The 69765-nt window shown below is 33.3% G+C and overlaps 11 protein-coding genes across 13 annotated transcripts in view; 6 read left to right on the forward strand and 5 right to left on the reverse strand.

Annotated features, from left to right (window-relative positions):
* LOC110696132 overlaps positions 1-3557 on the reverse strand; it is a 15500-nt gene extending 11943 nt beyond the window's left edge. The window contains exons 1-9 of the mRNA XM_021873420.1: positions 2662-3557; positions 1959-1991; positions 1775-1861; positions 1614-1669; positions 1029-1112; positions 800-872; positions 429-484; positions 228-333; positions 52-120 (exon numbers count right to left, since the gene is read on the reverse strand). Coding sequence (XP_021729112.1) covers positions 52-120; positions 228-333; positions 429-484; positions 800-872; positions 1029-1112; positions 1614-1669; positions 1775-1861; positions 1959-1991; positions 2662-2988 — 891 coding nt within the window. The 5' untranslated portion in view covers positions 2989-3557. The remainder of the gene's footprint in view (positions 1-51; positions 121-227; positions 334-428; positions 485-799; positions 873-1028; positions 1113-1613; positions 1670-1774; positions 1862-1958; positions 1992-2661) is intronic.
* A 7124-nt stretch (positions 3558-10681) lies between these two features.
* LOC110696133 (protein IQ-DOMAIN 1-like) lies at positions 10682-16924 on the forward strand. Its single transcript, XM_021873421.1, has 6 exons — positions 10682-11602; positions 11706-11795; positions 14610-14903; positions 15359-15784; positions 16007-16287; positions 16372-16924. Exons 2-6 carry the CDS (start codon positions 11721-11723, stop codon positions 16715-16717), a joined length of 1422 nt encoding a protein of 473 aa, XP_021729113.1. The 5' UTR covers positions 10682-11602; positions 11706-11720; the 3' UTR covers positions 16718-16924.
* Positions 16925-18351: 1427 nt separating this feature from the next.
* Positions 18352-25380, forward strand: LOC110696134 (starch synthase 1, chloroplastic/amyloplastic-like). The gene is made up of 15 exons (XM_021873422.1): positions 18352-18987; positions 19847-20367; positions 20571-20648; positions 20793-20917; positions 21628-21709; positions 22167-22340; positions 22488-22569; positions 22687-22778; positions 22887-22949; positions 23029-23118; positions 23695-23819; positions 23909-24017; positions 24096-24157; positions 24283-24322; positions 24741-25380. Exons 1-15 carry the CDS (start codon positions 18657-18659, stop codon positions 24894-24896), a joined length of 2130 nt encoding a protein of 709 aa, XP_021729114.1. The 5' UTR covers positions 18352-18656; the 3' UTR covers positions 24897-25380.
* Positions 25381-27400: 2020 nt separating this feature from the next.
* Positions 27401-29431, forward strand: LOC110696135 (phytolongin Phyl2.2-like). Its single transcript, XM_021873423.1, has one exon. It carries the CDS (start codon positions 28131-28133, stop codon positions 28938-28940), a length of 810 nt encoding a protein of 269 aa, XP_021729115.1. The 5' UTR covers positions 27401-28130; the 3' UTR covers positions 28941-29431.
* A 982-nt stretch (positions 29432-30413) lies between these two features.
* On the reverse strand, positions 30414-35479 carry LOC110696136 (PP2A regulatory subunit TAP46-like). The gene is made up of 9 exons (XM_021873424.1): positions 35222-35479; positions 34990-35112; positions 33410-33496; positions 32850-32954; positions 32537-32698; positions 32231-32266; positions 32058-32126; positions 31678-31958; positions 30414-30890 (listed from the first exon to the last, which is right to left on the reverse strand). The coding sequence occupies exons 1-9, from the start codon at positions 35315-35317 to the stop codon at positions 30644-30646; spliced, it is 1206 nt and encodes a 401-aa protein (XP_021729116.1). The 5' UTR covers positions 35318-35479; the 3' UTR covers positions 30414-30643.
* Positions 35480-38762: 3283 nt separating this feature from the next.
* Positions 38763-43234, forward strand: LOC110696137 (putative aminoacrylate hydrolase RutD). Its single transcript, XM_021873425.1, has 9 exons — positions 38763-39004; positions 39108-39291; positions 40279-40361; positions 40444-40544; positions 41577-41672; positions 41858-41911; positions 42081-42347; positions 42480-42570; positions 42716-43234. The coding sequence occupies exons 1-9, from the start codon at positions 38899-38901 to the stop codon at positions 42907-42909; spliced, it is 1176 nt and encodes a 391-aa protein (XP_021729117.1). The 5' UTR covers positions 38763-38898; the 3' UTR covers positions 42910-43234.
* A 5428-nt stretch (positions 43235-48662) lies between these two features.
* Positions 48663-51321, forward strand: LOC110696139. The gene is made up of 4 exons (XM_021873426.1): positions 48663-48964; positions 50290-50362; positions 50449-50504; positions 50809-51321. Exons 1-4 carry the CDS (start codon positions 48924-48926, stop codon positions 50921-50923), a joined length of 285 nt encoding a protein of 94 aa, XP_021729118.1. The 5' UTR covers positions 48663-48923; the 3' UTR covers positions 50924-51321.
* A 639-nt stretch (positions 51322-51960) lies between these two features.
* On the reverse strand, positions 51961-56462 carry LOC110696140 (protein ABIL2-like). Its single transcript, XM_021873427.1, has 10 exons — positions 55821-56462; positions 54408-54545; positions 54184-54266; positions 53938-54088; positions 53427-53526; positions 53208-53297; positions 52976-53123; positions 52728-52816; positions 52479-52600; positions 51961-52365 (listed from the first exon to the last, which is right to left on the reverse strand). The coding sequence occupies exons 2-10, from the start codon at positions 54510-54512 to the stop codon at positions 52195-52197; spliced, it is 1059 nt and encodes a 352-aa protein (XP_021729119.1). The 5' UTR covers positions 54513-54545; positions 55821-56462; the 3' UTR covers positions 51961-52194.
* A 6613-nt stretch (positions 56463-63075) lies between these two features.
* Positions 63076-64603, forward strand: LOC110696189 (protein RKD4-like). The gene is made up of 2 exons (XM_021873475.1): positions 63076-63630; positions 64442-64603. The coding sequence occupies exons 1-2, from the start codon at positions 63076-63078 to the stop codon at positions 64601-64603; spliced, it is 717 nt and encodes a 238-aa protein (XP_021729167.1).
* A 743-nt stretch (positions 64604-65346) lies between these two features.
* On the reverse strand, positions 65347-66679 carry LOC110696211. The gene is made up of 2 exons (XM_021873496.1): positions 65657-66679; positions 65347-65508 (listed from the first exon to the last, which is right to left on the reverse strand). The coding sequence occupies exons 1-2, from the start codon at positions 66311-66313 to the stop codon at positions 65431-65433; spliced, it is 735 nt and encodes a 244-aa protein (XP_021729188.1). The 5' UTR covers positions 66314-66679; the 3' UTR covers positions 65347-65430.
* Positions 66680-68219: 1540 nt separating this feature from the next.
* LOC110696141 (titin homolog) overlaps positions 68220-69765 on the reverse strand; it is a 5051-nt gene continuing 3505 nt past the window's right edge. For all 3 annotated transcript variants that reach the window (XM_021873431.1, XM_021873430.1, XM_021873428.1), the window contains 2 exons: positions 68848-69638; positions 68220-68752 (listed from right to left, as the gene is read on the reverse strand). In XM_021873431.1, coding sequence (XP_021729123.1) covers positions 68408-68752; positions 68848-69638 — 1136 coding nt within the window. In that variant the 3' untranslated portion in view covers positions 68220-68407. The remainder of the gene's footprint in view (positions 68753-68847; positions 69639-69765) is intronic.

Consider the following 69765-nt stretch of genomic DNA (forward strand, 5'->3'; position numbering starts at 1 on the left):
GATTCCCCACAATAAAAAATTAACTTAGTGAATATGTTTCACAAAGTGTACCTTAGTGAAACTTCCATGAGGTGACATTTCAATCTCTCCATCTGACGGATCTCGCATTCCTCCAGCAGCCTGAAAATTAATCAACAATGAAAGAAACTGAGTTTAACTTCTGGGCCAGCAAAGTATTGTCTAAAGAGAGGAAATCTCAAAAGTTCATTTAAAACAAAAGCTATAACCTTCCAGCTATGACTAGAACCAGATCTCTTTAATAAAGCATCTCTATCAAGACGTAGCCAGTAAACCTTCTTGGACTCTCTGGTCTTTGCAGAAACCTCAGCACGACTAGCAAAGGGCACAGAATTCAGAAATGATGCCAACAAGCATGTTGCAAGATCAAAGCTTCAAATTAACCAATTAGGAGAAGTTCGTTATCATACCTTCCTAAATGCATAGATGCAATGGTTCCACCATATCCAAACATTCCAAAGAAAGGCTACAAAGAAACCATTCTTCAGGAAAACGTAAATTTCCATAGTATAAGCTAAAACTGAATCAAGCAAACTTAAAGTTGAAAGTAGTAAATCCATCTTCCAGGTTAGACTTGACTTAAAGTTCAATTTCAGGCCTTCTTTGATATAACATTTAAGTATCAAACTTCCTCTTGTAAGAAGTGAGTCCATCTACTTTGAACTTCAAATGTCAAGAAAAATACTAATCGACAGATGAAGTATAATAATTTCCATAAACAGGTTCGTTTATTGTCCCTGGATATGTATGCCACTATCTTTGACATAAATTTTGACATTACCATAAGATATGGAGGTTTTCCACCAATTGCAAGTTTTTTAAAGGATCTGTGAGCTGAAGCCCCCATTTTGCCCCTAATAAATGAAGGAAAATGGAATTTTAGTAGAACTATCATAAGAGATTAGAACGAAGCATAAGAGACAGAACCAAGGGGGCAGCAATTTTGGTAATAATAGCCAAGAAATAAAATCATGAAGGCCTAAAATTCTCCGAAGGATAGAGTGATATACCACTTCTCTATTGAATTTTCATCGCTTTCATCCATGCCAGGACCAGTATCAAATACAGAAACTTCATCCTCATTAACTTCAACACTGCAAAACAAATCATTTCTCGGTATCATGGCTGACAAGACACATTAACGATCATAATTCCATCATACAATTACTGATTAAGATATGAAATAAGCAGGTCCAGCACCCCTATATTTCTTCAAAAAAAAAAAAAAAAGAAAAAGAAACAAGCCATAAAACTTACAAGAAAACTCATACTAGCACAACTACATGTCTACAAAAGGATAAACCAAAAAAGCATCCATAATGTAATCAGTACCACACTATCATATATTCATATGAACAAAACAAATACAAAATCTTTAAAAAGTGAAAATAAAACCACAATATAGCATTGGCAGTACCATTAGCCTCGTCCCATGTATAACAACACTAACAACTCATCAGTATCATAATATCCTTTGTTAAGGACAACTTAAGGTTAAGGCAGTAAACAACTCACAATAATATACAAATAAAACATACTACGTATTTCTGATCCAGTAAAAGCAGTTAGAAGCTGAACAACAAAAGCATATTTACCTAATAAGCTTCCTTACATCTTTGCCATTTGACCACACTGCCTGCAGTGAATTATCCTGTGTAAACACAAGCAATGAAGCACAGATGCAGCTTAAACATGAAAACCCAAAGCTGACTCCTTAAATTGAATTGTGTTATCTGATTCAAACCCCAAAACTTACTATCAAGTCTGCTAAGGCAGTCTCAAAGGTATAGTCATCAGGAAGTTCTGTCAACAAATCTGTGTCTGGTGTCAAGTCCCACATATTCTGTCCAACCCAACAAAAAAATAAAATGATAAGTGCAAACAATCAATCAATCATCCAATTAATTCAATGAAAAAGCCCATGTTAAAGTAATACAAACCTCAAAGGTGTCAGCAGTCTGATCAGAACCATCCTATAACAAAGAAACAACTCTAAACAAGTAAAATTCTTGCTTGCTAAACCAACAATATCATTTCAATTAAAACTATAATTTGGCAAATATATCACATCATATAATACATCATAGTTGAAATTAAGCCAACATATAGCATCTAAATTTGACATTTGATTCTTAAAACCAGTTAAGGATGAATCCACAGCCAGTATACTAAGCTACTTAGCAAAACAACATTCATATCATGAACATAACACAAAAGCATTGTAAACCAGTAAAACTTTTCAGATAGTCTATACCATATTTGTAATGATTTGAAATAAAGTATAGAAGAAAAATATCTAATCGTTACAAATAATATGAAACGGAAGTAGTATAAAAGATATGAAGAGAAATCATACAAATATATATTCTGGGATGACACCAAAACCGGCAAAACCCCAACACAAATACGAAGTATAATAAATTACCCATTTAACAAATGACAACAGACAACATACAATTGATCCAACTCACAAAAAATTACCTATTAAACACAAAAAAAAATAGATTAATCCAACTCACAAGAAATTACCCATTATAAAATCATATCAAACAAGAATTACAGTAACACATACTGGGTAATAACATAGATTAAACTCATAATGACATTAAAATAAATTGAGAAAATAAGAGTAAAATGACTTACAAACAACTTCAAAAAATGGGTTTTGTTAGGCGAAAACCCATTAAAAGAAATATGATTTCTGAATTTGTTACCCTTAGTATCTTCCAAATACAATTCTTTACTATCCCACAAAATCTTTCTTCTGGGTTTTAAATCATCTTGCTTCAACATTGCACGGTAAACTTTTTTAACAAAATCATCAACAGAAATTCTCTCATTTTCTGGGTTTCTTTTTGTCCATGTTACATTCGACCCATTAGGTAATAAGACATTAAATTTGTAAACTTTTTCCCCTCCATCATCGTAAATTTTTTGAATGCTTTGAAATTTCCTCTTTTTCCCTTCCATTTTTCTTCAATTCTTGCTCAATTCAACCAAAAAACAAACCCCAGAAAATAATTGTAGATAAAGAAGAAGAATATTCTTTCTTTTTTTTTTTTTTTTTTTTTTTTTGAAAAAAACTCAGAAATTTGGAAGATGTAAAAATGGAAGTGAAAGAGAGTGGCGCAGTATATTAAGGTGTAGCAATGACGATTGTAATACTTAGAAGGCGTAGGTTAGCGTGAGTCGGTTATGTTGGTGCTATAATGCGCGTTGTGTGAATGGCGCTTAGCTGTCCTTTGTGTAACACGTGGAGGTATTTTTGGAATTTGGGGTCCATTTATGATTTTGGATGCTGACGTGGAAGGGTCAAAATTGAGTCAATCGTTCAACTTTTCAGCTGATTGATTGGTGACCAAGAAATGGCGAGTACAATTTTTTTTAATTTTTTTTAATGTAATCTTGTGATTTGTGAAGGTTTTCATTAAAGAGACTATAATTTGTAAGCAAAATGATTTACTGGTAACGTTTAATAACTTTCTCTCCATCCATTCTTTAAACTTAGGGCCTGCCTCATACGTTTATTTTCAGTTCAATTCAGCTCCTAATTTCCTTCTCTTATAAAATATTCAGTTCAGTTATGTTCACTTCAGTTTAGCTCAGTTCAATTCAGCTGAGTTCAATCTATGAGAACGGGCCCTTAGGGCATGTTCTGATTTAGGGTTTGTTCACTGTTACTTCCTCCGTCCCCTTTTGAGAGTCCCTTATGGGCATTTTTCACGGGAATTAATAAACACATAAAAAATAGTTAAAGTATATTGAAAAGGTAAATTGACATTGGGTATGCAAAAAACTAGAGAGATAAAGTAATAAAGTACATGGGAAAACAAATTTACATGGGAAAGTTAAATTTGCACAAATATTATTGCAAATTGAAGGGAATTTTGGTAAAAAATTAATATTAATAGTAGTTGGAAAAGGCAAATGGGATGAACAGTTTGAGACTAAAATTTGTGTATGGTATAAGGGACTATCAAAAGGGAACTATTATCAATTAAATGGGGATAGAGGGAGTACTTAATTTCAATTCAGCTCCTAATTTTCCTCTCTCATAAAATATTCATTTCACCTCAGTTCAGCTCCAATCAGTTCAGTCCAGTAAAAATGAACAGACCCTTACTGAATTGATTGAGTTGTACTGAATTGTTTAATAACATAAAGAAATTTAGAAACTGAACTGAAATTAAGATAAAGAAAATCGGCCGTTAAATGTTGCTTTATTTAGCTTTTCATGATATTTAAACGTTTCTTACACTATAAAATCATCTTAGTCCCTACATTATTATATGTGAAAATTATACGGAGTAAAATATTATACAGAATATTAAAAGATATATATTGAGCCTGGTTATATTAATTTTAATAGATTACTCCATTTTTATAAGTGTTACACTTTATTTTATGGCATAAAGTTACATCATAATATTTTATGGCATAAAGTTACATTATAGTATTACTTCCTTCGTCCCTTATTGATAGTCCCTTATGACTATATTTTTAGTCCCAAATTGAATTGATAGTCTCATTTGCTTTTTTTAGGTACTATTAATATCAATTTTTTTTACCAAATTCACGTTCAATTTGCAACAATATTTGTGCAAATTTAACTTTTCCATGTAAATTTTGTTTTTTCACATACTATCATTACTTTCTCTCTCTACTTTTTTGCATACCCAATGCAAATTTACCTTTTCAATGTATTTTAAAATAAATCTTTTTCTTTCATGGTCCCCCCAAACCCACTACTATTTTTATTATCGGGTATTTTTTTTTTCTTTCACATTCATTACTTTACAATAAATTAATAACCTAATTATCTTTCTTTTACGAAGTACAATTTTTTAATGTTTCAACTATCCCACTTACCTTTTATATTATTTAAGTCAATTAAATTATCTACAACTATGTGTTGGTCAAAGTATAATTATGTGTCGATCAAAATATAACACTTACGAATATTAAAACACCGAGGAAACATTGGGAATCCATGGTTAAGTTTTAATACTTAGCTTTAACCCAAAAATGATTGCAAATAGGGCAACCTTTTAGAAATAAGGGGGAAAATATTATTGGAAAAGCAATTTAACATGTTACTCCATTAATCTAGACAATATTTTTTGTGGCTCTTTCCCATAAATGCCTAAATTTGAATGAAGTATTTGTAAAACTTTGATGAATCTATCCATCTTTTACAATAATAATCTATATTATATATTAAAAGGCGTTTCTAATCAAGAATACACGCCACATGGCACACCTCTCTTATACTACGAACATACCACGTCACCAAGGAGAATTGGAACACATCAACTTAAAAATGCTTATGTCAAGAATTGAACTCGAGTTCATTAAAAATGGATAGGAAGTCATACCATCTTTGCTATCTAATACTTTTGTTTATTTATTCCTTTTGAATATAGTTAATGTATGGCATGAAATTTTTGTTTATACAGATTATTTTATTAATCTAAATCTATAATAAAAGTTAAGATTATTATAATACAAGAAAACTATAATTCGATATAAAAAAATATTTAACGTATAGATTCGGGGCATCGCCCGGGCTAAACACTAGTAATATTATTAAAACACAATGGGACAACATGCTAATGACATGTGTCACAATTCCCTCAATATGATTTGGAGCCACATCATCATTATATGTCACCTTATGTGTATCAGTCTAAAACTCTTTTATCACTCTAAAACTCTTTATATGTGTAATATTCATGCTTAACTTTCCCATACAATAATGTAACCTCTAAGTAATAGCACAATAAATTATACTAATTTTTTTTTTTTTGAAAGAATAAATTATACTAATTTTATTTATAAGAAATTAATCACATAGATTCCTTGAATGCTAATTTTCTAGATTCAATATCAGCTTAACAATTAGACAGCTGGACAATTTGGAACATTTCCTCAGCCAGCGAAGTATTCAACTAGTAAAAAAAAAAAAAAAAAAAGGGCATAGGCTTTGACTGTTGATGTGGGCATTTTGTTTTTCATTACTCTTTAGTCTTTACTCTTTAACATATGGTTGATTTGTTAGGATTAGGAAGTATAGGAACAACATTTCACCTCAAGTTGGTTTGTCATTACTCATTATATGATCTTTCCATTTTGCAAATTGAAGTATTATGTCCATTAGTAGGCAATGAATTAATGGATTATTGCTTAGACATTGGGTAATTGAGATTTGGACATCATATTATCTTGCTCTTCTCGCAAATCTGTGGGTCTCTTGACTCTCTTCTCCTTATAATGCATGTATTGTTTATTCTTGCATCTACTTTCCCGGTTTTGTTTACTTGCAACATTTTGGCTTTTGCACCATTTATAATATATTTCACTTTTAGTAGTTTTGATGATTTATAACTAAAATAAAATATGATCTTATTATATTTACCTTGATTTATATTTTTCATGTAATATCATTTTTAATTTTATTTTTTTTACATATTATTAATTGACACAAATTTTTATATGTGGCTGGCCACACGGTGTGGCCAGCCACAATTTTTATTTTTTATTTGTTTTTTAAAATACTACAACTCTTCTCTCTCCTTTTTTCTTAGCTTCTTCTCCAAGTCAAACCACACATCACCAACAACCATATCTCTACTCCACCCATTTCTCTCTCCTCTTTTCTTAGCTTTTTTCTTCAAGCACTACTAGAAAATAGCTTAATTCCGACGGACCCAATATTCCGTCGGAAAAAGGGATATTTACGACGGATTTTTTTTTTCGTCGTAAATTTCCGACGAATTCATCGATTCCGTCGGAAATTTACGACGAAATAAATATCCGTCAGAATTTTTGTATTTTCCGAAGGAATTTTCCGTCGGAAATTACCTTTTCCGACGGAATTTTCCGTCGGAAATTACCTTTTCCGACGGATTTATAGTCCGTCGTAAGTTTCCGACGGAATATTCCGTCGGAACATATATTTTTTTTAAAAAAAATAAAACACATTTACCTCCTAAAAAAACCCTAAAAGCATCTGCCTCTTTCTATCTTTCCTATTCTCGTTCTCCTATCTCTTCTTCTCCCTCTATGTCCTTCTCTATGTATCTCTTCTTCTTCTCACGATCTCCCCTCCTCTCCTCCTCTCTCGTTCGCTTTTTCTCACGTTCTCCTCTCTTTCTCTTTCCTCTCGTTCTCTTCTCTACTTTCCCCTCTTTTACAACCACCACAGCAACATAAACACCGAACTCAACAAGTAATCACCGACATTAACAACAACAAAGGTTAGGGGTTATCTTATTTCGTCCATTCTCTCTCTTCTCATGCTGAAATCAAAGGTTTTTAGGTCGAATTCGACCATGAAAACTCTAGATCTAGGGTTTTCATGGTCGAATTTGACCTCTTAAACCCATTTTCGAGTGTGCGGTTGAAGGTATGTGTCTATTTTTTTTTCAATTTTGATGTTATTTTGTTGTTTTATCGGATTTTTTTACAATTTATGGTGGCTGTGGGTGGTGGCTGTTGGAGATCATGTTTAGGGGCTTGGGTTGGGATTTTATTTTATTTTATTTTTCTTTATTTTTTTTGTTAATTTCTGGGTTGGGATGATTTTCGGTGGTGGCGGTGGTGACTGAGGTGGGTGGTGGGGTGGTAGATCTGGTTAGGTAGGTGGTTGTGGTGGTGGTGGTTATAGATGGGTAGATCTGGTTAGGTAGGTGGCTGTGGCGATTTAGGTGGGTGGTGGGGTGGTAGATCTAGTTAGGTGGGTGGTGGGGTGGTTAGTGGGTAGGGGTTCTGGTGTGGGCTGGTGATACGGTTGGTGGGGTTGGGTGTGGGTATCGTGAAAGTTTGGCTGGTTGTGTAAGGTGGGGGTAGGTGGTGTTGGGTGTGGGTATGGTGAAAGTTTGGTTGGTTGTGTGAGGTGGGGGTAGGTGGTGTTAGGTGGCGGCTTGCGGTGGTACGTGGTGGCGGTGTGCTTTTTTTTGTTTTTTTAAAGCATTTTCCGACGGAAATTCCGTTGAGAATTTACGACGGAATTAAATTCCGTCGAGAATTTACGACGGAATTCAATTCCGTCGGAATTTTCCGAGGGACTTTGCCGGGCTTGAAAATACTCTCGGCGGACTGAAATCCGTCGGAAAACCCATTTACGACGGAAATTCCGTCGGAAAAGGGTGTTTTTCCGACAACAACTTTTCCGACAACCGGTTACGACGGAATTCCGTCGGAAATGGGTTTTTCGACGGAAAACAAGGTGTTTCCGATGATAAATTTCCGTCGCAATGTACCTGTTTTCTAGTAGTGAAGTCAAACCACACATCACCAACAAGGCAACAACCATATCTCTACTCTACCCATTTTCTCTCTCCTCTTTGCTAAATTGCTGCAATTTAAAGCCCAAAATTGTAGAAATTGGGTGTCAAATTGTTGTGAAAAATTGTGATTAATTATCCTTAAAATCATCAACAACATTTGAACTAGTGAAATCGATGAGAACCAAAGAAATTTGAGCTCGTTTTCTTCGTGGAATCTTAATTAGATTGAACATTCTATGTCAAAAATTATAGGGTGTTACTAGTTTGGTCAGGGGTTTTTTGTAGGGTGTTACTGGTTTGGTTAGGGGTTACTTGTAGGGTGTTACTGGTTTTGACCAGGGGTTACTTGTAGGGTGTTACTGGTTTTGGTCAGGGGTTAGGTTACTTGTAGGGTGTTACTGGTTTTGGTCAGGGGTTAGGTTACTTGTAGGGTGTTACTGTTTGGTCAGGGGTTACTTGTAGAGTGTTACTGGTTTTGGTCAAGGGTTATTTGTAAGGTGTTACTGGTTTGGTCATGGTTCACTTAGCCTGTAGGGTGTTACTAGTTTTGGTTAGGGGTTACTTGTAGTGTGTTACTGGTTTGGTATGGAGCCTACAAGCAACCCTTGAAAAAGTAACAAGTCATCATTGAATAAGTATTTCATACAAGTAACCTTTGAAGTAACTCAAATAAGTAACCCTTGAATAAGTAACTCATACAAGTAATAACCCTTGAATTAACTCATATAAGTAACCCCTGAATTAAAAAAAAAAAAAAAAAAGTAACCCTTGAAAAAAAATACAAGTAACTCCTGAAAAAAAAAATACAAGTAACTTTTGAATAAGTAATCCATACAAGTAACCCCTGAAAAAAAAAAACAAGTAACTACAAAAAAAAAAAAAAAGTAACCCCTGAAAATACAAGTATCCCTTAAATAAGTAATCTATACAAGTAACCCCTTGAAAAAAATACAAGTAACTCCTAAAAAAAAATACAAATAACCCCTGAAAAAAAAGATACAAGTAAATCCTAAAAAAAAAAATTACAAGTAACCCCTGAAAAATACAAGTAACCCTGACAAAACCAGTAACCCCGTTATGCGCGTGAATAGCAATCCCGTTATATGCGCGTCAGACTCCGTTATTTTTACTGACTTGGCAGCAGGCCACACGGTGTGGCCTGCTGCACCAAAAAAGCTGGCATTAGTTGAATATGTTAGTGATATAAATAATGCATTGACAAACTTGAAATGAAAAGGTCTCACAAGTTAAAACAAATAAATAAAAAGGTTTTAAGTAAAATAAAAAGTTACACTTTTTAAATTTAATTTGATTAAAGGTGTTTTTTATTTTCATTTGATTACTATTTTTTTATTCTAAAAAAATCCTTTATTAACCCTTTTCAGAACTTATATGAACTTAATTTGCCGAAATTTATTTTTTCTGAAATAATGAAAATTAGATGAACAAAACAAGACCTAAGAGGCAAAGATAAGAATGAGAGGGAAGAGAAAAAGTAATTTGGAGGGAAAATGGATCCGATCCCTTTCCCTTCGCCTTTCCTCCTTTTTTCTCCTCTTTCGTCTTGGTTAACAAAGTGTTAGTCTCTTGTAGTAGACATTTTGAGTATAAATTTAAGATCAATTATTGTATATATTCTACCATTATTTGATTTGTTTCTCGATGGACAAATTAAATAGGACAAACCCAAAATGGATGTGTACTTGTATATTTTTTTGGCGAAAGAGTAGCGCAATTAAATTTCAAAGTTCATCAGAAATATACTTCTTATCAAGTATCAACGGATCTGATATTTTTAACAAGGATGTTTTAGGTCAAAAGAGTATTTATTATTGTAATCAATTTATCAATTAATTTAAACGTAGTAAAGTCCACTGGAAATTGTATCTGTTGCTTTGACTTTAACACCAATTAACAAAAAAACAAAACAAAATGATCATTGTCCTTTACAAGCTAAATACTCAATTCCACCCCCAGTCCCCCACCCCAACCCCAACCCCTTTTTCTTCTTATTAATTGTAACAATAGAAATCATGAAATAATTAGAGGAAAATAAATTATTTTAAAATTTTTTGGATATAAAAGTGAAAGTAATAGAGATATGTCTATACGAGTAAATATATGAACTACAGACTACAGAGTATGTATAGTTTACTCCGAATCCTTTATTTTCTCAGTTAATAACTTATCGTTAGCTACAAGTTACTCCTACTCCGTATGCCTAACAACTATTACTACAATTTGTCTACAATTAACGACCATACCTCCTGTCCAACAAAAAGTAAAATTAAAAAAAAAACCCTATAAATATATTTTGCCAAAAATCTCCTACATCTAGTTTTGAAGTATGTTTAAATCATTTTTATTACTTTGTATTTTGTTATGATCATTATAGCCAAAATAAATATTTTAACCGTTTTTTTAGCTACATCATTTTGCAAATTGTACATAGACTCCTAAACATTTTTTTTAAAAGATGAGAGAGATAGAAAAAAAAAGGACTCATATGATAGGAAAGAGATTATCATCTAAAAAAAGCGATTCAACTAATGTAAAACTTTCATTTAGGTACCAACCAAAAAAAAAAATACTTTCGTTTAGATCATTTTAGAATAGCAATGCAAGTACTCCCTCCATCTCCGAAAGGAGAACTCTTATGGCCTAAATCTAGTCCCAAAATAATCATCACATTTGCATTAAAATACTCTCCTATTTGCAATAATATTTGTTCTTCCCCGTGTTAATTTTGCTTTTGCATGTACTTTTATTATTTTTTCTTTTTTTCTTTTTTGCAAACTCTATGTGAAATTCAATTTCTAATATACTTTTGTCATTATCCTTTTCACTTTCTTAATATCCGCAAAATCAACCTAGAAGTGTTGCTCTTTCGGTAACGGAGGGAGTATAAAGAAAGGAAGAAATATTTGAAAGTCAACGAAATAATTTTGACAAATAAAAAAAAAAGATAATATTATTAAAAAATGACGTGGCAAAAGCCGATTAGTTGTAGGCAGTAGAATATAGCAGAAGCAGCGGGTAAGGAAAATCCGTGAGAGAGATAAATGCCTAACGGCAATCCCGCGGTACGTCAGTTACTCCTCCTCCTCTTTACACTCTCTCTCTCTTTACTCTCCTTCCTTATTTTCTCTCTCCTCCCCTGTTTCCACACCTTCCCAATTTCTCATTTTTTTTTCTTATTCAAAATTTATCATATGATAAAATTTCATGACATAAAATGAAATGGAATATGCATTAAACCTATTATGTGATCATATCCTTTACAATATTATCATAAGGTATGATCTTTGTAATATAATCATACTCCTTTGATTACTTACTTTTCGTTTTCATTCGTTTTACATTTGAATGTGTTGATCTTAAGGTTGATATGTTATTAAGGTTTGTCCTGCAAAAATGGGGAAAAAAGGAGGATGGTTCTCTTCTGTGAAGAAGGTCTTCAAGTCTAAAGACTCCTCGGAAAAAAATAAGGTATGTAAAATGAGAAATTTTTTGAATCTATTATTAATCTTGATATAGTATTTCTTTAATTTAAATTGTATGTATGAGACTAATTTTTTATTTTATTTTTGAATCATGTAAAATGAGATATTAAAAGTAGGTTTGTTATAATTATGTACCATGAAGTCATGAACTATTATCGGCTCTTGTACTTGTTTGTAATAAATTTTATCTTGACGTTTCAAAATAATATACTCGTAATTTTTTTTGTACAATTTTAAATACGTAAATGGCATTTCAAAAATAATGTTGTACACATTTGAGTTCAGTGTTTATATGCTAATGTCCAATTTTTACCTATCTTGATTGAAAGCATTTTTATGATATTTTGTTTAACAAAATTCTAAACACTTTAGATTTTCCTAATTTAATAGAGACGTATTTGACATGATAAAAATCGAAAATGTAAAGTTTGTCCAACCTATCAAATTTAAACAAAAATTACCTATCTATTATATAATTTCTACATCAATTTAATTAATTTAAGTTAATTTAGAAATAGCTAAATTTTTACTCCTTAAACTTGACAAAAATACCTCAAGTGGAAAAAGAAATGAAAAGAAAGCATAAATTTATTTTAACCGTACCATCTTTGCTTTACATTTTACACAATTACACATTAAGATTTGACACGAAAATCATCTCAATTGGATTAATTTACTTTATTTTCAAGGGAAATTTACTATTATTGAATTTATAATTTCTAAAAAAAATCTTGTCTTGACTTAAATGGCAAGTTGCTCTTATGCATCATATAGCTTTTGAGGTAACTTTATGCTTTATTCATGTAACTAATGTCGTTAGGTAGCTATTGATGAAACCTTTTTAAGGGGGAACCTAATTTATTAGGACCATGAATCAATCCTCATTGATCTGAAAATCTAAAATGCATATGATACTTGTACATATGGTCCCAATAGGTCACAAGTTGTAATCCACAATAGAATCATGGAAATTAGGCTATCAACATCAACCTTTGTGATTATCATGTGTTTTTATTAATGTTAGATCTCCATCATCCAACTACGATAAAGATTTATTATATATTTTTTCGTTAACTTGATTTTTATACTGCCTATACTCGATATAATCATGTGTGATTTTATCAGATTTGTTTTAAATTTACTTTTATAATACACATAAATCTTTGTTGATGGTTATAGAAATAGAGTAGGGTAGAAGTGGTAAGGTATACTAGTAAGATTTTGATAAAAAAGAATAGAGTAGAAGTGAGTCAAACTTGTTGAAACAATTTAGAATAAAAGGCAAGTTAATTGAAGAACTATCCAAACTATAGGAAGTATATAATTATGAGGTAAAGTTTGTACAATTAAAATGATATAGCTAATTTTCTCTCCTTTATTCTATCTTTGAGTATACAAAGGAAAAGAATACTTGTACAAGAAAAGCTATTCTTACTAAAACTTGTAACACAAGCTTGGAACCAATGAAAGGGAGGAAAGCACTAGGAAAGCCACAAAAATGACTTATTGTAAGGTGAATCGTGAATGAGATAAAAAAAATTATCATAGCAATTGGTCCAACCCAATATCATGCAAAGTAGTCCACGCACACATTGATGCCTTCATGGCTTCATGCCTTAATATAAGCTGTTAAAACTTCTGCCGTTTTTTAATGGTCGTAATAATTAATTTTATACTATTAATATTCTAACATTAACTACTTCGTATATCATACAAATATTATGTATATACTTTACTACTCCGTAATATATACTTACTCTGTTTTTATTTACTTGCAACACTTCTCTTTTCACGCTTGCCGATGCATTATTTCAATCGTTTATATCTTTAATTATCAATATGTAAAAATTATAAATGTTAGATATTAAAATAGTATAAATCGAGACGAATCTAACAAGATTCCACATGACTATATTTTTTCTTAGCTATAAATCATCAAATCTAGTCAAAGTGGAGTACATGAATAGTGTAAAAGTCAAACTGTTGCAAGTATAAGAAAACGGAGGAAGTATAAATTAGTATTATTATATTATGAACGGTAGTTAAAATTTGGAATAATGTTTATTTTCATATACGAAGTAGTGAAGTACTAGTCAAACTTGTGCATTATCGGCTACTCTAATTTAAAAGTTTGGGAAATTCTACATAATACCCCTGAGGTATTGACTATTCCACGTTGTGCCCCTCCCTTTGAAAAGTTCCACGTTATAACCTTAAGCTTCCAAAAGTGATTAAACTGTACCCCTGCCGTTATCCCTCCGTTACATGTTGCCGTTAGTGGGGCCCACTTTACACCTATTTATTTTTTTTCTCGATTTTCGTGCTAAAAAAGTCCCATTTAAGGTTTTAGAGGTCATTATAGTCATAAAGGGTCCAAATTGAGCTCAGATTTTGCAAAAAAGTAACGTAAAAGTCCCGTTTTGTGAATTTGAATTCTCATAGTTAAATTTAAAATTCATAAAACGGGGCTTTTACGTTACTTTTTTGCAAAATTCGAGCTCAATTTGGACCCATTATGCCTAAAGTGACCCCTAAAACCTTTAATGGGAAATTTGTTAGCACAAAAATCGAGAAAAAAAATAGGTGTAAAGTGGGCCCCACTAACGGCAACATGCAACGGAGGGATAACAGTAGGGGTACAACTTAATCACTTTTGGGACTTTGAGGTTACAACGTGGAACTTTTCAAAGGGAGGGGTACAACGTGGAATAGTCAATACCTCATGGGTATAATGTAGAATTTCCATAAAAGTTTATATGAAGTACTCAACAGTAATTTTGTTATCCTATATTCACTTTAGGAAAAAGGTGCCCAAAAGTGGACCAATAATGATGCACTAGAAGTTGTGTCCGTGGAGCATTTCCCAACTGAAAGTTCCCCTGATTACACCAATGATGAAAGTGGTGGAACATCTCCAACAAGGGATGATCGCACCCATGCTATAGCTGTTGCAGCAGCCACAGCAGCAGCAGCCGAGGCAGCCGTCGCAGCAGCTCAAGCAGCTGCTAAGGTTGTCCGGTTAGCAGGCTATGGCCGTCAATCTAAAGAAGAAACGGCTGCCACTTTAATTCAATCACATTATCGAGGATACTTGGTAAATAACACTTCTCATTGCAAAATTTCATTATTTTATATGATTCATATTGTTTTTATTATGGAGTTAATTACTACTTCCGTTAACTATTATTTGCAACAAAGGAATATTTTATATCTCATAAATAATATTTCGTACCTCTTTATTGTAAATTATAATTAACTGAGGTAGTATTATGTTATGAACACAAATTCTTTTCCCTTCTTATGATAACTCCGTATTTAATTTATAAATGACTATATAGTTTTTTTTTTTTTTTTTTTTAAAGAGACTATATAATTAATTTTAATGTGTACCTACTTAAGATTTCACGTGACATATATATGAACAATACATTAAATATATAATGCATCACATTATCTTATTGGTATGACATTATTTTATAGATTAGATGTTTGATTTGATTGTGTTAAAGATATTAAAGTAATAATTTGGTCGTTAATTTGTTTTTGAAGGCTCGAAGGGCTTTGCGTGCATTAAAAGGGTTGGTGAGATTACAAGCATTAGTGAGGGGACATAATGTACGAAAACAGGCTCAAATGACAATGAGGTGCATGCAAGCTCTAGTACGAGTCCAGGCTCGGGTTCGAGCCCGGAGGCTTCACTTCACCCAAAACCATCATCGCGCTAATCATGGTGCTAATTATGCCCCTAATGATAATTATGGTAAAAGAGACAATTATAACAGGACGAACACGTTGCAAGATCAATTAATCACGTCAATTAAGAGTCCAACTAAGATTAATTATGGTAGTAATAGTAATGCTGATGAGTGGGATGGAAGGCAACATAGTTTTGAGCGTATCAAGGAGAGTTCTCTGAGGAAACAAGATGCTGCTTTAAGGAGAGAGCGCGCTCTTGCTTATGCTTATGATTATCAGGTTGGTTGATTCAATCCCCACTTTATTTTTTGAAAAACATTTGTGTAAGGTCGTTTTATCATCATAAGACCACTTTTGTGAGTCACTTATAAATTTTTTATTAAAACATTGTGTGAGTCATAAAGAACATTGTGGTAGATATGTTTATATTCTTAGTCTTGGATAACGTACGAGTAACATTTACAAAGATTGTGGATTTTAAATTCATGATTTAAATGGCAGCAACAACACCATCCAAGTTATCTAAGGCAATCAGATAATCCTCCAATGAATGAAACAATGTTCTCAACTTATGCCAATTCTATGGACAAACCGCCGTGGGGATGGAATTGGCTAGAGCGATGGATGGCCACCCAACAACAACAACAACAACCAATTCAAGTCTCAAATAAAATGAAATCGGCACCAAATGAGAGTACCTACGTAACAGCGGTCACCACTAGCACCGATGATGTCTCCGAGAGAACAGTAGAGATGGACATGGTTGATCCACCTTATCAAAGGTACGTAACTCTTTTTATCACCTTTTAATATAAACATAAAACTTTCAAACTCAACTCAGTCAAAACTCAACTCGAACCTTACAGGTCAGGTAGGGAGTCTAGGCAGTCCAGTTTTGATGGAGTTCCAAGTTACATGGCCCCAACCCAATCAGCCAAAGCCAAGGTTCGAGGCCTAGGCCCATCTAAACAACGGGCCCAATCTCCTTCACCTTGGAACCATCCTTCTCCATCAGCCAAAAGGTCACCACTTGGGCCCAATTGTGCGGACTCCTCTAGTTCTGGTGGTGGGTCGGTCCACTATCAATATGCTCACACTCCAAGCCCAAGCCCAAATAGTATTGGGGCTCGAGCCCAAGTTCGAAAGATTGCAGGGTACAGCCCAGATTCTACTGGTAGTAGTGATCGAATGTTTAGTAATGGTTGGAGATGAAGATTTTATCTTATGTGATGTGACCTATGATGGACTTTTCTTGAACTTGATTGCTATTGTTGTTACATAATAATGTGAACATTAATTTTGTACTTATTTATCATAATTATAACACAAATATCTATCTATTGTTTTGGGATATTGTGATTATCAGCTTGTGATGTAGATTTGTAAATTTTTAAAAGTGAGTATATGTTTTATACTGCATAATGGTAATTATATACAAGTATACAACTAGACAAATGTGTTTTTCTTTAATGGTAGTATAAATTTGGTAGTTATGACAAATTCATGTGTCTATGTTATTGATGGCTAACAATATTTAATCTTTTTCATAATTATTTTTCCTAATTATTCCTTTTAAGTCTTTTATTTTTGTAACTCTAGTCACATTAGGGCGTGTATAGTTTATAGAGGTGAACATGGTCTGGTTTGGTGCGGTTTGAGTATAAACCAAACCAAACCGCAAAATATGGTTTGGTCAATTTTCCAAACCAAACCATAATAACGCGGTTTGGTGCGGTTTGGTTTGCGGTTTATAATGAGACGACATTTTTTCCGAAAAAATTGTCAAATATTAATAAATTTATAATAAAGTTTAAATAATTAGCCCAAAGGGATTAAATTTTACTACAAAGTTTTAATAAAAATAACAACCAACTAATCAAGTGCTAAGTGCTAACACAATAAGAGCAATATGAGTTATATGACCTATTGAATTTTAAGTATTGATATTTGAGAATGAGTATAGTGTATAGTAGTATACTGACCGTATAGTCTTCTAATGATTTTTCATGTTTTTTTTTGTTTTTTTTTTTTATAATATATAATAACTATTTTAATTTAATTAAAAATTATATAAATATTAAAATGCGGTTTACTGGTTTACAGTTTGGTTTGGTTTATAATTTTCGAAAAACCAAACCAAACCGCAAACCATATTTCCCCAAAAAATGAAACCAAACCATATTTTTCCAAACCGTAAACCAAACTAAACTGCTAAAATGCGATTTGGTCTGGTTTGGTTACGGTCCAGACCAAATTGTGTACAGCCCTAATAGTTTATACCATACCAGGTGATTTCGATGTAATGGTATTATTATTATTATTATTATTATTATTATTATTATTTATTTATTTATTTATTTATTTTATATACAAATCCTAGTCCCATGAATTATGATGGCTTACAACTTATTATATAATTTTGGAGATTTGTTTCAATATTAGTGTTACAAATAATCTACTGTACATAATAAAATATTGCTGATTTGAATACAGTCTATCTTAAAGCAAACCATATAAGATGTAAGTATAGTTGATCAATTCAATAAGGGCATGTTCACTTGAGCTTAATTTCAGTTCAGTTCAGCTCTTATCAGTTTAGTTCAATTCAGTAAATGCGAATAAATCCTTAGTTTAATGTAAATAAGTTCAGACGAAGAGAACAAACCATATAAGATGAAAGGATAGCTGATCAATCCAATGATGTGAGTATAAGTAATTAAGAGACGGAAGAAGTATGAGATTATAAGTAATTAAGAGACGGAAGGAGTACCAGAGTACATGAGAAATGACGAAAATGATGTGATAAATTTAGAAAGCAGTGCCATTCACCATCCCAAGTCGGCAAGTGTACTGTACCAGTGGGCAGTGACACATACGGTCATAGTTTATTGTCAATTTTTAATTTTTACTCAATTTTTAATTTTTTGGTTCACATTAATTTATACCTCACATACGGTCATTATGCTTTCACAAGATCCGTCCTTGAATATCTGACCTTTTTTCACAAAACCAACAAAAAATACTCTAGAAATAGAATCAAATATTCATCATCAACACATAATTTTATTCTTTTTCTCTTTTTTCTTTTCATCATTTGATATTTTCATGCCATTTTCCATTTTTACAAATTACCCATCTTTCTCTTCTTATAATGGAGTCTCTTTCACTCCAATCTTTTCACATAAATGGCTTAAATTATCGCTCTAAATTGAATTTTCCAAGCAACCCATCAGAATTTAGAGCAATTAATCAACTGGGTTTTGATTATTTTTGGAGACAAAGGTGTAAAAGATTGTCTTTTTCAGTTAAATGTCAATCATATTCTGGGAAAAATGAAGGTGGGGTTTCAAGTTCTAAAGATGGTTCTTATTCTGCAATTGAAGACCAACAAGAAGGAGATGAAGGGCATTTAGGTCATTTGATTGGTCCTGTGAAAGATGCTTCTGGTGCCATTGTTAGTTTTAACTTGTATTCTCAATCTGGTTTGTACACTCCTCTTCTTGTTTCTATAATTTATATTGCATGTTGATTTTTAGTAATTGAAAATATTGATTGAATTTTACAAAATTATATGAATGGATATTGTGAAAATGTCTGTTTTTTTAGATCTTAATGAATTGTTGGGAATGCTATATGATTTGTGTGGTATAATGTCATTGCAAATGAAAATATTTGAAAATTGCTATAATTGGCAATTTTGTGTTCCTTTGTCATAAGTGACAGGGAAATGATGTAACTTGAAATCAGTAGGTTTGGTAAACTATTTTAGTTGATTAGTTATGTTAACTAGCTGTTTGTTGATAATATGTAGTGGACTAGTGGTTGGAGTGTTGACTGTGGAGAAGGAATGTTGCCAACTTGATGGCTGACTGGCTGAGTAATAATTGAAATTGAAATGGTATATATTTCAAGAATAAGAAATTTGACATTTACTTAGAGGGTAGGATCAATATGAGGCTATCATGATGTGATAGGATCATGTGTCGCGGCCACAATAATCTGCATTGAATTTTTGTTTTGTTTTCGAGTTATTAGTAAACGCTCAAGTGATCGCGAGTGATAATGTTTTTCATGTGCAATTGCTTTATAAATGATGGTTGTGGGCTAATGCAGGTCTTGTTATCTTGATTGATAATTTATTTTGGGGGTAATGCCATAATGTAAAGTCAGTTGACTATGTAGTTGCTCAATTTAACTTAGATAGCAATTTCCAACTACGATGAGGGTTTAGTACTTAAGTGTATAGTTCATTTTAAAGTCTTGTTTCTTCACGGTGTTGTTGATAAATTGTATTAATGACCACATTATAAAATTTAAAGTTTGCTTTTCATAATTGAACAGCGAACACGGACACTAGTAAGTCAAACGTTAATGCAGTTCTGGACCTGGATAAACAGGATGAAGAGCAGGGAGATTACGGCATTAAAGAAGATTTGTGGAAAGTTAGGGAAGCAACTGACAGTGAAGGAGAGGAGAAAATTTCTTCTGGATTACCGTCTAGCTTTGTTTTTGAACAAGGAGTAAGAAAGGAAATTTTGGCTGAAGACTTACTGGAAGAAACTGTTGTTGAGGGAGAGGAGAAAACTTCAGTCAAAGTAAAGTTAAGTATTGTCTTTGTTACTGCAGAAGCCGCACCATATTCCAAGACTGGGGGTTTAGGTGATGTTTGTGGTTCTTTGCCTATAGCTCTAGCTGAGCGTGGGCATCGTGTAATGGTAATTGCTCCCCGTTACATACATGGTACTGCTGCAGATAAGGTTTATGCTGGCGCATTTGATGCTGACTGCCGCATCAAGGTCAATTGTTTTGGAGGGGAACAAGAAGTCGCCTTTTTCCACCAATATAGGGATGGTGTTGATTGGGTAAGAAAAAATGAATACTGCTATTAGCCTATTACTAAAGTAAAGTTCTGGTGGCTTGCCTTTTTTCTTTTCTTTTTTTTTTTTTTCCCTCCAGTTTTTACATTCTATTGATATAGTGCCTTGTGTGGATCTTGTATGAGATTTTAGAATATATAATATATTTATGTCTCAATATATAGTGACCTTTTCATTCCATGTTATAGGTCTTTGTCGATCATCCTTCATATCATCGACCTGGAAACCCATACGGTGACAGCTTTGGTGCCTTTGGTGATAATCAGGTATGTGCCATTTCATGGATATAGAATCTCTTTCTCCTCCCATGTGAGTAGGACCAATTGTGGAAGTATGTTACAATTGAGTCAGTTTGACTTGTTTTAGTTGACAAGATACAAGAGTAACAATTTTCATCTTTGGTTGGACAGTTTCGGTTCACCTTACTTTGTCATGCAGCATGTGAAGCTCCTCTTGTCCTTCCACTAGGAGGGTACACCTATGGGGAAAAATGCTTGTTCCTTGTTAATGATTGGCATGCAGGTCTTGTACCAGTGTACGTGCTCTCTTATTTTTGACTCTAATGATTTTGTATTTTTTTTAAGTTGTTGAGTGATGAGTGCCAAGTTATATTGTCAGTAGCAATGGGGATCATATTTTAGACTCTTTGATTTGCTTTGATTTACTTTTCTCAATATCATTGCTGGAGGAGGTTGAACCATTAAGGAACACTCAGAATTAAAGTTGTAAGCAGCAATGGATGAGTAGACTAGTATATTTCAAAAATGGACCTGTACAAGCCATGTAATTATTATAATGTGGAGCTCATCAAATAGACTAGTGACAGTTCCATGCCTGACCACTTTAAGCTAACTTCTAGAAAATATCTTTGAAGTACTGCAATTGATTGTAATAATGTCATTTGCTACTATGCTTGTGCAGTAGTACTATTTGTTAACTAATGAGGTAAGGGTGCTCTTTCTTGTGATGAAAAGAATAATTTTTGTTAATATCTGAAGTTGTTTATCCCTTATAATTTTATTGTTGTCCAGTAGTTGTTTGATGAAGTACTCCATCGTTTACAACAGACCTTATTCTTGATAGAATGTTAATAAATCTTAATGCTATGACACAATGGTGTTTATTGAATGAATAGTGTTAATTTATCATCTATCATGGGCATTTCATATTTTATTGCTTGTGAATTTCTGATAACTTATCTATGATGAACAGCAAACAGATGTATAATGTCGGTTGTTTTTGTAGACTTCTTGCAGCTAAATACCGTCCTTATGGAGTTTACAAGGATGCACGGAGCATACTTGTTATACACAACCTTTCTCATCAAGTACGTGTCTCTTGTATGGTTGATATTGGTCATGTTCTTTGAGTGTATGTGATTATGTGAGTGACCACTTAATATTATAAGGTAGCCACTTGGCAAATATGATACCTTGGAAGATAATAAAGTAATTCAAAATCTCAACTTCATGCAATGCCCACATGTAATGAAGATGCAAAAGTACATTTCTAACAAACGGCTAATTATACTCATTTTGGAAATCTGTCCATCTCCTGAGCTCCCTCTTTTTTCTATCCTACGTTTAGAACTTTAAATTTAGGACGTTACATACCCTTCATGCAACACAGTCTGTATCCTGACTGCAGATTTTTTTTTCTTTTTAAATATTTTCTATAACTACATATTGGCAGCTTTTTATTGATTGAACACTTGTCAAACTAGAAGAAAAGCTATCCTATTGGAGAAACACTGATAATCTATATTTATATCCTGCTTTTGCTAGGGTGTGGAGCCTGCAGTAACATACGATAATTTAGGAATTCCTCCACAGTGGTATGGAGCACTAGAATGGGTGTTCCCCGAGTGGGCAAGAGCACATGAACTTGACAAAGGTGAAGCAGTCAATATTTTAAAGGGAGCCATTGTGACAGCTGATAGAATACTTACTGTTAGCCAGGTAATATTCCCTCAATTATGTATCTAGAATGTTATTTTGTTTCGTTCAGTATGCAGTATTTATTTTGGCATGCAAGTAGAATGTGGGAATAGTTTAGATACTAAATTATAATTTTATCAATTTGTCATGCTCTATGAATGGTTTCAGGGATATTCGTGGGAAATAACAACTGTGGAGGGTGGCTATGGTTTGCATGAATTACTTACCAGCAGGAAATTCGTGTTAAATGGTACTTGTATATCTTTAATTTCTTATTCAATGCTCAACTTTTCTGTTCATTGACGCATTAGGTATTTCGTGCTCTATACTCTTGTGTTGATTTTTATTTTTATTTTATTTTATATAGGGATTATAAATGGGATCAATACTTCTGAGTGGGACCCATCTAATGATGCACATATTGCAGCACCCTACTCAATTGATGATCTCTCTGGAAAGGTATTAGGATATTCATTTATTTGAAAAAACAAACCTTGAAGCAAAGATTCTAAATATATTACAGTGTATATTTCATCATCATTATCGTTTACTTGGTGTGAATTTCAGGCTCAATGCAAGGCTGCCTTACAGAAGGAGCTTGGTCTTCCTCTCAAACCTGATTGCCCATTGGTGCGATGAAGAATCAACTTCTACATCAGACTATTTAATTTACTCCTTTCTTAACTAAAACTAACTTTGGTTTTTATAGATTGGTTTTATCGGAAGGCTAGACTACCAGAAAGGTATCGATATAATTCAGGCAGCAATTCCAGAGCTGATGGGAGATGACGTGCAATTTGTAAGTAGAGTTATATGACTATATCCTTAATTTCAAAATGTGGAAAAGGGAGGTTCCTGCCCAAATTGAATCTGAAGAGGGGGTAAATGCGAACAAAATTTTCTCGGCAGAAGCCCAGAGCCTGTTTTGTTGGTCTTAATTAGTCATGTACTCCCTCTGCCTGTGATTAGCTGCCACAGTATTACAACCCCTCACAACATGACTACGCCAAATTACCCTTTAAATAGCTGTCTCCTTTCCATTCTTGCTCCGTCACTCTTCTTAAAAATTAAGCTTGGAGAGTTAATCATATAATCAATTCCAATTTTAGGATAGATCACAACCTTTTCCAGACATTCCAAAATAGTATGCGCGAATGAAATTGTTATTTCGTGATGGAGGGACTAAATAAATTTGATTTACTTAAATTAGCTGCTGTAACTGAAGTTCTTAAAGAGGAATTTAGAAGCAACTCTCCACCCTACATGCAGGGTTCTTTGTCTTCTTAGGCTTTTGATCTGTATAAAATTTTAGTGATGTGCTGGTTACGCTACTGTGAATCTGTGATGGATGCTATAACTATGCTATCTGCACCAGGTTATGTTAGGGACAGGTAATTCCAAGTACGAAACATGGATGAGAGCAACAGAGGTGACATACAAAGATAAGTTTCGTGGCTGGGTTGGATTCAGTGTCCCAATTTCTCATCGAATAACTGCAGGGTAAAGTAAATAAATTCTCAGACTTATGAGACCTGGTAAAAAAAAATATACTATGTATTACTTTCGCTAACAAGAGTTCTGTGAAACAGTTGTGACATCCTTTTGATGCCATCAAGATTTGAACCATGTGGACTAAATCAGCTTTATGCAATGAGATATGGAACTATACCAGTAGTTCACTCCACGGGAGGGCTTCGAGTGAGTTTTTCTCTAGCTTTTTAAGGTTTTTGCTCTTTAGAATGGGATTACTTATAATGTATTTTGCATGTAATGCAGGATACTGTTGAAACTTACAATCCTTTTGCTGTTGGGACCGATGATAGTGGTACTGGTACCGGGTATGTTTTTCTCGAGAAACGTCTTTTGTATAGTTTGCCTTTTGATTTTCTCTTATTTGTGCTTTTTTTGTTTGTTATAAAATTAACCTTTCTTTGCATTCTTTTTTGCTACATGTAATTGACAGGTGGGGATTTGCTCCATTGGAAAAGGATAGTATGTTGTTGGTGAGTTCTATTATTTTGATCTCGATCTTTTTTTCTTTTGAGATTGAATTCTGACCATTCTTTTGATGTATAGATCTCTGTATTTCCTAGGATCTAGTTCATGTTCCTGTATCAGTCAGAATATGAAGAATGGAAAATAAAATTTGCTCTTTGACTAATACAGGTCTTTTAAATTGATAATGATATTATTCTTATCGCTAATTTTCTTGTCCCACTTAAAGTATGCACCTGGCTTTGTGAAGTATAAGCCTTAAAATTTGATCTTGGGGATCAATTAAGTAGTTCAATTCTATTTTTGTTGTGGCACGTTGATGCATGTTGTACAATTTTGAGACGGAATACTAAATTTTATTCCTTCCTCGCCTTTCCTCCCCCCAATTTAACTCGAACTTTATTTTTGGGGTTTGTGTACTGGCAGGCCCTGAGGAACGCTCTGAAAACGTACAGGGAATACAAGGGTTCATGGTTGGGGTTGATGAAGAGAGGCATGCAACAGGACTTCACATGGGACAGTGCTGCTGCCCATTACGAGCAGGTGTTTGAATGGGCACTCACTGATCCTCCATACTGTTGAGATAAGAGAGAAAGCCGAGCATATAAAATTGTTTAAGCAAGAGCGGAGCATGGAAGCTTGCTGCCAATGGTACCAATAAGTATAAACAAACTTCAGAATCTCTCTAGTTGGTTTGCTGATGAATTGAAGCAATCCCATCTACTACCAATCGAGTCAGCAGCACAGAATCGGCTTTCTTTCTTCTTTTCAACTCCGTATCATTTTTGTAGGTTGGTTATTAGCAAGTCCCCTCATCTCCCGATCTTGTAATTAGTAAGCAGCCACACTCTATGCTCTTTGTACGTAGCGAGAATTTCTCTTGTAAAGTAGTACTAATAGATAAATTAATTTTCCAAGATAAAGAGAATAATAATGATGTGGAGAAAATCTATAATTAAATTAAACAGAACATATACAGCTCCATTAATTGGTCCCAAATTAAAAAGAAATGAAAGTGATGTTCAGTTCTTTAATAGAGAAGTATAAAGTTTTCGTGTTTTGAATATACTCTATTCCATTTATTCTTTTATATTGATGCATAATATAACTTTCTTTAGCTTACTTTTATGTCACATAATGACTAACATATTCTATAACTGTCATTTGTATATGAATTACTTTCATATAATGTTACTTCTTTTATCTTATTAGGACGTAGCAATCTTTGTTAAGTAGAGTTTATAGCTAGAAACCTTAGAGCTCAACCTGAAAAGAGAAAACGACTATTATTTAGAAACCGAGGGAGTATAAACCATCAGAAGTCAAAATTCCGAGTACTTTATAGCGTACGGACTACGAGTATTATATTAACCTTGATTCCTCATGGCTCACGAGTGATGAGTCATGAACCTCAAGTACAGCTAGCCTAATGTTTAATGTTTAATGTTTATGTTTTATGTTAACCTATGTTTTAGATGAATAATATTGTATAGAAATGGTGACAAGCTGGTAACACCTAAAATGGTGACAACCTAGTTATACCTTTGCTGACATGTGTCAGATCTTAACTAGATTTATCATTTTTTATTTTTTAAGCTTATTAATTTAGTTTTTTAATGTTCGGTTGATTGTATACATAAATTTCTCTTTCCAAAGTGATTAGGCATACTACTTGTTTAAGTACATCGACATAAACGAATCCTTGATATAAAAATTTTCTTGTTGTAGCTGGATTAAGGATTTCTTTTTCTTAAACAACAAATTTAAAAGATTCAAGAAACTTGTTTTGTGATTTGGTGTAAACTTCTTCAATTCTCTTTTAATCTTAATATACTTTAGTATTTTTATGACGTATCTTTAGAAACTATAAATAATTCATGTTGCAATTAAGAGGACACAATAAAATTTTATATTGATCAGCGCAAGAACTTAATTCTAACTTTTACTTGACATTAATCACTTAATTGTTCAACAATAAACTTAAACCATTTTTTATTCTTACTGTCTTACTATTCCCATCATTCTTTTTAATTTATACCATTAGTAAAGATGCGAAGCTTTAATCATAATATTCATGAATACATATAACTAAAGAAAAACGGGTCAAATCTTAAGTTACGAAAGGAGTAAAATATCATTATTACTTTCAAGAAATACTTTGAAGAAAACAAACTTTGACCGAACAAACACTTTAACATGTTATTACGAAGTACATTCAGTCATTCAACGTTATCTTAGGGATAATATCGTTCATCAAAAGACATGATTTAACATGTAGATGTAGAAGCAAACTGATAGTGAAAGGCTTTGAAAGGAAAAGGCCAACCAACTCTAAAGAATTCTGACCAACCAAGTTACCTTTGCTTGATTCATGGCTCTAACTCAATCTAAGTATATGATTTGGCACTATAGAGTGATACTAGAGAACAAATTAGGAGTCCATATGATTGACCTTCCAAAATAGAACATGAAACTCAATCAAAATCGAAGAAACACACGGATGAGGGCAACTAACATGCTAGTGCATCTAAAGCTAAGGTGCTATATACACTGGCTCAAAGTTTACACCTTAAATTTAAGTTAGTACAACTTGATTTTTGCGAGTTATTGCTTCTGTTCGGATTAGCTATCGCCTAATTGGATTAAACTTTGTGTACATTATAACATGATTATTATTTTTGGTAAAGGGAGCATTGATTAAGGTCATCATTTATTTCATAAAGCTGTAAGACCAAAATATTATTATTGTTCAAATGAGGAAAAATATTCTAATTTGTAATAAGGTATAGATAGACGAATCTCTCTTAAGTAAAAACTAGATTACTAGCATTTAGACTGAAAAAAACATATATCGAATTATTAACCTTAGATATCACTATGTGACGCTATGTGTAATAATATAAGGTACTACGACATGACAACATCATCATAATCATCTAAAATCAGATTATATCATACTATTGAACGATAGACATAATATTAACGAAAAATACGTACAATCAAATCAAAATTGAACTCCTCTTTCCAATCAGAAATCAATAATCACGTTGATGATGTACTCAAAATTCAAATCGGTAACATGATAGCTAAATCGGAACTAGAGCAATAACTCACAAGATTCAAACCAAGAGTAAATTTGGAATCTTCCAAGATGAATAGGGAAGCTTTTAAGACCCCAATATGACATGTCCCATGTTTCATAAATGATTTTTTTTTTTTTTTTTTTTTTTTTTTTTTTTTGATAATATGTTTCATAAATGATTTATGAATGTATTTGTAATCTCCCGCTATTAAGGCCAAAATTGTCAAAATAACAAAATTATCCATCCCACTTCTACCTCCACCTTTGATGGATCCTCCTCTGCTTTCGCTGTAAAAATTAATAATTCAATTTCTTTTCTTTGATTCCAAACCCTAGATTTCTGTCTCCTTCCTAACACCCCCTTTGTCTTAACTTTCTCTCTCCTCTCTTCTTCATTTCCAATCTCAAATTCATCACTCTCAAAAACAAGAAAAAAAAGGAGGTAATTACAGCAAAACTTAATTCAAATCAATCCCAAATGTTACCTAATATTCATCAATTTATCACCTTGATTGATTTCCCACCCAATTTTTTGATATAATTTTGTGGGTTTTTTATAATTTCATTGATTTCCCACGTAAATTAAGCTAATTTTTTTTGTTGGGTTCTGATTTGATTTGATTAATTGATTGATTACCCACTAAAATTCCCCTGATTTTCTTGGTGGGTTTTCAATTTTTTGTTCAATTAATCACAAATTTGATCTGGGGTTTTGATTTTTGAGGAAAATTCCAATGATTTCAGACCCAGATCTCGTACGCTACGCTTGCGTAGCTCATCATCGTTCTTTAGATTCATCAACGATTTTGGGCGAATTTAACTCAGCTGACTCGGCGCTTCAACAACTCGCTCATCAATGTCTTCACTCTGTTCCACCACATCACAGCATTTTTTCTCACTCATATCGAAATCAAGCTTACACCTTTTTGCTAAATGATGGGTTTGTTTATTTTGGGATATTTGATTCAAAATTGAGAAAATCTGATCAAATTCAATTCTTGGGTTGTTTGAAGGAAACTTTTCATCATATAATCAATGGAAAATCAGATATCAAGTTTTCAAATTTTTGCCTTCAAGGTGAGCTTCACCCAATTTTTCATAAATTGTTGTCAAAAAGTTGTGATTTTGATGCATTGCAATTAATCCCTAATGGTGTTCATAATAACAATAACTCGAAACCGGTTTCGAGTAAGAACAAGAAGATTTTGAATGTGTCATTGTTGTCTGCCTCCAAAATATGTAAAGGAGTGAAGAAAAATAAGTTGTTTGATGAGAGAACAAATAGTGGTGAGCCTTTGGTTGATGATAAAGTTGATTTGTTAAATGAGGGTAATTTTGATGTTGGTGATGTTAAAAATAGGGAAATTAATACCCCAAATGGTAATTTTTTAATGGGTGGTGGTGTTGGTGTTGGAAGGAATAAAGCTAAGAAAATATGGAGAAGACATGTTTGGATTGTGTTAGTGTTGGATTTGGCTGTTTGTTTGATTTTGTTTGGGATTTGGTTGTTTGTTTGCCGAGGGTTTCAATGCATTGAAGGGTAGTAAAATCTATCAGAATTTTCGGTATATGATTTCGACAAGCTTGTTCATCATCTTGGATGTGTTCTTTTTTTGAAATTCAAGGTCATTTGGTTGATCTTGGATTTTGTGGATTTGATGTTGAAGACTATCATCATGAAGTGTTTTACATTTGATCTTGTTGTACCATCAAGTTCATTCAGTTTTATGTCCAAAGAGTAGGAATTACTTTTGAGTGTAATTCAAAAAATGGGGATAACTTCATGTTTTTGAGCTTATTTGGTCTAGCTAATATGATAATTTGGGGTTAATATTTAGTAACCCTTTAATTTGTATTAGTTGAGGATCAATTAGCTTTTGTTATACATCCCCTTGTTAAATCTGTTTTTATGTAATTCTTTGATACTGTGTATAGGAGGAAAGTCAGGAAACCATCAATATGTTACAGTGTTACTTGTGCAGGCTGTTTCAAATTTTAATGGATATGATTATAACTTTTCATCTTGTTTCAACTATGTTCTTTTACTTCTGATTCATTGAATCATGGCTAATTTTATGGTTTGTGTTTGATGCATGATGTATTCTTTGGTTGAGCAATCATTTTCTTTCCATGGTCCCTAGTCTTTCACCAACTTGTTTTTAAACATTTGTATGCCCTTTCTCTAATCGTAATCTATAAAAGTATATCGTTTGAGATTTTCATTGTTGCTATGTTAGGTAGCACGAACATTTCTAAAAGATGATGATAGATCTTGATATTTGATACAGAGTACTTGTTAACTTGTACCAAAAGTTGCATTTCATGCTGATTCAGATCCATTTATGCAATTTTGCAATATTTTGGCTTTTTGCTATACTCCGTAGTACATTTTTGCCACTCATGCTGTATATTAAGCTGTTGCAATACATTGAAGCTCAAAGCACCAATATTACTCAAAAACATGGTGGGGGGAATTCATATTCACATTACCTTTTGTTTTCCACTAAACAAAACAACATTATCATTAGGATACCAATGAACAATGATTCATCGTTGCTTACTTTAAAAATTCTAATACTAAAGCAAGAAGCAACAGCTACCAATTTCTTAACATGTGTTTTTTCTATGCAAAATGCTTTTTGGAAAGATGACAAAGCTAAAGAAATTCAACCTTAATCATGATTAAGAACATGTTAAATTAATCATTTAACTTGCTAATCTAGGTAATTAGTTACAGATTAATCCTGCTGGAAACCTCATAATTGTAGCTCATTATAGTAATAAATAAAGAAAACAAACATTATCTTGTGTCTTCATATAATGCCCATAACATTGATCAACCACCAGAATGAGAGGGTTATACTTAATCAAATCTACATAGCATGTTCTCTACAGATCCAATCTGAATTTTTAAAGGCGCGATTTTCAAGAAAAAATCAAAGTACAGCTATCAAAGATAGCCTCCCCATCTACAAATCCTTGCAAGTTTTACACAATTCGTATTAAACATTTGTATATTTATGGGACAAAATTCGGAAAATCAGATTAGTAACTCAAATGCTCGGGTATGTAACACATACAAACGTGTACAAGAGTATAATATTGTGATCTACAAATACAGCCACACAGTTATACTACATCAAGCAACCTCATTTTGTTTGAAAAAAAAAAAAAAGAAAATTGACCTGTGAGCTGTGACATCCTAACATTGTGTATTTGGGTTCTCAATAAACAGTAAGTGATATGTTTAACCACAGGGAGTGAGCTTGCTGTTTCCTGCACCGCGAGGATTATCATCTTTCCAGTCGTCAAATGCTCTGGCTCTCTCCACTGCGGCATCATCATCTTCATCCTCCTCGGGTGGACCTGGTTTAATAGGATCATTGTACCATGAGGAATTCGCTTCCTCTATGTACTTCTTGGTTCTCTCCTGCCATTTATTCATGATGTCCATTTCCGTCTCACCAGCTTCTTCTATACTCATGGTTGGTAACCTAAGAAGCAAAAAATTAATGCAGGTAAATTCTTCATTGCAACAAGTTATGGTGTAATGAGCTGAGCTAACATGATAAACAGAGGAGCTTGTTTCCTTTTTAAATTGTCAAAAATTTATTCTAGATTCTATGCGCAGTGATGTGACTACTGATTTCAATGACTGTGCATCCAAGTTTTATGTTCAAATCAGATAAAGCAGTAAAGATTAATCCCTAAAAATGAATTGATCAACCATCCCCCCACCAACAAAAGCCCCTCAATCCAGAAGACAAAGCCGAGCTAAACACCAAGCCAGGGTTTAAAACTTTAAATAGCAGCCTGAGGTCAGACTCTTGAGGACTGGTGAATCTTAAAGCTCAATAGAAGACTGAAATCAAGCTCAGCAGCCTAACCCTGGCGAGTCCAGGCTCAGCTTTTGAACATCCCTCACCAAATAGACAGTATCTCAATACTCGCTGAGACACTGACTACTCACCCTTCCAATATGCAGTGAGTGACGAGTAAATTTGAATGAATTAATTGCTTCTCTATAGTGCCTATCCAGCTATACTTCTAGACTTTTGACACTACTATTTTAGATTATATCTTTAGGCATTACATGACATTCATTACTGAACAGGAGCCTGCCTCTCCTCTCATGATGATACACATTACACAGTGCCCACACCAAGCCCAATTAGAAAAGAAAATAATACCCAGAAAAAGCAACAGACCCAACAGTATCAGAACAACCAAAAAATTTCTGCAAATTGAAATGCTTTTCATATTCAAGGAGTCTTGATGTACCTGTGGCCAGGTTGGAAAACCTGTGCTGCCATTCTTTCTCTCTCGGTTGTAAGATTTCTGCCGGTGAGACTAGCTGGTCCAAATATGAGGGGTTGATGTTTGTGTTCATGTGTCTGTGAAACACTTGCTCTCCCTTCAAGAACATCTTGTGCAAAGGTAGCACATGTTATCGGTGGTGCTGGTTTTGCGTACTGAGCTCGGGTGGCAGAATCACGATGCCACCCCTCTACCTTACTTTTCCGTTCATCTAATAGAGACTCAGTGAATTCCTTACCCAAGTCCTGCAAAGATAAGCAGGAGCTCAACAATAGATGTATAAATATCCTTACAACTACAGAGGCTGGTGTCACAGCAAAGGTATCAAAATATCAAATAAAAACCTGCATCTGTCTCTCCACAGCAGAAAGCATCTCTTCCTCTTTCTTCAGCATTTCTAGCAAATCCAAAGCCTACATAGAAGTAAAGCAACAAGTGAACAAGCCTACTTATAAAAAAAAGAGAAAACAATAAAGGTGATTTTGCATATATGATATGTCAATTTTTGCTAAGATACCTTGCAAATTGCCAAAGAGATAGTGGTAAGCCAAGCCTGCAATGACACACACATACATTAAAAAAGGATACCATAGATAAAGGATCTTTTGGGATGTGAAACTTGCAATACTCTATATTTTGCTTAAACATTAACCTCAATTTGCAAATAAAAAATCCAGATTAAATTATGATAGATCTACATTGTAACAAATACGGAGTACAAATGGGTCTGCTGGTGATCATGGTGGTGATGGGTCTGCTGGTGTTGCGGAGAACAAAATAAAGAAGTAAATTGTGTATAAGAAGTTTAAAAAGAAAAACTAACCTCCCTCTCTTCCTCCCCATCATCATCCAACACATCTTCCTCTCCTGCTTCAACAGGTGTAGATAAAGCTGAAGCTCTTGTTGAACGTCCACGTCGTTCCCTATGCTCTTTAATCTCTAGTAGCTTAGACTCAGCAGCCTTTTTTCGTTTAAAACGAGCAATCTAGATTGATTCCATACAGGAAAACATCAATGGTAAAATTTAAAAGAAATCTATATTGATATTGTTCAGCATAAATCAACGTGTCAAGGTAAACTAAAAATAATGATCAAAGCAAATGTTCTACGTAGTATATGGTACCACTTAGACCAACCTTTTTGGCCCTTTTATCAGCAAAAGTATTAGAACTGCCTTGCTTGGAAGATTCCGACTCTTCTTCAGGTAAGAGCTCCATGGCTTCACAAAATGTAACAAATTCCTAAAAAGAGAACAATCATATTAAGACACTCCAAACTATAAGATTATGGTGAATGAACCATAACTTTGAATAGATGAACTATAATAAAATGAACCAACTCTATTCATGTACTAGTTACGACAGCAAAAACATTTTCTAGAGTATTAAAATTAACAATTTTCTAGAGTATAAAATTAATCAATTGTGTTAAATTGTGACTTGATACCTTTTTGGTTAGTCATAAACTTAAAGTATTTACAAGAAACATAAAAACAAAATATAGGCACATTTTGATAGACAACCTTATTCAAAAGGAATCCAATTTGAATATAGTATCTAATTCAATTTAAAGAATGTAATTTTCTTTTGTACCATTGCTAATTTGCTAGTACAATTACTAAACAGTTGTCTTCTTAGTATTATACGTAGTATAATAATAATTAAGCTCACTACTTATAAGAATTAGATAAATGTACCTTCAGCTTTGTTTGTGAAGCCTTAAGAATTTGTACCCTATCTTCCTGTGAAACTTTTTCTGTCAGCTCACCTAAGTAGTATGGAACCTGTAAAGTCAAATGAATAAGAAATGTCAATCACTCTGGTGTCAACTGATCAACACTGCAGGAGCAAGCATTAACTAAGTAACTTATCCAGCCGAAAACAAATGCCTCCAAGCAATTCAGTGGGCCAGTAGCAACATCATCTAATGAAAATGGAACAAGAAAAACAACCAGTAAAGCTGAACACAAATTTCAATTGTTTAAGAAAATACATCCAGATCTGCTGTCATTCATCTATTTAATTAATATTGATAATTTGTTATCTTCTACTGTCTGCTCATTGTTGCACAAAGTTCATACTTAAACGGAGTAACATATTAGAGCCAAATGAACTTACAAGGCCCAAAACTAGACAGTACCCAAACATACCGGACCTAATTTGATATTGATTGACACATCATAATAAGCTAGTTGGAGATAGACCCGAAGATAACTCAGGCCAACCTTATCATCACCTAAATCGATCCCAGTCCAATGAATAGAATGTACTTCTAAGGCTCTAGCTAAAAGATCTTTCTTTCTATCAGATACAGGTGACACATATACATAAATCATACTTGAAACATGCGACAGAGAAATATGTAGACAGACTAGATCCAATGGAAAGAACACATGGGAATTGACTAGAGGACCTTTAGAGTAGCAATTTACCCCCTCTACCTTCTGATGACCACTTTAATAAAAAATTCTACCAACAAACAGATACACACATAGTAGCCTCTCTCCATATTGTATGCCACCAACTCAAAATGACATCAACTCAATGAACACACCTTGACAAAAGAATAGCAAGACTTACTATACTAAAACATGGCAAAAAATGTAGATTGGCTTAAACAAAACTGGTGAAATCTACATGGAGCCAAAGATGGAGTATGACCAATTAAAATTTTTCTTCCAAAAATCCAAGTCAATAGGAGTGTGTCACTGCTACTACATAAAGATTTAGGGAAAAAAATTGTCACTTTAACTAACTAGCATCGACAAGCTTTTAAACTCCTACATTTAAAAGATAACCGACCAATACCCCATAATTCTATAAAATCTTGTAGTGATGCAATTTGATACTACTTGATTAACTTACCTAGGGACTATGGATAATTGACTAGTAAGCCACATCTTACCAGGATCATAGGCCAGATGCACAAATTGCCACGTTTTCGGTTTACTCATTTGACGTTCGTTACTCGATTTTTCTACCACCACAATTTCCTTGTGATTTCATTTCATGCCATTTTGTTTTTTTATTTTACATCACATAAATCTCTTCTTTTATTTATTTTTTCCAAAATTTGCTATTTGGGCCAATCCCCATTTTAAGTGTGAGGATTCACTCTATACTTTTTTGTAACACTGTTATTAAAATATACTGATTATGATAATAAAAACGAGTATAAACAAAATTCGTTGGTTACTTCACAAATGAGCTAGCTAAATCTCCAAAATCAAACAATCAGATGAACACCAAGCTAATTAATTAAATAAACAAGAATTACCAGAATATACTTGAGATTAGCAGTGCTAATATCCTCTTTAGTTTCATTAGTCGAAAACAATCCCAATCTACTAATCATATCCTCGCATTTCTCCAACATTTCACATCCCTTTCGTATACTCTCCTGAAAATCAACCCTAACATCAATTAAATTCCACATTAAAAATAAACAAATTAGGGTTAATCAAAAACAAAATAGCAGAAATTTTCAAATCAAAAAAAAAAAAAAAAACCTGATCAACGGTTGAATCAGAAGCCAACTGATGAATCTTACGAGCTTGATCGAATAGAGAAGGTAAACTCATCTCAGAAATATTCAATTCCCCCATTTCTGAATTGAGGAGATAGAAAGCGCGCGAAAATCAGGTCGAGATTTAAGAAATTAGGGTTTTTTCTAGGTGAATTAGGGAGGTAATTGGGGAAGAAGTTCTGGAGAGTAAAAGAGCTGGAATTATTTTGGAGGAGAGAGAAAATTAGTGGGAAGGGCTAGAATCCTGTACATCACGTCGTATGATAGAGGTAACTATTCTCTGATTATGGGCCTTACGATCGTGTTTTGCTTAATGGGCTAGAATCCATAATGTTAAAGAAAATAGACAGGCATATACTGAGGTGCACACTTTACTATAATTCCGAGTCACTTACTTAGGCCTAAGAAAATAGGCGTTAGTATAGATTGAATACTAGTGTAATATATTAAAGGCGTTTATAAAAAATGTACGGTATATGTGTTACGCAAATCCTTTGAAAGTATGCCACGTCATTACTTAATTAACCTTAATTGTTGTGCCACGTCGCCCAAGAAACCCACATTATTTCATATAAAAACTAGTTTTTGGGTCCGGGCGATGCCCCGCGTTATTACTTAGGGTTGATCATTAATATACATAGTAATTTATAACTCAATTAAATTTGTTATTCATATTGAATTGTCATTTGTTGCATAAAAATATTTTGTATTCAAAAGAATACATAAAAAATAACTTAGATTGGTGGTAAAACACTTAGTTTTAGATTTAGAGGTTGCGTGTTCAAATCTTGGCGTAATGATTAGTTGAGTTGGTGACGTGGTGTAGTGATGGTAGTTTACGTGACACGTAGACGTTTTTATAAACGCCTTTTAATATATTAGTATAGAAATAAGATTAAGGGGATTCAAACACCCAACCATTTATAATGAAGTTGGCTATTTAACCATCTTACCTCGTTATCATGCATATAATAAATGTGAAAAAAAAATATAAATAAGTGTTAACTACATGATTTAATTATTATTTTTTTAATGTTGATTTCAGATTTCAAAATTCTTTTAATTTAAAAAAAAATAAAACCCCAAGTACACGATTACAAAAGTAGTAACTACCCGAGGCAACACCTAAAGAGGCTAAACCATCAACTTCATCCCTTAATACAAAGCCTCTTTCTCTTTTTTGGGATATAATTTACAACAAACGGTCTAACAAACCTTATCGAGAGCAAATCCAAGTTGATCCCTCTGATTATCTTGATTAATATACCTGAAAGACCACAATTTATACTTTTGACCAACCTTAATTTCATTCCTCTCCACCACTTGCATCCAATCCTTAACGAGAACATAAAACACTTCCCAATATTTGAATTTTAAATTGCTAATAATGTGTTTATCCTTTCCCGTGTTGGCGCATTTCACTAGTGTAGGTTCAATCAACACCACATCCATAGTCCGTCTTATAGCCCGATCCGATTTATCATAGCCTATAATTTTCTTCAAGTAATCCTCTTCATGTTTGTGTAGAAAATCCTTGGATTCAATTGAATTGAATGGAATACTTAACCTTGCTTGATTTTGTCGTGTATCACTCTTATATATATATTTTTCTTTTAACACTATCTTCAACTCTGATCCTCTCAGTTTACTTATTTCTCTCATCAACGACAACGGGGGTAACTCATTGTCACGTTGCGAAATTGACAAAGACGATGAAGATGGTGATCCAATATCATCACTAACCTTTGTTTTGTCATCATTATTATGGTGCAACTTTCCCTCGAAAGAAAGCTTTGCCAATTCATGGAATATGATGTCTTGCAACATTGAGTGTTTTTTTGTACCAAATGAATTATTGTTGGTATGATTAGATCCCAATAATAACTTGTTTTCAGAACTTTGCTTTATTTTCTTCTTCTTGAAGATGTCTTCTTTCATGATAGCTAAGAGCTCAGCTCGTGATTTCGTTTTCGAGAGCTTTTTTAATTTATCGGCGTATAAATCCCATTCATGCATTACATTTTGGGCCGAATTTCTTGTTGCAGGTGTTAGATAATCTGTTTTATGATCTATAAAAAGAAATTAAAAAAATATATAAATAAATTATAATTATGACTTAGGTTAAACAAATTTTATGATTAAAAAAAAATAATAATAAGCATTGCATCAAATCAAAGTTGACAACTAGTAACACTCAAAAGTCTCATACCCTTGCCAAAAACTGAAAAATCGGGCGATATCTATTCATATGTTATTTTTTCAGATTTTATTTTTACACTTTACTCCACAATATTGAATTTCAGAAAAAAAAAAAAAAAAAATCAGCAAATCAGTTTTCTAATGTCGAGAAGATTAAAAATCATAAAATTACCAATAAATTTCATTTTATTTTTTATTTATTTAAATTTAAAATCAGATACTTTTTTTTTTTAATAGCAAAAATATTTCATTAATTAAAAGTCATACGACATGTACAACAGAGATTAGACGTTAACAATTACATAAGATACTTTGGAAACCTAAATAAACGTTAAATTATTCTACTATTCAAATGAAAAAAAAAAACCTTTAAATTTTGGAATTAAAATCTTCAAAAACTCAGTTGGTCTTATAAATTGTAAATGACTACAAATTATAAATCTTTTAACAAATTCTTGATTAAGGCAAGACTAACATTAATGTATTGTAAAACAAATTAAAGTTACTCTAAAAGTATTTTAAGTTGTTTCGAAAAAATAAATAAATTGTATTTTAGGTTACTACTACTATGTTATATATTCTATGATAAAGAAAGTTGAAGTAAGTTTACCTTCATCCATTGTAGAATCCTCCATAGTATTAGTACTCGGAATCCTTTTGGTTTCGGCAATCATACTTGTATTGATTGCCATGTCTATTTTCCTCTCTTTTCGTTTAATTGTTAAAACAACCACTGTTTCTTCAATTGTGTATATTGAATGATTGAGCAAATATTTATAAGCGAGATGAGTGAAGTCGATAAAGAAATTCCCCAAAATATGATAATTGTTTTCCTAAAATATGATTAGATATCAGGAATATTATCTAAGCTAAGAGTTCTTCTTAGACTCAAACTATGTTTCCTTATACGTAGTATTGATCTTTGTTGCAAAAATAAGATGATATCTTTTGGACACTTTTTTGTTAAATACAGTTGTTTACTTGGAGACTTGACTTTCCTTGTAAAGTACAAACTACAAAGTACTAATCTGAATATTAGTAGAATTTTATCATACGTATTTTTGCAAGACATAAATAGAGAAAAATAAAAAAATAAAAAAAATTGAGAATTTAAATTTTATTCTGGTGTACATAAAACATAGTCTTTTCAAAAAATCAGAGGATAGCAAATCAAATTTGACTAAACATACACGTGGCACTTATCCATTAAAAGAACACGTGGATTTTCATCAGAAAGTGGTACACCGTCCCACACCTAATAAAAACCCTTTCCTTTTCCTACGTGGAGTAGTGTTTATAAATATATCATCTATTTCCAGCTTTTTCTTCACCAATTTATTTCTGGAAAACAAAATTTCATCTTTATTTTTTTTTTGAAAGAAATTTCATCTTTATTTAATCCACAAAAAATAAAAATAAAATCCTCACACAAAAAAGAATTTTATTAACAACACCAAAACGATGCCGTATTGCAATGTTTCTGGTGAACAACCCGCCGGTAAAAATGGGGCCCGAATATTTTATCGAACTTACGGGAGTGGACCTGTAAAAGTTCTTCTTATAATTGGTAATTTAATTTGATAATAACAATTTTTTTGATGAATTTGAGATGGGTAATTTGTTTAATTTTTCTGGGTATTTGTTGAATTTTGATGATTTTGGATGATCAGGTTTAGCTGGGACACATGATTCATGGGGTCCTCAAATCAAAGCGTTGGCAGGGACTGATGTACCCAATGATGAGAAATCAACGGTGGATGATGAGGGTGTAGGAAATGGGAGTATGGAGGTTTGTGCATTTGATAATCGGGGAATGGGTCGGAGCTTTGCTCCAATCAAAAGATCCGAGTATACGTAAGTTTTATACTACGAGTAGTATTCATTTTCATAATTTATTCATATGCATTGTTTTAATTTTCGTGAAATTTGTGTAATTTGAATAATGTTTCTATTTTTAGTTGAATTGTGTTGATTTATGAGATGATCACAAATTGTGAAATTGTGCTTATTTTGACTTTTCTTTGTCGGATTCTCTTAATTAAAAGAGCATGAATCATGTGAACTTTTATTCTTTACTTGTTTGTACATTTTTTCTTTTGGAGGGGTTACTTGTTTGGACTTAATGGATGTTAATGAATTGTTTGTTATTATTGGTGATTTGCTTATTTAATTTAACTAAACTAGGAGGCGCAAAGTGTGATTAATGTAGACGGGATTCAATCTTACACTTCACTCAGCTCTCAAGATAGTCAAGAAGTAAGTTGTGTAAAACTTGTTTGAACAATTGAACTATTGATAGCACTCCAGCGTTAATGGTTGGTTGGTATGCATCAATTAGGCAAATTTGCTTGTGATTACAAATGTGTGGCATTGAAAAATTCAAATAAAAAAATTATTTTTTTTGTCTATCTTACTAATTCTTCTTGGATGTTTTGGTATGTTTGAAATTATGAAAATATCTACCCGATTCCCACTTTCCTTTTTGGTATGGAGTATATATATAGCATGTGATTTTTGAATTGGTAAATTTTGTGTTGACCTTTACTTGCAACATGGGAGTTGAAACTCATACTTTTGACATCGGTGTGTGTTGAACTAGTCAGGAAGGAATGCTATGTTGATGAATTAAGCTTATGCAAGTTGTCAAAACTTGAATGAGTTTGTTGATTGTATCTACCCTGATAAGTTGATTGTTGGGGTTTTGAAGTTTTTTTATATCTTTTCATGAACTTTTCTGTGTTGTTGATGTTTGACATGATTTATTCTTTGACTAAATATTGTTTTTTATGAACTTTTTGGTCTTATTGATGTTGGACATTGTATTATTTTTATTTGGAACAGAACAACGATTATGGCAAAGGATGCGATAGCTGTAATGGATCATTTGGGTTGGAAGAAAGCACATGTTTTTGGGCATTCAATGGGTGAGTTCATGACTTCCCGAGGAATGTTTGTTGCCATTGAATCATAATTTTGCGCCGCTTTGACACCTTTGTTTTGCTACAGGTGGTATGATAGCTTGCAAGTTTTCAGCTTTAGTACCCGATAGAGTTTCATCCTTGGCTTTACTTAATGTTACTGGAGGAGGATTTCAATGTTTGCCAAAGGTATGGACTGGCGCAGTTTTCACCTTGCAAGTATTTGGTTGTCTTTATCCTCGTGATATGCAATGCTTATTTAATTGTTATTCTGAACATAGTTATCTCTAACAGATCATTATTCTGTAGTATGATTTGTGTTTATAGCTTTCAGTCCTGCACAATTTTTGAATGATTTCCTTCAAATTGTTTGGTACATTTAATCAGTGTGATGTAAACTGGTGTCAATTAGTTGAGTATTATGGTCAACTTTATACGATTTCTTCTTTGTAAAAGTGAAAAATGATACGGAGTAGCATCTAGGAAGTAATGAAGTATGGCTCTCCTAGTCGGCTAGTCCATGATTTCACATTGATAGCTACCTTTTGAAAGGATGAGTCTGAATATATAAAGGCCAGTGGGCCTCCTGTTTATTACGATTCTTCCAAGAAACCATTGTTTGTTTGCTTTATTCAAGGTTAGCATCGCAACATTTGTTCCCTAATTTGCTTGGCCCTGAACTATGAACAGGCTTTTCTAAGGATGGACGATACTTCTTGGAAGGTTTATCAGCTGTGTTTAATGCGTAAATTGTGTACTTTTGTTTAACTTTTATGTGTGGAAAGGCTTGAAGTTGTCTAAATTAACTATTGTAGAAAACACGTGTCTGATGTATGGTGCTTGATGATGGAGCCAGTGTATCTGAGCTTTATTCTAGAACATCTTTTCTGAAATATATTTATTCTCTGGAATGTGGCTAGAACCAGAGACGACTGAATATAATAGACCTCCTTGTTAACCTCTGAACTGAGTGGACTCTGATACTGGGGGTAATGTGCGGAAGATTCTATAATTCTGCAAGACAACCTTGTTTCTCATCTTGTACTGTGAACAGACAACAACAATAACAATAAGATGTTTTACAATTTTTGTAATTCTTAAAAGTGATACATAGGGACTAGATGGACTGGTACAAGAAGTCATTAATGTTTCTATAGAAATCTAAACAATACATGAAGTTTGAATACGTATTCTAATGACCCTGTTGCTTCTCAATTTCAGCTTGACCGGTTAACTGTATCAGTTGCAGTGCGGTTCTTGATGGCCAAGACACCAGAAGAAAGGGCTGCTGTGGACTTGGACACACATTACAGCCAGGTAAAAATATACTCCGTATCTCTTGTTTTATTATGCTGCAAATTTAGATCAATGTTGTCAGCAAGACACCAAGTAAATGCTTCAGCTTCCTACTCCTGTTGCATACCTGCCAATCCACCAATTGTCCATAATTATGTGTAAAAGTGATGACAAATTCTCATTAGCTAATGTATTATGGATTACAGGACTATCTCAAAGAGTGTGTTGGAGAGAGTACAAGACGAGCAATTTTATACAAGGTTAGCATTTCATAAACTATTACATCTTACTGTATGTATTGGTGGACTTGTTTGAATGTAATGTTGTGGAAGTGCTTCAGAGATTATTCACTAAAGTTTCTGTTATCATGCTTTTATGTTTAGAATCGGATGTTTACGATATAAGTTGTTTGCTTTTCACTGAATGCAGGAATATGTCAAAGGTATATCAAAAACTGGAATGCAGGCCAATCATGGTTTTGAAGGTCAGATCAATGCTTGTTGGACACATAAGTTGACCAGAGCAGAAATTGAACAAATTCGTTCTGCTGGTTTCCTCATCTCTGTCATTCACGGAAGACATGACATCATAGCTCAAATTAGTCACGCTAAACGACTTGCGGAGAAGTTTCATCCTTTTGCCAGAATGGTGGATCTACACGGAGGGCATCTAGTGAGCCATGAGAAAACAAACGAGGTAGGGATGTTTTTACGACATTTTAAAGCGTGGGTTTTGTTTATGTCGACAACTTATAACATATGGATATGGATGCCAAATGCACATCCAATTTGTTTTGCAAGTTTTCTGACATACGTATTTCTGTCTTAGGTTAACGAAGCACTTCTTGATTTAATTAGAGCATCAGAATGCAAGACAAGCCCATATGATTGGACAAATTTGCCTGATAAGACAAGCTCAGGTATGCTCTCACCAACACTTCAAGCTCCCGATATCGGTTTTGCTCCCTTCTCTTGTATCTTGAGGTGCTACAAACTTTAACATTATACTTTGTGCCCCTCTATAGGGAAGGAGCTGCTATATTCATGTTTTTCCTTCCTTTTCAGATTGGATACCATTGATGATGCTGAGCACTACAAAATCAGCCACAAGAAGCAGCCTATCATCCATGTATAGAGTATTGGAAAGATTGAACGGCTACTTGATATATCTCTTCGGTGTCTTTGTGCTTTTGTACGAGTATGTACGAAGAGCAGTGGGAAGATTCAAGCCTGTAAGGATCGGGGCTACTCTCACATGACCCAATTCATAAGATCGTTGCTCGTCTCTATAGTCATCGGGATTGAGCCTTTAAGAATACCAACAAATGGGTGCACGATTTTGATTCTGTGCAACGAAATTTTACTAGCAACGATTGCAAATGTATAGTATATTAAAAAAAAAAAAAAAAGACGGATGAGAGGAAGTGTTTTTGTCCCCTTTCCTTGCTATTGTGAGGCCTTGTATTACCAGCAGCCCTAGCATAAAATGAGGGGAGATCCCAGTTGATAATTGTAACATGTATAATTTGATCATAATTGTGAATTGAATAATTATATTGAAATATACTTTTATTCTTCTATTTATCTAGATGGCTATGGTATTAATCAAAAACTCGAATTTAGTAACGAGTGATTGCTACTAAACCTAACGAGACCAAAGAACAGAGGAGGGGCTAGTTATGCTTGCGAAAGAGCCGAAAGGCTCATCATCCCACATTTGTGATACGGGGATTCCTTACTTTCACTCTTTCCTCTTCCTTTTCTATTATGAATGCCTTTCCTCATATTCCTACAAAGTAAGGATTTAATACGGGGGACTCTTCATAACTGCAATTTATGTCTTACACAACTGCAGTTTATGTCTTACACTCAGGTGTACGGTGTATCTACAAATAGCTCGTGTACATGCCATATTACCATGCTCTACCTATATGGCTATGTGCCTATGTGTACGGTTACTTGAGATTTTAATGGACTCATTGTCAGCTATTACATACTACAGTACATATTTTGGGAACTGCCAAGCTTGTCTTGGTAATTCAAATTGTACCTGGATTTGTACCAGACTAGGAAATCCATATTAGTTATAAGTAAATTAAATTACTAGCTAATTCTACAATCGACATCTTTTAGGAAAATGAATCAAATACGTGCAACATACTCTTATCATCTTTTACTAGTGTGAAGTACTTGAATTAAATTAATTTAAAAATGACTGATTTGAGGTTAATTTTGTAGATCAACAATTAGCAATACTTGTATAATACTTGGCATTATCCAAGTCAGTAAGTTATCTCTACATTTCATCAATATAATAAATTAATAATCCTTCCATTATCTAATTTTCTACCCTTCATGACTGTAAAAAAATTTATTCAAAAATAGTAAGCTAAGACATTAGACTGTCATCAAACAAAAATTTATTGTTATAAAAATATAAACCATAATCAATACTTGTATAAGCCTTTATAAATAAAAAAAAGATATGAATGAAGTACACTCAGGGGCGGACCCACCTTTAGTCATAGTGGGTCCGGTGACACAGTATTTTTTTTTAAAATAAAATATCAAAGAGACCCCTTATTATAGATAGGCGGTCTCTTTGATGATGCTAACATCAAAGAGACCTCTTACTAAGGTAGGCGATCTCTTTAATGCTGCTATTGCTACTTAAATATTAAAGAGACCTGTTATTTATATAAGAGGTCTCTTTGATGCTACTATTGCATTTTGCAATTTTTTTGCGCTACTTTCTGTTTTCATTAAAGAGACCAGTTATATTTAATAACTGGTCTCTTAAGTTATCTCACTTTTTTTTGTATAATTTTTTAATAATTTTTTTTTCCCTTTTTATATCTTATATTTGTACAACCGATTTTAATATTTCCCCATAAAGCTTATCAATTAACTAAAAAATCATAAAGTTAATTCAATATAATAATTTTATTGTACCATTTGTTTATAACATGTTATTTGTAGTATTTTCGACTTGTAAAATTGAATTCTTAAGTACTGTATTTGGTTGTGGTATGTATTTTTGTGTCCTATTTTTGGATTGAAATCAATTTGGTGAAATATGGAAAAAAAAAAATTGTACTTTCACAAATGATCAATAATTGATGGTGACACACTATCTCGGAAATCTTGGATCCGCCACTGAGTACACTATACGTCGATACTAACAATTTCAGGTTAAATAGTTATATAATTTCGTCGCAAAAGCCAAAAAAATCAACTCAAGCAAGATGTACGAGTATCGGAGTATATGCATATTCATAAAAATGAATCAAAATATGCAGAGGATTATATAATAAGCAACATGAAACATAATAAATCATGCATGCCAAAAAAAAAAAAAAAAAAAAAAAAAAAAAAAAAAAAAAAAAAAAAAAAGGTTACCTCAAATTTGTTTATACGTTGATTCTGAGGAAGAACTAAGTACAACCTACAAATAGAGTTATTATTATGAAAGTTATTGAAGATGAGAAATAGAGAAAAATTTCATGCAGAAGTGATTAGAATGAAGGGGAGATAGAAAGAGAGAAAACAAAACAGGGGATTTGAAGGTGTCAAGTCTGTTAACATAATTTTAGGCCAAGGTATCATGGTTATTATTTTAGATGCTATGAGAATATACGGATATGCTATTTTATATGCCTTTTTTTATCCTCAAGAAATTTAAAGTATTTTTATGGTGCTACGTTTGTGTCGCTCTTATATATGAGGGGACCTTAAGTTTATCTTCTTGTTAAAAAAAAAAAGTTTATCTTGTATGTGAACGATTCTTATATATAATTAATTAATTATACTACTAGGTCATAAGAATTTAGAACATATGCTAATCTTTAAAAAATGAAAATTAAACTTTTGAACCCTTTTTCTTGGAATTATATTAGATTTACGATGATTTTTTAGTGTTAGTGAGATAGGTGATATTCCGGACTTATTATTAATTTTATTAAGAGGAAACACACAAATACACAATAGATGCTTAGTGTGAATTGGTCATGATGATGAAAAGATGACTTATGTATTCTAAGTTTCTAACACAACTCTCTAACACCATCATACCAACTTCTAAATAAGTGAAGACAAAAATGCACTGAAATTGAGAGAAAACAGAGAAAATAATGATGTTTAGGTTTGCTCATTCTGCCGTTTTTTCATTCATTCATTCTGAGCCAAAAAAACAGCCCACCAACTTACATAAATATGTGAGGCTCACCCACTTACAGAATGACACCACACTACAAGGAACTTTCCTAGAAATATTCAAAATAACAGCTGTAAATACAGGCAAAAAAGACAAGAAAAGGACAACAGTAAAATATTCTTATATCAGCAGAATTGAGCATCCTCCTTTAACACTCCCCTTCAAGCTGAGAGGAAGATGTCTGAACTCCAAGCTTGCTTAGTAACTGAGAGTATTGATCTGTAGATACCACCTTAGTGAAAATATCTGCTATCTAATTTGCAGATTTGATGTACTTGGGAATAACAGTACCATCAACCACCTTTTCTCTGATGAAATGACAGTCCACCTCCACATGCTTTGTTCTTTCATGCTGAACAGGATTAGCTGCTATAGCCAGGGCAGCTTGGTTGTCACAAAAAAGTGGAGTGCTTCCAAGAGACTTTAGTCCAAGATCCTTCAATAGCTGTTTAATCCACATAACTTCACAGATTGTCAAAGCCATTGACCTATATTCAGCTTCTGCAATAGATTTAGCAACCACCTGCTGTTTCTTTGCTTTCCAAGAGATAGGAGAGGCTCCAAGTAAGATACAGAAACCAGAAGTAGACCTCCTTGTAATAGGGCATCCAGCCCAGTCACTGTCACAATAAGCTTCCGGTCTTACACTTGAGTCAGCTGCCAGAAGAATACCTTGGTTTTTTGTGCCAGACAGATACCTTAGCACCCTAAGAGCAGCCTGATAATGAGCAGAAGAAGGAGCATGCATAAATTGACTCAAGGTATGAATAGTGAAAGCAATATCTGGCCTGGTGATGGTAAGATAGATAAGTTTCCCTATCAATCTTTGATACTTCTCAGGGTGTGAAAGAGGAGTGCCAGAGCTATGAGTGAGCTTGACATGAGTATCCATAGGAAGTCTCAGAGGCTTGCATCCTGTTAGATTATATTCATGGAGAATGTCCATGATGTATTTCCTTTGTGATAGAAATATTCCTGCTTCTGTTCTATCAGCTTCAATTCCAAGGAAATACCTAAGATCACCCATGTCTTTCATCTTGAACTGACTTTTCAAGTATTCCTTGGCTTCTGAGATCAATTCCACATTGCTTCCAGTGATGATGAGATCATCCACATAGACAAGTATTGCAGTAAATCCCTTCTCACTTTTCTGTGTAAATAAGGAATAATCAGCTTTGGATTGATTATATCCCTTCCCTGTAAGAGCAGAGCTTAGCTTAGCATACCACTGTCTTGGTGCTTGCTTTAGCCCATATAGAGATTTATTCAGTTTGCACACTTTTCCAGATTGACTAGCAGCATTCTCTCCAAGAAATTCCTTTCCAAATCTGAACCCCTTTCCAAGATAACCTTGTGGTAGCTTCATGTAGATTGTCTCTTTCAAGTCTCCATGAAGGAAGACATTTTTTACATCCATTTGTTGTACATCCCATCCTTTCATAGCTGCAACAGCCAATAGAGATCTTACAGTAGACATTTTTGCCACAGGTGCAAAATCTCTGTATAGTCTACACCTTCTTTCTGCCTATTTCCAAGCACAACCAGCCTTGATTTGTGTCTCTCAACCATTCCTGTCTTGGGGTTGTATATTGTGATGTAGAGCCATTTGCATCCAATTGCATGTTTTCCAAGTGGCAACTCTGTGATTTCCCAAGTATTATTTCCTTCAAGAGCCTCCAATTCATACTGCAGTACACATCACCAACTTACATAAATATGTGAGGCTCACCCACTTACAGAATGACACCACACTACAAGGAACTTTCCTAGAAACATTCAAAATAACAGCTGTAAATACAGGCAAAAAAGACAAGAAAAGGACAACAGTAAAATATTCTTATATCAGCAGAATTGAGCATCCTCCTTTAACAATAAGACATTTGTTCTTTTTTTTTTCTTTTAATTTTTTTTGTTTTTAACATAATCTTTCTAATGAAGTCAGACTAGACTCATTAGTCAACACTACTCCTAACAATCACTCTTATAAAAAACATTACCACCAACTCACCAAGCATTAAATTCAAGTATACCTCTAACACCTTTGCCTGTTTACCACCATGCCATCACCACAGACCCTTATAAACGAACCCACCCATCATTCTACTCGCTATGAGATACATAAGTGATTGATTGTAAGCACACCAAAACTAACTGGTCACGAAAACCTAGCTTATACACACATACAGTTCTAGAACCATATAGTCCTATTCCTAGTGCTTTGGTCATGGTCCCTGGAATAGTCAGGGAGCATGGACTGTAAGGTCCATTATGTTAGTCCGATCAGCAGTCATGAAACCTTAACAAAGAGAATGATATTCAAGTTGGGTTGAAAGTGTGCATGCTTTAAAAAGGTAATATACTAGTGCGTGTCATTAACTAATCTTGCATTTCGGTAATTTTGTTATTGCATTTGAAACTCGTGTACTTGTAAAACATTTGTGCCGAAATGAAACTTAATTTATCAAAGTAGACTCTGGTAATGGGGTTAGGTTATTCAATTCCAAGTACAAACTACAAAGTATGTTTTTAGCTCAAAATCACTACTTAAACATTTACTTTGTCGCATCTCAGTTAATTTTCCTCTTATTTCACATTTATCACCCAAGTACGTGAGTAATCTACTACCCCCGTTTCTTATTATTTGCAACGACTTGATACAAAATAGAGAGAAAAGATGTCTAATCGTTATAATTAATATGAAATGGAGGTAGCATATACATATTCCGTATTCATTTCATACCCGCTCTTGTGCAACATACTCCGTATCTTTTACCTGTAATCGACTAAAATAAATTAGCAGTGTAATTTTCATTCTTTAATCTGAGCCCTTCATTGACCAGCCTCCACACTTCCAATTTCACACTGCTTTTCTCCCTTCAAAATCTCCCACCCATCTTTACATCTTCTTTCTTCAATCTTTAATTTCAATTTAATTGATTTCTTCCTTTCATACTCAATTAGCTGCTTCAATTAATTCTCAAACGACCCTTCACTCAACTTTTAATTTACAGTTTGATCTTGGGTTTTGCGTGCTCGTCTTCAACCCCAACAAATTTATCAATGGAAGCACAAACCCTCTCTTCTCCATGGCAGTTCACCTGGTCAGTCTTCCTTCCTTTCTTTCTTTATTAAATTGATTTTTTTTTTCTTGCTATCATGAGTAAAATCGTAATATTCAATTTATTTAACTATTATATCTTGTAATTTTTGATAGTGTGTGTATGTAACAATTTATTGTGTTTTTTTTTAATTTGTGGAAGTTGTGGGAAGAATTTGAGCTATTATGAAAGGTGCGCCCCAAATTACATGAATTGAAATGGGGTTTTGTAATTACGTTTCTAGATTGCATAAAGATTGAAGCTTTGAATAATTAAAAGGGGGAAAATAGAATAAGGAAATTCTGTCGTTTTTAAAAGGGGGTTAATTGTGCTTCTTGTATGAAATGGGTTTGAGAAACACCGATTTTGAAAGTGTTCAATAGAAACTGGAACTAGGTTTAGGTTATTGGAGCAGGATGCTTCCTAAACTGCTTTGTAGCTAAGGTGTTGAGTGATTGTAGCCCAGAAAGATCGAAATTAAGGAGCGACATTTGTAGATTGAACTTCAAAGATGTAACAATTATGTTTCAATTCGGGTTATTGGACGACTATAGCATGTTTTGAGCTGGGGCTCGTACGAGTACGAATTCTCCATCCCCTGACCATGCCTGCTATAAGTATATGTTTATGCATTGTATACTAGTAAAGGAATTTGACTCTTTGTAAGAGTAGGAGTCATTGTATATAATTGCACCAATTTAGTAGTTTTTGAAAGATTTGTTCAGTAAAGTCCATGATTTTGGCTTGATTTTCCTCTAAAGTGCATTTTGGATGTAAGTTGTTTTTGAAATAAGAATGAACCTGGTCTAGCCATCTTTGGCCACTAAATGATCTTAGTGGGCATGTGGAAGTATGCGTAATTGAATCCTAGAATCAAATTGTTAATAGCATTAATTTGATGAATGTATGCGCTGGTGTATCAAGGCTGTTAAACCATGAAGCATTTGTGGTGTAGTCTACAAAATCAGTGCAGGAAAGCCTTTATGGCATTGTTTAGGAAAATGGTCTAGGCATCATTAAAAAGATTCTTATGAAAAGTATTGAAAATTTTGTGATAGCTTGACAAAATCTTGCTATTAGTTGCTGTTGAAATACTTGTGCAACAAGGTCTGTGCTTTGGGCAATGGCTTGAGTAATCAGTTCAATCTGAACTTTGAAGGGGCTTTAATGAGGCTTATATAGCTTCTGTGTTTTCAAATGTTACTTAAGTTGTTTTGTGGTGTTTAAGTCATTGCTTCAGGTTTCCACTTCGGTATGATGAAATTCATGAAATGTCATCTTCCTCTTAGTTTTATAACAAGACATCAATTTGTCGACCTTTTGTGCAGTGACTTAGAAGTAAATTTTGAATCAGATGAGAAGGCGTACATTGTGTATGCAGCTCTAAATGTTGATAAAGAGGTGAGTCTTTTTGGTGCTTAAACCATCATAAAAATAATTCTCAAATGTTTCCTTAAATTTTATGTTAATTCAGGCATATCTTTCAGTTGCAACCAGATAAAGTAAAGAGGGTGCTGTCAGTTTCCAATGGAAAGCTTGTAGCGTGAGTTTCTTTCCGAGTAAAAAATGAGTTTTCCCTTCATCTTTTGTGTTTGCTTTGAGAAACCTAAAAAAGGGATAATTTCTTCTGGTTTCGGTTAGTGTTTCAAACATATTTTACCCTATGTTGCTTGTTTAATTGTGAATCTCAGTCTTTCATCACTCTTACCAGCATAACATTTTCAATCATTGACTGAAGTCACTGAAGAGCATGTGCTACTTAATATTTAATTCGTTTTTCTTTTCGTCTTTGTTCTAATGACTTGTCTGCACTTTCTCATCATTTCTTTATCCTATCATTTTTACAGGCATTTCGAAGCAGTAGAAGCTAGATTTCTTCGTGCATCGTTCAGTGCTTTTGTGGATGTTCTGACTCTTGCAACGAGAACTATCGAGGAATTCAGTCCAGAAAAGGGAATTTGAGACCTGGACTTTAGGTTAGAAACTATGATCTTATTTATCCAGACTCATGTTGCTCGAAATCATTTTCAATCATTGATGGCCCTTATACAACCAGTTGCTTTACCAGAAGTGGGCTGTCTTGAGAAGATGCTGTACTCAGCTACTTAGTATAATTGATTGTGTATACAAGCATGCTCTCATGATATAGCTTGTAGTTCATTCTATTTTTTAAAAAAATAAAAAGTTTGTAATTCTTCAGAGCCACTTAGCTAGTACTAAATCTAATTTGAAGAAAAAAAAACAGGGTGTTAACTTGAAGGTTATTTTATCTCCTGTATGCATGTACTCGATTTTTTCTTCATCAACCTCGCTGTTGCTGTGTTAATTATTGTTTTATTGAAAATGAGATTCATTTTGTTCATGGTTGTGAAAATTCAGCAGATGATCTTGCAGATAAGATATGATATGATCCTTTTGATTAGTCTTGAATATTCTCCGTAATATATTTCAGCAGTTAGGAGTACTACTCAAGACATATGTAAAATGTAATCAGTGATTGAATAACCTTGAAAACAAACTTCTTGGAAGTCTACGTTGACTTGGAATGTTGAACAACAAGAATCGTATTACTGCTTGGATTTCATCATAGTTATCTACACTTTGTGTCTTTTTGCTAGCTACTGACTCCTTTTTAGTAAGCATTTTTCTGATATACTGTCTAACGTCTGGCAACTTAGTAGTCGAGAACTCATGAATAATTAGCTCGTGGTTCGGGGCAAATGAATATCACCATGGCAGTTTCATCATATGTTCATCGAAAACTGGTGGATTAGCTTAAATGAATGAACAAAAATATACTTCATATAAGCCAAGAAAGAATATACAGTATCCTGTAGAAAGATGTCTTTATTGTAGATATGAATGTACATGACTACATAGTTTTGCCTGTTAGGGAATCCTTAACTCCAAAGAATTTAATTTGACAAGTGGTAATTATCGCTTTTTCTTGATTTGATTATATCGTAAATTACAGTAGTTATTGAATTGAGACTTTAACAAGGGGTGAAGGACCTTGTATTAGTACCGATAAAATTAATTAATACGAAGTACTGTAAGTCTGTAATACATATGATACATAGCAGCTGAATGATGGCTTTAGCACATCTCACATCTTATGTGGAACAAATTACAATTACTTTCCGGTGTAAATATTAGAATAAATAATAACTGCAAAATACTGCCCATGAACCATATTATGGAGCTTCTTTTCTGGGCAAATTCTCATAGTTTTATCAGTATTCATCCAAATAAGTAAATAATGTTTCATCTTTCTTTGACTTCCGTCTGCTGAGCAATGCCTTGAGCAGACGCTTACTTTTGCTGGGGTGTCGCTCAATTTCCTTTGGCTTCTCCTTCTCATCATGAACTCGCATAGAGACTGATTTCCATGACTCTGAAAGATACTGTTCATACCATACAAAGTTCCACAGATTCAGATAACAAGCACGATTGAAGTTAAAATGGATTTTAAGATGCTGGAAATTTCCACAATACCATACACATTTTGAATGCTTACCCGATGTCTTTCAACAGCAGAATTTGGAGTTGTTGGCCTACTGGATTTTGGTGTTGTTGGTCTTGAAGCAAGAGACCCAGAACGCAAAAGAGGAAACCGATGTGGTGAAACTGATCTTTTGTCTGATTATTGACAAAATTATCGTAATGAGAAGAAAACAATATGAAAAACTGAAAACCCATGTTACGAGTATAAAAAAATAAAAAAATAAAAAGGACGAAAAAGTTACAAAATATCTAAAGTAAAGACCTTGTTCTTTTTTGGGTGTGGAGCTGGTAAAAGAGAATGATCCAGGTAACCGGGATGGTCTAGGAGCAGGCGAAGTAGAGCGCCCTCTTCTGCTTAACATAGTACTCAAATTTAGTCAAATGATTAAAAAAAAAAAAATTAAATATATATATATATATATATATTTTAAAAAGGAAGAAGAAGAAGAAGAAAAAGCAGTACTAAGACAAGTCCAATGAACAAAAAAAAATCTTGGAAGAAAGATTTACCTGATAAAGGAGGATGGTGTCTCTCTAATAGAGGATGGTGTCTCTCTAATAGAGGATGGTGTCTCTCTTAATGAGGATGGCGTCTCTCTTAATGAGGATGGAGTCTCTCTAATTGTGGATGGTGACTCTTTTATTGTGGCTCTAATAGCTGAAATGAACAATTAAAGAGCAATAGGATGATTAACATTAGTAATAAAAAGGCAGCAACAGTTTGAACAAGAGTGAAACCTACCACTCCGGAATTGAAACCAGTCATCTTCATCTATGCCGCAACTTCTGTATTTCAAATTTGCAAGATTGCTGCTGTTCATGGTCTGACCAGCTGTTATAAATATAGCAAAGCAATATAAACATTAGAAAAACTATGTCATTGTAAGTATTGCATGAGGCAAATGTAAGGGAAAGTTATTCTGAAGTTCACAATCACAGACAAAGAGGATCGTGTTCTTGCCTGGTAAGACATATCTTTTATGGTATTTTGGCGTATCTGTAGTTGATGATTGCTGGGCCATGCCCTCCCTATCAATATACTCTTGGCATGTGCGTAATCTCTAAGACAAAGGACCATAAAAATGGAAGGGTTAGAGGCATGTTAAACTACCCCAACTACAGCAGAGAGGTTGTTCTGGTGAAAAACAGAAAAGACATTCAAATTGCAAGAGTTTTTATTGCCTTCACCAAATCCGAAGCCACAAAGACAAGTATTATTACTTTTGGGCCTTCTGCAAGTGTTCATTGACACAAAACAGGCGAACTGCTCCAAGTTTTAGATGGTCACTTATCTCTTTTAATCATCAATTAATTCAACATGTTTCAGGAAGTAAACAAATACAATACTATGCAAACATTAGGGTTATATAATTTTATACAAGTATATGATTTCCTGCTCATCACAAGCTTTACAGTGATAAAATTAAGGAGCCAGCAACATACATGTGTATGATGGGAAAACAAAAATTTACCTGTTCAATGCATGACACATGAAATTCTGTCTCGGAGGCTTCTTCAACTTTTTCTTCCAAAAGATCATTTACCTTATAAGTTACTGAACCTAAATGGTCTACCGTGTTCACCAAAGCTTTAATGGCATAATCCTTTAATGTATCAATAACTCTGCATGATAGGGCATAAAATAGCAAAAATTAGTGAAAAACTGTCAAAATTTAGACAAAGGTTTCCTCCAAATAATCAAACTGCTAGCGCCTTACAATTGCTTTTGATCGTCATTTGTGTAAGATAGTTCAAAGTACTCAGCCGCTGAATACAACTGAGTTCGCAAATTCTTCAAATCCTAATTACCAATAAAAAGAAAACACTAAAATGATTACAGTTATCCTACTGAACCTGGCAACATATCTTTGAAGTGTCTGGTAGCACACAAAGCAAGTTCCATTGCACAAAAGTAAGCAAGTACGAGGATTGAGGATAATACCTTAAGACTGTCAGCAAAGAGAAGACTTTGATGCATAGACGTCTCATCGTAGTTGGAAGTCCGATGATGTATAGGCCGAGTAGCGGCAGAACTTAGAGTCTCCATGGAGGAGAGCAATGAACTTCAGAATTCTTAATCCTGCAACAACCACCACCAATTGTTCAATCAATTGCCCAAACTAGATTACTAGTGAAGTTGAAGAATGAGAAGGAAATTCCAAATATATAGCTCCCTTAACTCCTGTGGTCCTCCCTCCACCCCCACGATATAGGAAAAAGAAAAAGAGAACATAAAATCGCTCTTGAAAACACCTTTCGCATTTTATCCTATAATTTATGTTCATTCAACTTCTGCAAAAGGAAAAAAAGCTACGAGTAGAGAAAAGTCGAAAACCCATTTGTGACCTAAAATTGACAGTTGTGCAAAACATTCTCGTTTGAATATCCAGTAGATGCAACAGCAAGAAGCCAAGAACAAAATAAAGAATTAAAGGAATAAGGAGATGGACATTAGGAAATGACTTTTTTATTACACCCACCCGGTAATCTACAATCTACTAAACTCCGACTAATCCGAATTCCATCCTGAGCATTCCCAAATGAGGGAATCATTTTTGTTTACAGAATAACTACAGAGTATCATAACAGGAGTGTTTAGAGTAAAATGATATCTAATCACTGATTTTCAGCAGGACATGTTGAAAAAGTAGTATTATACTAATAATTATCCATATTTCTGTACTACCCACAAAACAAAATCATAACTAAACTGTCATTTTACAGATTAAAAATAAATTAAACAGCACAATTTGTCTCTTCACTTTGTCTAAATCTTCAGCAATACTCACTTGTTAAAAGAGAAACAAAATGCCAAAAGTGTTTCCCTAAATCCTTAAAAACACCAAAAATTAAGATTTTCAGACATTAAAGAAGAAGAGGAGGAAAGAATATCCAACCTTCACCCAAAAAACATTAGAGGTACAAAATAATAATAAGCATTAAAATCAGAAAGACCCCACCTTTAAAAACTTTGCAATTAGCAATAACATTTCATAAAATCAATTTGTCACAGTCCATTTATGCAGTTCTCAGACTTCAACTATCATCTTCTTGATCTTATTACACAATAAAAACAATTTATTACCTTTATTTAATAATAAAGTTTTCAACAACAAAAACCATCAAATTAAATCATAATCCAGCCTACCCAACTCAATAAATTCAAATTCTAAACACTAATTCATCAAATTAAACCACAACTCAGCACACCCAACTCAATCAAACCACATTCCACCATACCCAGCTCAAGAAATTTCATACAATTAATTCCACAATTTAAACAATCACAGTAAATAAATTAAAAACTTCAAAATTTTAACAGTAAGAACAAGTCATTATAGAGAGGAGATCAAACCTTGATTATAGGATCCTGTGACCAAAATTACACCCAAAGTTTCAACCTTTTTTGCACCAAAATTTGGCAGCTGACTTGAAAATAGAAGCAAAGAAAACTCCCAAAAATCTAGGAAAAACCCAAGTGAAAAATCAAATAAAGGGTATATAATCAACAGAAAAAGACAGGTGAAATTAAAAGCAAGGTCTTTGTTTGGGTTTGGTATGGAAAAAATTAGGAAAACCCACTAAAGAAAATGACAAATTGAGAATGAAAAAATTGAAGAAGTGGAGTTGGAGTTGGAGGGTATTAGAGGGGAGCACGTCGGAAGCAGAAGAGCAGGAATTGGGTTGCTTTCTAGCATGGAATGCGGAGTGACTGGGGTTTTGAAATTGTACTAATTCTTTAATTTTGATTTTAATTTTATGAAATTATAAAATTATAAAATAAAGATTTGGGGGAGTTTAAGTGAGTATGAAAGTATCAATCATGATTATGGTTAAGGTGGGTCACTTTATTGTTTTCTTATTATTTTGATTGTTGTTCAACGATTCTTTTTCTTGTAAGTAGGTCAGCTCTAATTCTGTTCATGGGTTGGTGTGGAAATTAGAATAATGGGGTTGTTTCTTGTTTGGCTATGTGAGAATGTTGCAATTATCCCATCAAACAAATAAAATACTTCATCTTGTTTACATAACCGGTTTCTAGAGAGTAGATCGGATAAAACTGACTGGAATAATTATTCAAATTAAATTTAGATTGTACCTATAAAAAGTTTTTATTTACGTTGTATTGCAATATGACCCCAACCAAAACCGATTTGAATCAGCTTGAGATAAAGTGAAATACACATTATCTTAATATGATATCATGAATTTGAGTAATATAGTCCACAATAAATCAGGTCACTCAATTTACGTTAGGTATTTGTCGGGTTGAAATCATGTTGGTCTGGTAATAGGCCGGCTCTAGACAAATTAGATTAAATTGTCAACGTCGGGTCAAATTGGTGTTAGGTTGCGATTAGGTCACAAATTCATATTTGGGTTAGTTTCTTGTTTAGTTGTTTCTAGTTGGTTATGTGTTAGATTTGGGTCTTGGAATTTGCGAGTCAAATCAGGCATTATAATGATATAATCTAATATGATCGGAATAAGTGGATTTTTTAAAAAAAAATAAAAGAAAAAACATTTTTTTAAACACCCCTACCTGAAACAAATATTCAAAAGATCAACGGTATTGAATTATTTAGATTTCATAAGTTTCACACCATTATTTTATTTTATTTTAATAAGTTCACTCTTATCATATTAATCAGTAATCACCATATTTTACTTTCAAAAGCTCCAAAAGTAGACATTCTTACACAAAGAAAGGATAAACAATATCATAAGGCCACTTTATTTTTAGGCACAACTTTAATAATTGTACAAAAGCCAACCTCACAAAACTTAACCCTTTTAAAAGTAAAGTATGATAAAACACATAACTAGTTGAATCTTTTTAACCCTATTGTATAAAATAATCGCCTTATGTGAAACTATATATGGTCTTTGACTCTTTGTAAATAATTGTAATTGTAGAAAGGGTAAAACTTTTGAGTATAGATTATAGAACTCGAGGGTGGCAAGCAAATCTAATTTTAAGTCATATGCTTATGTACAAAACAAATAGGGACAAAAACCATGACTTCATTGACTTGAACACTAGGTTTATTTTGGTATTATCTCAAAATTCATTATTTACATTTGACTTCTTTTTTGAATTTTGATTCCTCTTTCTCATGTGTTAGCACTCTATATAAATTGTGTGGACAAACATCTATGCCCCATAGCTAACCTCTGGTCTGCGAAAATTACGGAGATGAGCATACTTGTACAAAAATATTCTTCCATATAAGTTCCATTATGGATGACAATTGACTTAATTGATCGAATTGTGTTTAGGATATTGTACGAGTACTAATAAGAAGGCCTTCTTTTAAGAATAAAGCCATCTTTGAGCACATATTTTATTTGGGTGATGTTAGTAGAGCTATCAATTCCGATAAATGGGTTGGGTTTGGGTCGGGTAAGATCGGGTCGGGTCAACTCGGATTAATTCCATAACCTATGAGGGTCAGGTTTGGGTTGGGTCATGCTTGAGTCGGGTCACGTCGAGTCATACTTCTTATCGGGTTTATGTCGGGTTAATAACATGTCGGGTTACATTCGAGTCGGGTAAACAATAGGTCGGGTTTAATTCGGGTTTTCACGGGTTAGGGTAATTCTCGGGTTCGAGTCGGGTTCGGTTTAAGTCAATAATTTGCGGGTTCGAGTCGGGTCAATAATAAGTCGTGTTAATTTCGAGTCGGGTTAGTAACAAATCGGGTTGAATTTTTGGGTCGGGTAAGTAATAGGTCTGGTAAAATTCGGGTCGGGTCAATAACAAGTCGGGTTGAATTTGGGTCTGGTCAATAATAAGTCGGGTTGATTTTGGGTCGAGTTTGTAACAGGTAGTGTTAAATTCGGGTTGGGTTAGGAACGGGTTGGGTTGAATTCAGATCAGGTTAGTAACAAGTCGGGTTAAATTCGGGTTTTAACGGGTTAAAACGGGTTTGGGTCAATTTCGGTTCAAGTCAGGTTCGGTGCAAATTAATTAAATTGGTCTTTGTAAACCAGTGAATCGGTGCAAGTTGTAAACCGGTAAATTGGTCGTTTAAAAGCAAATTGGATGGTTCCACACACCCAATTGGACTCCCGGAGAGTATTAAGGACCATGGTAAACATTTCGGCAATTTTTATTACTAGGCGAAAAAAGTCAAAAAATTTAAAAATTGAAGGCGCTCGGTGTAGAAAAGTCTTGATATTTTAGAGGATACATCTCGGGGTCATATAATGTCGTTTGGAACCATATATGAACATTATATGTTGTCATAAATGTTCGTAGTAGGCTTGAATTGATGAAATCCTTGCAAGTTGTAAACCGGTAAATTGGCCGTTTAAAAGTAAATTGGATGGTTCCACCAACCAAGTTGGACTCCCGGGGGGTATTACCGTATTAGGGATCACGGGAAACATTTCGGCGATTTTTATTTCCGGGCGAAAAAAGTCAAAATATTCCAAAACTGAAGACTAATATCCACACTTTTTGAGAAATTTTGAAGGTTTCGGGGGCCCGGTGTCGAAAAGTCTTGAAATTCTAGGGGATACATCTAGGGGTCATATAATTCCGTTTGGAACCATATACGATTATTATTTGTTGTCATATATGTTCGTGGCATGCTTGAGTTAATGAAATCGGTGCAAGTTGTAGACCGATAAATTGGTCATTTAAAGGCAAATTGGATGGTTCCACCCACCCAATGAGACTAACAGACGGTATTAGGGACCGTGGTAAACATCTCGGCAATTTTTATTTATGGGCGAAAAAAAGTCAAAAAATTCCAAAATTGAAGACTAATATCCACGTTTTTTGAGAAATTTTGGAGGTTTCGGGGACCAGTGTCGAAAAGTCTTGAAATTTTAGGGGATACATCTTGTGGTCATAAAATGCCGTTTGGAACCATATATGATCATTATTTGTGGTCATAAATGTTCATGGTAGGCTTGAGTTAATAAAATCGGTGCAAGTTGTAAACCGGTAAATTGGTCGTTTAAAGGCAAATTGGATGGTTCCACCCACCCAATGGGACTCCCGGGCGGTATTAGGGACCGTGGTAAACATTTCGGAAATTTTTATTTTCGGGCAAAAAAAGTCAAAATTTTCAAAATTAAATGCTAATATCAACGCTTTTGAGAAATTTTGGAGGATTCGGGGCCCGTTGTCGAAAAGTCATGAAATTCTTGGGGATACATCTCAGGGTCATATAATGACGTTTGGAACCATATATGATCATTATTTATTGTCATACATGTTCGTGGTAGACTTGAGTTAATGAAATCATATCTTTACAAGTTATAAACCGACAAATAGGTCGTTTAAAGGTAAATTGGATGGTTCCTCCCACCCAATTGGACTTCCGAAGGGCCGAAGAGTATTAGGGACCATGGTAAAAATTTCAGAAATTATTATTTTTGAGCGAAAAAAATCTAAAAATTCCAAAATTAAAGGCTAATATCCATGCTTTTGGAGAAATTTTGGAGGTTTCGAGGTCCGGTATCGAAAAGCCTTGAGATTGTAGGGGATACATCTCGGGGTCATATAATATCGTTTGGAACTATATATGATGATTATTTGTTGTCATAAATGTTCCTGGTAAGCTTGAGTTAATGAAATCGGTGCAAGTTGTAAATTGGCCGTTTAAAGGCAAATTGGATGGTTCCACCCACCCAATTGGATTCCCGGAGGGTATTAGGGATCATGGTAAACATTTCGGCAAATTTTATATCCAGGTGAAAAAAAAGTCAAAAAAGTCTAAAATTGAAGGCTAATATCCATGATTTTTGAGATATTTCGAATGTTTCGATGCTGGTGACGAAAAACATTGAGATTTTAGGGATACATCTCGGGGTCATATAATTTCGTTTGGAACCATATATGATCATTATATGTTGTCTTAAATGTTTGTGGTAGGCTTGAGTTAATGCAATCGCTACAAGTTGTAAACCAGGAAATTGGTTGTTTATAGGCAAATTGGATGGTTTCACCCGGCCAATTGGACTCGCGGAAGGTATTAGGGACCATGGTAAACATTTCCGTAGTTTTTATTTCCGGGTGAAAAAAAGTCAAAAAATTCCAAAATTGAAGCTAATATCCACGTTTTTATATTTTCACTAGTTGTATTATGAGACGGAGGAAGTAGTACAAATAAGAAATGGGTAGATTATTTAAGGCATGTTCCAATTTACTGAAAACAACTGAATTGAACTGAACTGAAGTGATTAGAGTTGAACTGAACTGAACAGAGCTAAAATGAATTGTTTATGAGAGAAGGAAAATAGAAATTGAACTGAACTAACTGGTCTGGAGCTAAACTGAATTGAAATTAAGCTCCACATAACATACCCTATGGTTCATTTAAAATGGCAAATGTGACATACATTTGGGGAAGGGTGGAGTATGTTGTCATTTCTATAATCATTATATTAAATACATTTCTTAAAATAGGAGTATAAACGTAGATTAATGTAATTAATGTTTATCTATTTTTATTATAGTATTTTCTTATTTTAAGATTCTTATATGCAACCCTTGGTGTTTTTTTTTTTCTTGATACAAGGCTATGTTTATAACTCTAAAGGTTAGTATATACTGAGTACTATCTAATATCACTAATATAGTAATATCACTAATTCACTACGGAGTATCCTTTTTACCTTATAATATATATAGTACATTTTTTTAAAGGATTACTTTATAGGTGATGTTTTATGTAGCCCTTAATGTTAAAAATAAGCATGTTATATCTTTTTAAATATAGTACTCGTATTAATTTATAAATACTCGTATCTAATGTTATACTCATAATTTTATTTCTACTATTTTTTTTTTTTATTTTTAACTTTTTATGTGTAGTTTTAAGCTAGGGTTATGTATTACATTTTCCTTTCCTAATTAGAAAAATGAAAAGATTCAAAGAATTCCAAAAGAAAACATGATAAAAATTAAAGAGCCGCCAACAAAAACCTAGAAAAAAGTAAGATAGGCATCGTGTACAAGGAAGGATAAAATAAGGATGATGATTAGATTTTATCTACAGCAGTAAATTTATTACACTGGCTGCTCATGCGCAGTGCCTACTTTAACAATTCATGATTACAATTTATTTAAGCGTTAAGTTCAATATTACTAACCTCTTTATTTTTTCTGTTTTTAAACCCCTAATATATCATATCCAATTAAATTCACATAACTTACTCTTTAAACATGCAATTAATTAGTAACTTGTCACAACATACACCCGTGTAACTGAAATTTCCCCACTAACTAATATGAGTACTTAAGTTATTCTCTCAAAAAAAAATAAAGTTATTCCTTATTATAATTATATGCATTAACAATTACTCCGTATTATTTTTTTTATTAAATGAGTACCAAGTTAGAATATACTCCATACTAGTTTATCCACAATTTTTAACAAATCTTATGTCCAAACGTAATAAGTTAAAATGGTTACCCTTAACTTGTTTAGTCTTGCGTGTCTGGTATGTACTAGTGGCGATATTACTCCCCCATCTCATGAGTTGATTTTGAAAATGAAATTTTAGTATTTGAAAGTTACTCTTTGATCATATATTCAACAAATTAAAACGCGTATTAATAACTAATACTATGAAAATTTTGATTATTCCGTAATATTTTTATGCTACATAATCCAAACTATTTTTACGAAAAAAAAAAACAATGATAATTGATAAATATTGAACATAAAAACAAAATTGAATATGAAATGTGAGGAATTTAATCAATTTATCCAATTATGCTCCGTCCATTTCCCATAAGCATAAATTTACCACAAAATTACCAAATTAAAATACTTACATTAGTGTACAAATTAGCAAATTTAGGCCAAATCCATTTCTATATAAGTAAGTGAAAATATATTTACACAATAAAAATAATAATGTACATGCATGCATGTATCATATATGTATGAGTTTATGAATAAATAAATAAAACCCCAAAAGGTACAATTATCTGAAAATGAAAAGTGAAAAAACAATTTAATTACTCGCATCAAAAAACATATTAATGCATCCCCCCTTTTTTAGCTATTGGTATATTGTCTTCCCAATAAATTAGTTATTTATATAGTAACAATTTACAATAAACAGTATCACAAGAATATAAATTAGTAACGAAACTCCCAATTTAATCATCAAATAAATTACTCTTCCCACTTCTATTTATCTTTGCAAAAAAATACACATTTCCCTACTTTTCTCATCACTCTCTTTATACTCGATCATTTTCTCCAATCATCATGGAAATTGCTACTAATAATTTTCCTAAGATGGAGATTCAATGCTACGACCTTCAAAATTGCTGGCACCTTTTCGAAGATAGTTTCGTGCAACAAAGGTACGTACGTAACATAAAATGAGTGTGTTAAATACTCGAGTTGATTACTATTTTAGTTTAACGTGTTACTAGTTTAAATTACAATATATATATATATATATATATATATATATATATATATATATATATATATATATATATATATATATATATATATATAGTTTGTTGTAAGAATATATTCACGAGAGTTTAATATAATTTTGTTATTAACCTAATATAGGTTTGAATTTAATTTAAATGCAGGTCATTATTTGAAGAATCGTTACTACCAACAATGCCACAATTTGATACAGAATTTCAGGATTATCTTCTTGATTATCCTTTCACCAATAATGAATCACTAAACAACTTAGAATATTTAGGTGATGATTTTCAATTATGGGATGAATGCCCTCCTCTATGTGAAGAAGATGCATGGAAACCTCTTAGCCAACTTCCTCCTTTGGTACCATCACTTGCCTCAATTATCGAAAACTCGAATCAACCTCGTTTCAATGATACTCAATTTGTACTCACGGCTAGTGTGTACGACAATCAAACTTTGGACACAATGCAAAAACAAGGTAACAAATTAGTGAAAAATGAGAATATTATTGTTGGTGAAGATAGTTGTGATCAAAATGATGAAATTAGGAAAAATAAAATGACAAAGATCGAATCGATTGGGTACGAAGAAATAAGGAAGTATTTTGATTTGCCAATTAGTAAGGCAGCTAAAGAGTTGAATGTAGGGTTAACAGTATTGAAGAAGAGGTGTAGAGAGTTAAATATTAAAAGATGGCCTCATAGGAAAATCAAAAGCTTGGAAGCTCTCATCAATAGTGTCAAGGTACGTCGTATATATGCATGTTTTTTATTATTCTTGTTATACATAATTCAATATTATTTACTTTTAGGCTAAATAAAAAAACTTGATTATGATTTATGAATGAAAAAAGAAGATATATAAACACCTTCTTTTTAATTTGTGATTGTTAATATTATGCAATTAGTATGAGTCATTGATGATTTATTCAAATTTAATTTGCATAAATACAAAAATTGCATCTTCATACTGTAAATCCCAACAAGAAAAATAAAATAAATAAAATGATTTACATACAATTACACTTTAAAGTGTACGTAACGTTATTGGTTGTCACTTGTCCCTATAATTTAATGCTTCATGAACATGAAAACTTAGATGTAGATATATATATTTTTTTTACAGTATTTTTTATTTCTTTGCTGCGTGTGATTGAGTATAGGTGTATAGCTGTGATTTTGGGGAAGTGTATTTATATTTTTGCCTAGCATCAATATCTACTATAGTAGATTTGATCAATCATTATTTCGTTATTTATATTTAATAAATTGCAGAAATTATATATAGTTGATAGCTAGATTCTAATTTTACCATAAAAAAATTGAATTTGCTAAGTTTGTGAATTGTTAGATAGTTTGTTTACGAAGTATAAAGCTATAGTCTATAGATCTTGGTATAATTTCAATGTATTGTATTCAAAACTAGAAATTTACTTGTGTCCATTGATATGTTTTTGACTTTTTGTGCATATTTATCCCTTTTCCGGTCTTATAAAGAGTGTGGTTTTATTTTGAATCTAATAATGATATTATATATGATGTATATATACGTGTAGGAGCAAGGCATGGTGAAAATGGTGGAGCGTTTAGAGGAGGACAAGAGGAAACTTCAATTTATGGCCGAATTTGAATTAACGGAGGAAACAAAGAGGCTAAGGCAACAATGTTTCAAGGCCAATTACAAGAAAAGGAGGGCCTTAGCTTTAAACTATGTTTGATACATATGATTAACTAAAGTGTCATGATATTTTGATGTGATTTAATTAACTGACGTAATCTAGTGTGTAGACTAGATTAGGGGGAAGTATATTTTGGTGTTAGAATTAGATTTAGTATTAGTCTAATGTCTTTTTTTGAGGTTACAACTTACAAGTTTGTAGCTGAAGCTTGACATTTTCATTGGCAGTATGTAACCTTGTAGCTTGTCACATAGTAGTAAATGTAACAGTTTACTATCTTTGGTAAACTACTTAGCTTAAACATTTGCATTTCCTTTTTACCTTCTCTTGTTATGATATTATGATGTAAAGAATTCTGAATTAGAAGACCGATCTAGTATTAACAATTCGATCTCATCGATCTCACAAAAACACACTCCAAATGAGCTCAATTTGAAGTTAATTAAACGTCATAGTTTTGTATTGGGCTAGGGTTGTAAAGTTAAAATACTAATTTTGAAACAATATGAAATGGGCCTGGGTAACCCAAACAAGGAGGAGGAGAGTTTGGTTCACAAACAAGGCATTGGAGCTTCCATACTAAAACCAATTGGCAATAGTAGGAGTAACTCCTCTACCTTATAAAGTGGACCCACCTCTCCTCTTTCTCCAATGTGGGACACTCACAAGTGGGCTACAATGGGTTTCAACACAATGAAAGTTTAAACAATGACCTTTGTTTTTGTACGTGTAGGTGTGTTCAGTGTTCTTGACATAACATACTAATGATATAATAGGTGCAATAATCCATTGTTGTATTTGATATATCATTTTATACAATTTAACGCAAAGGATACATTATAAGAAAGCTATGCATAATCTAAAATCTATGATGCTTCATATCTTTGCTTCTCCTCTTTGCGCCGCCGTACCACTATTTGCTTAAGGCATTCAAGGATGTTTTCCTACAATTTTTTTTTAAAAAGAATCATACTCCATATTAGACTATTAGATACAAATAATATACTTAGTACTTATTAGTGCAAAATATTAATACAAATAATAACAAAAAAAATTGAAATGATTTGTGGTAAGGTAAGAATTTGGACTTACAAATACACGAGAGCTTGTATTTGATAATTTGTGTAGACTTCTTTTTGATCGCCTTCTAAATCTTGTTACTTTCACCTCAATATCCTTCTCATTCATAACATCACTCCCCTCAATACTATCACTCCAAGGTGAAATGCCAGAATTACCCTTGTAAAGCTTTTGATTCCACTTCGTACCATTACCACTGGCCCACCTCTTCCAAGGCCCAATTTGTCTTTTCACATCTTTCTTCTTACTCTTCCCTTGACCCATTACACTATTTTCTTTTACATTCAAGCCCAATACAGGACTAGCATTAAGAATTGGGCCTTCAAAGCAGAACCTTTGAGACAAAGATCGGCCCAAACTAGGCCCATCTAAAACCGCAGTTGGGGAGGAAGGCATATGGGCCACTTTAGCCTCAAGGCCCTCAACCAACATCCTAGGAGGAAGTTCTAAGCATCTAACACTCTTGGGCTTCTTACATGGGCTTGAACTGTTGGTAAACCTGGGCTTTCCGGGTGCTTCCTCCCACTTGAAGGGAATGGATGCCATGGGGTGCAACGGTGGTGTCAAAGTCCATGGTGACTCCGGCGCGATTCCCTTCAAACTTGGGAGGTTTGTGAGAGATAGCTTTGGTGGTGTGGAAGCTAGTTGATCACCTAATTTAGGCCCCATACTTCATAAAAAGATCCAAAAGAACAAGTTTACAACTCATACACAACAATGCATGTAATTCTGTGCCAGGCAGACTCGTTCCATTCAATTCTTATTTAAAATATATGAGAATTGAACTTGTTACCTCACTATACGTACCAATAACACATGTTGTTCAAGATTGTTTAGTAAAAACCGGGTTTTGTTAAGAAAAGGAAGGAGGGTGGTAGTAACGGAGAAAGATGTATGAGAAGTATGGTAGTTAAAGATTTAAAGTTAGGTATATATAGAAATACATGATAATACATTCATAGATGAGAGGAATGTGAAAAGGAAAAGAGTTAGGAATTAGAAAACGCTCCTAGCGCTATATAACTCACGAGGAATATCAAGTATTAGCAAATTTTATGCAATAAATAAGGCATTTGGACCATATAGTACGGCTAATATTTAATAACGTTTAAATATTTATATTTAATGTTTTATATGGTCATAAAAGGAATGTAATGTTTCAATTTTTAGAGGGAATGCTATCAACGGTCACATTTTAGACGTTGAAGTTGTTAGTTATTTCTAAATTCTTATTGGTGGATTCAAGGCATGATTAGATGAAAATGGAGTTAGTTGTTCCTTTTTTCTCTCACTTTAACATCATGATGATTAGAAACATTATGCTTCATTTAGAAACCCTGATTGTAAGTAAAAGGCTTGAAAAAATAGATAAAATATTTTGAGGTTCACAAGTTTAAGCTTGTCATATCACATGGTATGACAAATCCATTACAATATAATTGCTTACAAAATATGAAAATTGGTAAAAGCAGTACTTAAAAGAGTTGTGTATGGGTGTATGAAAAATTGATTATGACACTCCTCTTTTTAAATAGAGTATAAACACGTGTTCTTACGACAAAATGTACTGTCAAAATCAATATTTGGAGCGTCAAAATCATTTTTTAAAATTTGGGTTTGACCTAAGCTTATTTCTATAAATGTAACGGACTAAAAATAACTCGACTTTTAGAAAATCATTGGAAATTTTACTTGTCAAATTTAAATTAAATTAGATTTACTAAATTAATGAGTTTCAGTTCATATCTTTGAAGGGCCGACCATGTGAAAATATTTTAATAAAGACAAATCAGAAAATTCAAGGTTTTGTACGAATAAACCTCTTTATGTATGAAGATACTCAAGATAGGTCCAGATGTTTTTTTGAAGCTGTAAATTCAATATCATATCAACGGTCATAAAAGATTTTGCCTAAAAAATTCAAACAAATCTACCTACATTTTTCAGAGAAATCAATTCAGCTACAAATGCTGGTTGTACAATAGCAGAGAAACATATCCTCTAAATTTTCTTACTTCTAATGACATTTTATCTATGCTTTATGATTGTTGATTACAAATTATTATAATCTTAGCATTTTTTGTCAATTGGGTCATGTTTTACACCATTGATTTACGACTACTACAAATATCAGTGTGTGTGTTTTTTTTTTTTGGTGCAATTAGCACGTTAGATATTTTAAGTGACGGATAATATGAAAGGAAAAAAGTTAGTTAAGTGAACTTATTTTAGAATAGCGACCATGCCTTTTTTCTAAAATGACATTAACTCGTTAGAGAATGATACCAGTGACATTAGGATCTCAGGAAAACCAGATGGTCCTTTCAACTGAAATTACTTTCACACATTTTGATAATTTTAATCCACAAAAACAGGATCATACTTGCATATTGGTGTTCTGTTTCCGACCACGAATTGATATCATAATGAGATGTAGACACCTGATTTATCATCTGCACTAACTATGACTGATACAGCTGACAAATCCAAAACAAGTTCTGCAAAGAATGTTCTGAAAACTACCAAAATACAGCTGAATAACTAGATTCTCCAAATATCTGATCTGCAGCAGTATAAAACAAACGCAGAAGTATATTTTTATTCAGTATACTGTATTATTTTGGATAGCTGTTTATGTACAAAGTCGCATAAGAACATAAGGCTTCTTTTCTTGTTGCATCAATTGATTGAAAGAATATACATTCAATGTTTTTCATATTAAGCTAAAAACCCTGAGATTGTTTTTGTCAGATTCTGAAGTCATTACTTCAGAAAATGAATTCCCTCATAAGCTAATGTGCCTTCAAGATCACCAATAAGCCGAGACATCCTGACCTCAAGACCCCTTTGAACATCCTTAAAGAGACACTGCATTGTATCACCAAATCGCTTCATATCAAAATTATCAGGCCCGTCAAGCTCACTCGTGATCCCAGCAACAAATCCAGCAGCAATCTTGGACTGTACTTCCATCAGTTTTTGCCCTGTCGCGACTATAAATCTCTGTAATTGAAATGTTTCCTCGAGGAAGTGCTCAAGCTTCTTTGTTTCCTCTTTTGTTCTCTTGGAACTTGATACTCTTTGTTTCAAGTTTAAATCCTTATCTTCCTGAAAATAACAACAGGAAAATGGTTAAGCAAATACAGTATAGTACTTAAAATGCTGTCAGTCTGCATTATGCACAAGATATGTATGAAGCTTACCATTCGCTTGCTAAGGTCATCGGTCTTCTCTTGAAGGGATTGATATCTACTCACTTGCTTTTTAAGCAAAGAAAGCAGCGTATTAAAACTCTTAAATTCATTGCTTTCTTGATTTCCTGTTAATCTTTCAAGCATGAGCAGCTGCTGGTTTAGCCGCTTGATCTTGTAAGTAACTCCCAAGGCATGAAGATCTACTTTCCAAGGAGATGCATTAACCTTGTTCAAGCACACTTTTGCTTCTAGAATGTGTTTCTCTTCAATGTCTTCAGTGGAGGAGAAAGAGGTTGAAGAGGTATGTTTCGATGAAGAGTCTCGTTCCACTGGTTTCTTAGTCTCTTCTTCCACCACACTCATCTTTGGTTCTTGGTCCTTCTCATCTGGTTTTTTCTTTGTGAATTTAAACTTAGACCAGCCATTATCATCATCTATCGAAAGATTACTCCTAGATGAATGTTTTCTTGCCTTTTGAACACTCAATTTGCTCAATTGCATTGAAACCTGATCCTTCAAAGTTTTAAGCTCTACTTCTCGGTCTGCCAACAAGGACTCCAATCTCAAGTTATCATCCCGGAGTTGGGACAATTCTTGATTATAGTCTTCTGTTTTCGACTGCAACCTCTTTGACTCTACTTCTGCACTCAATAGCTTCCATCGGCAGGCTTCTAGTTTATCTTCCTTCATCCGTATTTGCTCTTCCAAAGCATCTAACTCTAGCTGATGCCTCTGCTCAACTGCATTATGATACTTTTCTGCCTCAGCATGAACCCATTCATCCAATCGCGTTGCTTCATCTGACAGTCCAACAGCAACAACATAACTCAAGATCAATAACAAACATGAAAATTTACAAACATTGTTCTCTACAGCTTAAAAAGTTAAGGAAAATAAGTTCAGATAAGCAAATTACAGATGAAAAGA

Source organism: Chenopodium quinoa, unplaced genomic scaffold, assembly GCF_001683475.1.
Source record: "Chenopodium quinoa cultivar QQ74 unplaced genomic scaffold, ASM168347v1, whole genome shotgun sequence".
Classification (NCBI taxonomy): Eukaryota; Viridiplantae; Streptophyta; class Magnoliopsida; order Caryophyllales; family Amaranthaceae; genus Chenopodium; species Chenopodium quinoa.

Coding starts and splice junctions, on each gene's coding strand:
- LOC110696133 (XM_021873421.1), top strand. CDS start 11,721: ATGGGGAAAAAAGGAGGATGGTTCTCTTCTGTGAAGAAGGTCTTCAAG. Junction 11,796..14,609: donor ACTCCTCGGAAAAAAATAAG/GTATGTAAAATG, acceptor TATTCACTTTAG/GAAAAAGGTGCCCAAAAGTG. Junction 14,904..15,358: donor CACATTATCGAGGATACTTG/GTAAATAACACT, acceptor TTGTTTTTGAAG/GCTCGAAGGGCTTTGCGTGC.
- LOC110696134 (XM_021873422.1), top strand. CDS start 18,657: ATGGAGTCTCTTTCACTCCAATCTTTTCACATAAATGGCTTAAATTAT. Junction 21,710..22,166: donor TACACAACCTTTCTCATCAA/GTACGTGTCTCT, acceptor TGCTTTTGCTAG/GGTGTGGAGCCTGCAGTAAC. Junction 23,119..23,694: donor TGGGAGATGACGTGCAATTT/GTAAGTAGAGTT, acceptor TATCTGCACCAG/GTTATGTTAGGGACAGGTAA.
- LOC110696135 (XM_021873423.1), top strand. CDS start 28,131: ATGATTTCAGACCCAGATCTCGTACGCTACGCTTGCGTAGCTCATCAT.
- LOC110696136 (XM_021873424.1), bottom strand. CDS start 35,317: ATGGGGGAATTGAATATTTCTGAGATGAGTTTACCTTCTCTATTCGAT. Junction 32,267..32,536: donor ATGGGGAGGAAGAGAGGGAG/GTTAGTTTTTCT, acceptor GTGTCATTGCAG/GCTTGGCTTACCACTATCTC. Junction 32,127..32,230: donor TCTCTTTGGCAATTTGCAAG/GTATCTTAGCAA, acceptor ACTTCTATGTAG/GCTTTGGATTTGCTAGAAAT.
- LOC110696137 (XM_021873425.1), top strand. CDS start 38,899: ATGCCGTATTGCAATGTTTCTGGTGAACAACCCGCCGGTAAAAATGGG. Junction 39,005..39,107: donor AAAAGTTCTTCTTATAATTG/GTAATTTAATTT, acceptor TTGGATGATCAG/GTTTAGCTGGGACACATGAT. Junction 39,292..40,278: donor ATCAAAAGATCCGAGTATAC/GTAAGTTTTATA, acceptor TATTTGGAACAG/AACAACGATTATGGCAAAGG.
- LOC110696139 (XM_021873426.1), top strand. CDS start 48,924: ATGGAAGCACAAACCCTCTCTTCTCCATGGCAGTTCACCTG. Junction 48,965..50,289: donor TCTCCATGGCAGTTCACCTG/GTCAGTCTTCCT, acceptor CCTTTTGTGCAG/TGACTTAGAAGTAAATTTTG. Junction 50,363..50,448: donor CTCTAAATGTTGATAAAGAG/GTGAGTCTTTTT, acceptor CATATCTTTCAG/TTGCAACCAGATAAAGTAAA.
- LOC110696140 (XM_021873427.1), bottom strand. CDS start 54,512: ATGGAGACTCTAAGTTCTGCCGCTACTCGGCCTATACATCATCGGACT. Junction 53,298..53,426: donor TAAAAGATATGTCTTACCAG/GCAAGAACACGA, acceptor TATTTATAACAG/CTGGTCAGACCATGAACAGC. Junction 52,817..52,975: donor ACACCATCCTCCTTTATCAG/GTAAATCTTTCT, acceptor TATGTTAAGCAG/AAGAGGGCGCTCTACTTCGC.
- LOC110696189 (XM_021873475.1), top strand. CDS start 63,076: ATGCCACAATTTGATACAGAATTTCAGGATTATCTTCTTGATTATCCT. Junction 63,631..64,441: donor CTCTCATCAATAGTGTCAAG/GTACGTCGTATA, acceptor ATATACGTGTAG/GAGCAAGGCATGGTGAAAAT.
- LOC110696211 (XM_021873496.1), bottom strand. CDS start 66,313: ATGGGGCCTAAATTAGGTGATCAACTAGCTTCCACACCACCAAAGCTA. Junction 65,509..65,656: donor ATACAAGCTCTCGTGTATTT/GTAAGTCCAAAT, acceptor AAAAAATTGTAG/GAAAACATCCTTGAATGCCT.